Genomic DNA, 72,089 nt, shown 5'->3' with positions numbered 1-72,089 from the left:
TGAACTCCAAAAATTGTTAAGAACCCCCATTACCAGAGATACATTACTGGGGAAATTGATTGCTTTTGAGCTTGAGTAACTTGGAGATCATAGTGCTACTAAAACTAGAACTGCATTTAAAGCATCTGCCTTCGGTAAGCTAAAGATAGATTGGAAGGACTTGTGAGCTCAATATTTGGAGGAAATTGAAAGAGAAGATAGAGAACTTGAAGAGTTCAAAGCTCAGATTGCTAGAAGATTCCTAAAGGATCGGTTGGAAGTAAGTATGAAGGAAAAGTCCCTTTTAAATACTTTTCATGCAACAAAATTAGTTAGTTTTCTTCTAGATGCCTTGAAAAGGCTTCTAGGAATCATGAAAGATTTGTGAGTTATAAGCCTAATCCAGAATATCAGAACAAACCTATATTTAGAAGGAATAAGGATAAATCATGTTATTATGCTAGTGATGATAATTTTGGTATTATTGATGATGGTGATGATGATGATGATGATGATGATGATGATGATGATGATGATGATGATGATAATGATGATGATGACGATGATGATGATGATGAACCTATAAGTGGAACTGGCAATGGAAGCTCCGGTAAAGTTTGGTTTTGTATTGCTATCAAGGATGATTCTCTACAACTTGTCTTTGAAGAAACTCATACTGAAGTGAAGGCTTTAGCTGCTAAAATTGAAGAGAAGAATGAATGGTTTATAAATAGTGGTTGCACACATCATATGACTGGTGAGAAAAGAAAACTTCTAACACTGCAAGAATTTGATGGCAGACTAGTCAGATTTGGAGACAACAATGCACGTAGGATCAAAGGCAAAGGAACAATATCATGGGATGGTAAGACTAATATTGATAATTTTTATTATGTTTAAGTCTTAAAGAATAATTTTTTAAGTGTAGGTCAGATGATGGATAAATTATTTCATTTTCAATTCAAGGATGGAAAATTCAAGATCGTCAATAGATCTAGATTGGAAATTGCTTCCAGAATCCAGACCAAAGGAAACATCTTTTATTTGAACTCTGGTCAGAAGGCTTGTCTGATTTCTAAGATTGATGAGAGTTGGTTATGGCATAAGAGGATGTGTCATGTAAATTTTGATTGCATAGTGAAGATCGGTTCAACATAGGTTGTCAGAGATTTACCTAAGATTGTTAAACCTCATAATCCAATATATAGAGAATGTCAACTAGGTAAGCAAGTTAGAACTTCCTTCAGAAGTATACATGATAAATTTAATGAAATTCTTGATCTTATTCATATTGATCTATCTGGACCAGCAAGGACTAAAATATTTCAAGGTGATAGATACTTTATGTTACTTATTGATGACTACTCTAGAATGATGTGGGCTGCATAAAAGAAAAATCAGAAGCTCTTGAGAAATTCAAACTCTTCAAAGCTATGGTTGAGAGTGACACTAAAGATAAAGTGCTTAAGATTAGATCAAGGCGGTGAGTTTACATCTAGTGCATTCAATAAATTTTGTTAAAAGAATGGAATTAGAAGACAACTTTCTACACCTAGAGCCCCACTGCAGAATGGAATGGTTGAAAGAAAGAATAGAACCATATTGGATTCTATATGGATAATGATGACTAAAGATAAATTGTCTGATATCTATTTGAGGGAAGCTTTCAATAATGTGGTATACAATTTCAATGGAGTACACATAAAAAGTGATACCAATAAAAATCCTTATGAATTATGGTTTTGTCATACTCCTATTGTTAGATAGTTCAGAATTTTTGGAAATAAATGCTACATTAGAAGAGATAATGCATTAGAAAAATTTGATCCTAGAAGTGATTAAGGAATATTTTTGGGTTATTCTACTACTTGAGAAAAACATATATATGTTATAACAAAAGATTGAATATCATAATGGAGAGAATAAATGTTAAGGTGAATGAGCAAATCAGATCAGATCATATGAGTATGGATCGAAAGATGAATTTATCAAACCAGAACATGTAATGCAAGTATTTTTTCAAAGCATTGAATTAGTGACTCTAACAATATCAGAAAATTCAACAGTGACTATTAAACAATAGAAAGAGTCAATAAATCAAGAAAATTCAAAGACTCCTAAGTATGTGAGACTAAATCATTTTGAAGACCGGATCATTGGAGATAAAAGGAAAGGTGTGATGACTAGAAGAAGGTTAGCTACTAAAAAGGTATGTTTAATTTCTCAAATTGAACCAAAATCATTTATTCAAGGAAGTAAAGATGAGAATTGGATGAAAGCAATGGAAGAAGAATTAGATCAGATGGAAAAGAATAAGACATGGGAATTAGTCCCTAGACCTAAAAATAAGAATATTATTGGAACTAAATGGGTTTTCAAGAATAATTTAAATAAAGAAGGTCAGGTTGTAAGAAACAAGGCTAGATTGGTTTGCAAAGGTTATTCATAGGAAGGAGTTGATTATGGTGAGACTTATGCTCTGGTTGCAAGAATTGAAGAAGTAAAACTATTTCTTGCCTATGTTGTGCACAAGAACTACAAAGTATATCAAATGGATGTCAAATATGAATTTATAAATGGAGATCTTGAGGAGGATGTCTACATTGAGCAACTTGATGGATTTTCTTTATCAGAAGACGAGGACATGGTCTACAGATTGAAGAAAGCTTTATATGGATTAAAACAAACTCCTAGAGCATGGTATGCTAGATTAGATAAATATCTTTCAAAGATCGGTTTTAGAAAAGGTAATGCTGATATTAACCTATATTATAAAATTGAGCATGATGACATATTGATTATTGAAGGCTTTGTGAATGATATCATTTTTGGAGGAGAAGAAATTATAGTCTATGCATGAAATTTGCTGATGATATGAAGAATAAATTTGAAATATCTATGATTGGTGAGATGAAATTTTTCTTAGGTTTATAGATTAGTGAGACTGGTAGAGGTATTTCCATTTGGCAAAATAAGTTTGTGAAGGAATTGCTTAAAAAAATTGGACTTGAGAATTCTAAACTTGTCGGTACTCTTATGATAACCGGTTGCAAATTGTCAAAGGATGATGAATCTCCTAGAGTGAGTCCAAATAGATACAAATCAATGATTGGTGGGTTGTTGTACTTAACTCAGACTAGACCCGATATAATGAATGTTGTTTGTATTTCTTCTAGATTTCACTCAAATCCTAGATGAACTCATGATATTGCTGCAAAGAGGATATTCAGATATTTGGCATGTATAACAAACTTTGGGTTATGGTATCCAATGAATGATGATTTTAGACTATGTGCCTATACATACTCTAATTGGGCAGGAGATGTGGATGAATGGAAGAGAACTATAGGCGGTACATTCTTTCTTGGAAAGAAGTTTGTTTCATGGCTTAGTAAGAAACAATCATGCACTTCACTATCCACTGTTGAAGTGATTTATATGTAGCTACTACAACCAATTATACTTGGATCTTAGGGATGAAATAGATGTTGAAAGATATAAGGATAAGTTATGATGAGCCTATTGTTATAAACTATGATAATACTGCTTCTATTGATATGTCAAAGAATCTGGTATTTTATTCCTAATCAAAACATATTTCTATAAGGTATAATTTATTGAAAGAAAATGTTGTAGCAATGGAATTCAGATTGGTTTATATGCCTACTAAGGAACAAATTGTAGATATTGTAACAAAACCATTACCTAAAGATACTTTTGAATATCTTAGAGATTAGTTGGGGGTTATCACCCCTCTGGAAGAGACTTAGAGATGTAGGGATGCATCAATCTAGTGAGCTTATCATATATATTTTTTGATCTGGGTTGATGAGATGTTACTACTACTCAGGGGGAGTAGTCATCTATTTGGTTCAATATTTTTGGTTTGGTATCTATCCTTTGTCATTGATGTCAAAGGGAAAGCGATGGTGTTCATGTGAAACATAGTCAATATTTGGGAGGAAATAGTGCTCATATGTAAATTAGTTAATCACAGGGGAAATATATTTCAGATTAGCTTTTGGGAGATTGTTGAAATTCCTTGGCATTTGGATGTCTTTCATATTCAGTGTTGCCATCAATGCAAAAGGGGGAGCTTGTTGGCATATGCTAGATTTGGTTAAGTGTTGTCATTGCTGTCAACACTGTATTCTGGTTAGATATGATTTTGTTATCCCAATTGGACCTATCCCGGTTTGAATTGATGTTTATCTTGGTTTTGGCTATGATTCTGATCTAGTATGATCCAATCCCTACATTCTATTTTGGATGCTTATTTAGGATGGTTATATGCTTGCCATATTCTATTGATTCCTGATTTGGTGCTCCAATAGCTATCACTTATGTTCTCGATTGATATTTCTTGGTACCGGTTAGTAATATTTGATGATTTGGTTAGTAGATTTTGGTCTGGCTTATTGAAATAGTTTCTATCATGGTGAAGGTGCTTCTTGATCGTATGCTAATTATTTGGTGGCTTTGCATTGGTTTGCATTCTATTATGATGTTCCTATTTGGATTTGGTTATACTTTCTATGTTATTGTACTGAGGGTTGCTACTAGTTGGTGAAAGGTGTTGGATTTTGGTCTTAGTGGAATTTTTAGCAAATGCAATTTTTTTGATATTTGAAATAGGTCCATGCCATGTAATATAAATCATAATATTGGTCTAGTGATATTATGAGATGTATTTTTTGTAATTATGGGTTTATGGGTTTAGGGTTTACCTGACCTTATCAATAAGGTTGATGATCTATATTTTTAGGTGACTTATTCATGTAATTTGGTATCGGTATGGCTATGTTTGCATTAACAGAGGATGGTTTTTGTGTGAATAGGGTTAGATCATTCAATGAAGGTTTTGAAGGATTTGGTGTTGCAGGGTAGACATATATGCTCAATCAGAACTGTATCCAACATTAGTAGATGACACTTTCATAGTTCATTTTCTTCGGATTGTAGTTTGAGGTATTGTAAGTCAGTGAGACTTCTCTTTTTGTGATGAGCAGTGAGCTCTTGGCTATTGGCCTAATTGCAAGTGCAATCCCCATTGAAATTATTTCACATGCAAAAGTATTATCTGATTGTGGGTAGGGTTTCCTACCATGATTTTTCCCTTTACTAGGTTTTCAATGTCAAAATTTTGGTGTCATGTGTACAGTGCTTTCATGCTTTATCTTTCATTGTCTTTTTCTCTAATATAAATCTTATAATTTGCATTAACTGTTGTACTTGTGAGAAAACTTATTCACCCTCCCTCTTAGTTTTCTCTTGATATTGGATCATTCCAACAATTTCAACAACAAAAAATCATTATAAAAATAGAAATGCACAAACAAACCCAAACATTGTAAATTATATCTTAAATCATCATTTTCAAATCAAACATGGACTTATCCTTAAATGTATTCAAATGAAAAATAACTAACAAAGACTTTCTCTTTCATTACAAGATAATTTTTCTTTAACTACACACTTGAAAGATGTCACAATCATACATGATAATGGGAAAACACAAAAACAAGGTTTTCTCTCCTCGTAAGCTCTAGCCATACTCTCAAGCAAGAAGATTGATTTAGACTGAAGATAGTGGGTTTCACACACTCCACTTATTTTCTCTCATTAAGTAAAACCCTTACATACACTGATAATTTTCTTGACATAAACACTACATACTAGACTTTGCAACTATATCTCAAACTTGTGACAATATCAAAATGGATTAGAGGAAATGGGAAACTTGTCTCTCTAGACCTATGAATTTTTTCCTCCATCTCTACAAGTATGTTTTGCAAGAGTTTTCCAAAATCGAGAAGTGGGTAATACCCAACTCCCTCTTCACAAATCCAATATAAGGGATATTAGCTTGTAAGACTTGGATGGGGAGGTGATACTTCTTACCTTTATAACCTCTTCCTCCATGAAGTATTTTCCTCATTTAATAGAGGACAACAACTAGCACACCCCATTCCCCAAATTCTTCCCTCATAAATGAGGTATGGGGGTGGAGTGGGTACCCTCAACTCATCTGTCCTCCAAATTCGTCATTCATCTAAATGAGGACTTTGGGAGAGTGAAAACAAGTCTTGGAGCCTTTATTGCATTCCCAATAGGCCCCCACCTCAAAGGTATAGACCCTAGGTGTCTATTTTTGTAATTAAAACATGGTAATTGACTCAAAAACACTCATTAAGGACCGACAATAATAGAATCATAAACATATCTATGTTGAATAACAAAACCTCATTTCCTTATAAGTAAAACATAATGGTTAGACTTGTAACTTCTCATAAAGGAAGTTAATTTGAAATTAGTTGTTTCTCCTTTCTCCCATTGTCCTCATTACTTCTTGCACATAACCAACACATTCATGAGCTTAGTTAGATCCCAATTATAAACAATATTATTTTCTACCATTTTTTTATCAAGTTCACTAGGTAATGCTAAGAATATTGTTATTAAATCATTTCATTTATAATACCTTATTATATCCAACCATTTATTGAAGAAAAGCATGTAACAGTTTAGGGTTGTATTAGTTATGCACGAGGTAGGGTGTTACACATAGCTTGAGAAGATTCACACAAGTGACAATCCTGCAGATATGTTCATGAAGGTAGTCCCACTGGAGAGGTTGATTTCCTCGTCAATTTCTATTGGCCTTCTTGACTAAAAATTGTGGAATTAAGGAATAACTGAGTCCAATAGTTCTATCTAGTGGGAGCTGCAAGTTCAACAGTGTCCTCGAGGATTAGTCTCCAAGTCGGAGATTGTTTGGTGTGGAGCCTGATCAATATCCAAGTGGGAGATTTTTGATATGTGGCAACTAATCATGCAAGTACTATACACTACTAATGTGGGCCTTGAGGAGGGGTTTGAGGATGCAACACCTAAGGAAAAATATTTTTCCAATTTTTTAAAAGAAAAAAACCAACTTTGAGTGTTGCCTTAAAATTGCTTGTTGTAAGTGGCTAGAATGTAAAAGGCATTGTAATGGAGTACTGATTTACATGATAATAAGAAAAGATTGGATGATTGTGTTTTGTGGATGTATCTCATCTTTCTCATACTTTGTGTTTGTATCTACATATAATTGTTAATTTGTTTTTTCTCTGGATCTACCTAAACCCTAACAAAATGTCATTTATTTATTTTTCTATTAATTTATATTAGAAATAGTAAGGAAAAAAAATTAAAATTTTCAATATTTTCAAAACTAATATGTTTTAAAGCATTTAATTCATCAACCAAATTTCAATTGTATTAATGACTTGAATGACATATCACTATTGTGTGTCATATCTTCACTTTACTAAAAAAATTTATTGGTTGATTTTAGACACGATCATTTGAAAACAAATTTTTCATTCAATTTTTTTTTAAAGTTATAATGCTTTAATTTTATTGCTTAAGTTGTTAACCTTGTTAATGTTTTGAATGAGATTGAATAGTATTATAGATATGACATGGTGGAAAAATAATTTTATTTAAAACAATTTCTACCTACAATTTAATAATTTATAATTATTTTGTTAATTTAAATTCATCCACCATCTACATATGAACTTTTCCATTATATTTTTTAATATATTAAATTTTTTCGGTTATTTTTGTATGCTATTTTTCCTATACTTTTGTTGGTGTATCATATTTTAAGATTTTGAACCTCAAAAGTTTTTTTTTCACTCTTTAGACTATTTTTAAAAAGTAGTGATTTCTCGCAAATTAGTAAGATTATTGTTTGTTGTAGCCTTAACCCAATTATTTAGTAGCTCTAATTAGATTAACACAAATAGTCGAACTATTGGTAGGAAGTTGATACAATGCATCCCTTTTTTATTAGACATGACATTGTCAAAAATTTAGCCGTATAATAAATTTGTGTAATACTGTGTGGATTTAGTTACCTTTTTATTATCATAAGTTTAAATATTGATTTTGCCAAATTTTAAATCATATTAAAATTTTTAAATTAAATGTAATTTTAAAATTCATGATGACAAATAGATATTGACAATGTATAGTGTTGGCTATTATTTAAAAAAAATCGATGATCTCACTTATTAGTTACTATAAAATATAAAATAAATGAATAAAATCATATGACTTAATATCTACATTATACATCTGATTCTCACTCCCATGAATTTGAATTCTCACACTTAAGATTGAATTGAATAAATGTAATACTAGAACCTGTTCACTTTATTATATACTATATGAAATAATTATAAGATGGAAAATATTATATTCACACATCAAAAGTGTGTTCATTAGAGAGAAATTTTTTTTCTTAGGATTGACCCCTTGATGGACTAGTTGTATGGCTTTTAGTTAAAGGTTCATTGAGAATATATTGAATAACAATAGTCACCATTATGCAAGTGACTTGTAGAATAGAATTTTAGTTGCATACATATTTCATTGTGTTTAATGATTTTCCTTTTAGTTGCTAATTAATAGTGATTTCTAAATGTCTTATATTATGATTTTAAGTGTACATTTTTTTTTAAATACCTAGACTTTATGCAATATTGCATAGACATGAACAAACCTAATTCTTCATGGTTAGTCTAAAGGGGTGAGAACATTAGAATTAGAATTTGAATATTTTAATTTTAGGTTCACTCATATGTGCTGAAGGATTTATCTTAAGCGGCATAGATATGAATATAAACAAGGAAATAATTGTACGCGGGAAAATGTAATGATAAAAATGAATAAATCAAGATCAAAAGACCCACATACAAATGAGAATCTTGGTGCAAGTATTAAAACTAATTGAACTAGTTTAACCTCCCAAGGGGTGTCCCATTGTTCTCTATCTCACATCATCCCTAAAGCCAATGTTTTTCTCTCAGATCATTGACCAAATGACTTAGGAATGACAACTCCAAGAACGAGTGATATTGTAATCTACATGCATGAATGTGTTCTAAGATCTATATGATGTATTAAAACTATGATGATTAAGTTAAGACAAAGATAGTGACATAATACAAGATTAATAAATTATCTTAACATGATATACTATCTTACCATGAATATTCTATGATATGGAAAATGCTTCTGAATGCTATGACGATATTTTAACAAAGTGAGGCTAAAATGCTTAGTAAATTAGACTATAATGTAGATGCATGAAACTTGGATATATTTTTGGATAATGAAGAATGAGAGCTCTATTTATAGGGAAAATAGGGAAATGGATGGTTAAGATTGAATAATCTTAACAAGGGCTAGGACTTAAAGTTAATCAATCCATATTTACAATTCTCACCAATGAAATGGTGATAATTGTCAACAAGAGATTGCTTCAGAGGAGATCCAAGAGGAATTAAATGCCTAAGAAGACATGGAGCTTACCTTAGGAGGTAAAGGTTAAGGTTAGGTTAGGGTTATCCAATGGATAAAGCTTTTATCTAAGGGGTGAACTCTAGTGCAAGGGTTAAATGGATAACTATGGTGAAAGCCATAAGTGTTTGATGAGACCCTTGAGTCAAAAGGATGGTTAAGTTAGAGGAAAGTCTCTAACCAAAGGTCAAAGGTGAGTTAACCATAAATGGTTATGGAAGATCCCTTAATGGTTTGGAAGACTTTAGAGGTTAACCATTTGAAGACACAAAGATTTTAATGGTTATTGAAGACTTTGGCGACTTTGAGAAGTGATTTCCTTTTACTTATGAATGTTACAATAATTAGGAGATGAATTAGGCTAAATTGGAAGTGATTAGAATAATCTATAAGAGCTTTAGGAGGCAAGTAGGAGATGTAGGAAAATGAAAGTGGATGAGGGAAAAGGGTTTTAATTAAATAAAATTACTTTATTTCAACCAAAATATATGCAACTTGCATAAATACAAGTTGGGGGATTTTATAAAAAAATTAGATCTATTTATTTGCAAGGATCAATTTAATTAAATATAAATTTAATTAAAAAGGGAGAAAGGGGTTTTAATTAAATAAACTGATTTAAAGGCTAGAAAAGTTTTATATGAATTAAATTAAATAAATCGAGTAATCTATTTAATCAAATAGATGAATGCGAAGAAATCAATTAAATATAATTTAATTAATAAGGAGATATGGTTAGAATAAATATTAAATATTTATGTAGTGTCATAAAATTGCAACCCTAGCAATTTATGACTACATTAGGGTCCTCATGCATGCAAAATGGAATCCTCCAGCCTAATCGGAGATCGAAGAGTACTCGACTTGCCAAAATAGCTTCTTCCTTGGCCTCTGCACACTTTGTCTGCACTCTGTCCTCGAGAAAGGGGTAGGACAGGGGCGTAGTGCCCCTATCCCCCCTTCAATAAGGGAATGGTACCCCTTTCCTCTAAGGACAAGGGCATAGCGCCCCTGTCCCTTCCCTATTTTAGGGAAGGACCTTCCTAGAGCATGCATTGTGTGTTGTGTAGTAAGCAGGAAATCTCCCCAATGTTGGCACGTGATGAAATTCAAATCCTTCAAACATGTATTTAAGGGGGCATTCATCCTCTCATTTTCATAAGTTGGATTTGGATAAGACTGGAGTATGCACAAGCGATCAACTATTAAAGAGAATTCAAGAGCATTCAAGCATTCTTTTCCAACATTGAGCATTCTCAAGTCTCCCTTCAAGGCTAGCTATTGCATTCAAGTCAAGGATTCAACCATAGAAGAGGAGATTGATTTCAACATACAATTCAATACAAGTATTTATATCAACATTGATACTACAACCTCACTTGAGGTTGTAGGTGCGCAACTCTACTTTCAAATTCGAGCTTCATTTGTAGAGGTAGAAAAACCTTTTACATTTCAAGGATTTTTTAGAGGACTGTGTACATTCCCACCATAGTCCAAATTAATTTTCGTAAAATTTGCAGGGTGACTTCGTCTCCACATTTTACTGCCAAATCCTACTGCACAGCTTCATCCCATATTTAGATCTCAAGTTATAATTGATTCTTTGTCATGTTTGCACTACATAATTCAATCAATTTCCTTTCCAAATCAAACAAGGAAGAAGGGATCATCCTAACATTCTTAATTCATTCAAAATTTAATCTATCATCTTTGTGTCGAGATTGAATCTAGTGAATTATCCCTTATCTTCCTAATGTAATGGTGAAAAGTGCTTGAAGGATAATCAATAGTGAAACTCTAGTCTCTCTTTGAGGGAAAGGGTTAGTTTCCCTCTTTATATATCACTCATCATTTTCCCACCATCACATTTTGGTGAACTTGACATCTTGCATGCGTTCCTTGAAATAAAATTGCATATTTTTCATTTTACAAGTTTCAACTTTTTGCAAAGATAGTGGTGAATTCATTCAAACCCCTAGTTTTTAAATTTAAAATTGAACTTGTGATTTGTAAAAATTGCTTGTGGTTATCTTAGATCTTAAAATTGCTTTGTTTGTCAATTTCAATTTTCTCATTGTCTTGTTCAATTTGCAATTAAAATTTACAAAATCAAGAGGTTACTTGTTAAAACCCTAATTTTAAAAAATCATGTTGAACTTGAGCAAGAATTGGATTTCCATTTTCTTTTCAGATTTCTAATTGTTCTTAGATTTTTCTTCAATCCTATAATTCAAAATTTCAATTTCCCCCCTTTTTCCCAAAATTCAAATTTCAAAATTAAGTGGTTAGGTCATCAAACCCTAATTTTTAAAATTAATTGTATTTTGTGTGTATTTCAAATAAATTTCATGTACATTCAAATTTCTAAATATTTTCCAAGGTGTCCCTCTCGATTAGGTTTGACCATTTTCAAAATTGCAAAATTTCAATCCCTCTTTTTTCTTCAAAACCCTTATAGGGTCCTATTTTCACATTTGTGCCTTCATTTGGCCCATCTAGAGATTGTAAAATTCATCAATTTTTTGGGGTTAGCTTTAAAATCATCATAATATCCATCCCTCAAAATTTTGAAAAATGTTGGTCAGACCATTGCGTTCCCACTATGGTCCTCGACTTTTTTTCCAAAATTTTGGGAGACTATTATGACTATATTTAATAGCCTAAATCCAGAAGATTGGCTGATTTTATCAATTTTTAAACCGTCTAGAATTGGAAATACCTTCAAAATTCAACATTTCAACTTTCAAGAAATTTTTTTAAATTAAGAGGTTAATCATAGTCTACCCCGATTTTAAAAATTCTAAATTTAAAATTAAGTGGTATTTCCTTGGCCCTAATTTTAAAATTCCAATTTCCTTTCCATTTAAAAATTGTGTCATCCTCTTCCCCCAACAAAGTTCAAATCGTGTATTTTTAAATTTTGCATTATTGAATTCTTGCAAGCTTTGTCCTACAATTCAAAATTCAAATTTTTCCTCTAGTGCATGAGTTTCACAATTATTAGTCCTACCTATCCTATCCCTGCTAGATGAAGCATTAGAATTAAGGCTTCCCAAGGTTTAATTACTGAAGAGATGAAGCCTAATTTAGGTGACCTCTTTAATGAGGATCATACTATTTCTTCTCATCCTAATCATGTGTCTATTGATGGATCTCATGATGAAGGAGAAGCTTTAACTAGGGTTTCTTTAGATCAACTTTCTATATTGGACAATCAATTTGATAGCTTTCAACAATGGATGTCCCAAGAATACCCTAATAGTGAAGCTCTTCCATTAATTGAAGGTCTTAAGTGGATGCTTCAAATTAATACGAATATAATTGATATATTGTGTGGCATTGCACATATTGTTGATTCTAATGTCATACCTATCAAGAGTTGTGTCGAAACCCTAGGTTACTCCCAACCTTCAACACAAGTTAATTTCTCCATTCCTTTGACCAATCCTATTACTAGTATTCCTACTTTCACATCCAACATCATGGCTAAGTCACCTAAAAATTTCATTCCTACAAGCATAGGTCATGGGGGCAATCCCTCTTATTCATTCAATACTCCATCAATACCTATGTCTTCCATGAGTATTCCTACTATTCCTTAACCAATCAGTGTGACACAAGGGGGAAATTCGTTTAACAACTTTATTCCTCCTTTAAGTGTCCCTTTTCCAACCCAGTCATCACTAATGCCTACTTATCATAGTGTGCCACCACCTTATTCTTAGTTCATGTCTTCTTTCAATAATATCACACCACCTTCTCAATCACCTATGTCTAATATGAATTATTCCACCGAAATGACAATCAACAATCTTGCCTAAACTATGTCTTCCTTACAACAACAAATTACTTCCATGAGTTAATCCAAGTTTAGTGTGGCCACCTTTGATGTTGGGAGCCCAATTTCTGTTGATATTGTTAAAGTCGTGCCACCTAAACATTTTGAGATCCCTCAGTTGGAACTATATACTGGAAAAGGTGATCCTCTTACGTATGTCAAAATATTTCAAACCTTGTGTACTGATTTTGCTTATGATCAACGATTTCTTGCAAAACTGTTTACAAGAACACTAAGTGATAAGGCTTTACAATGGTATTGCTCTCTGCCTTCTTATACTATCATTTCCTTTCAACAACTAGCAAATGCTTTCATCCAACAATTTCGAAACAACATTGGTCCTAAAATCACTTTGATAGATTTAATGCATTGTAAACAAGGTGTTAAAGAGAAAGTTACTGATTTTATTAGTAGATATAAGCATTTGTGTTCTCTAATTTCTTTTCATGTGCCTGATAATGAGATTCAAATAATTTTCATTTCTAATTTACAAAAAGATATTAGAGAAAATCTTCTTTTGTCTAAGTTTACTTCATTTTCGTAGTTGTGCACAACACTCCACGATTATCAATTGGTTGTGATCCAAATGGAGCAATCCACTCCTATGGCTCTGAGTGATAAGGGGTATAGTGTTCAACAACCATTTGTGGAGTTCAAACCAATTAAAAGCTTTATCAAGTTCAATGATCCAATCAACAACAACCATGTGAATGCTACAATAGGTGTGCCTCCTATTTCTAAATTTTTCCAAAGAGAAAGACAATTTACTCCTCTGAATGAATCTTTGCATAGTATTATGTTTTTTTTATTGCATAGAAATGTTATTAAAATTCCTCCTACAAAACAAGGTGATCCCTCCAAACTTGCATCTCCTCATTTTGATAACAATTACTTTTGCAATTTCATCATCATTCTGGTCATGATATCAAGAAATGTTTTGCATTGAAACATAAGGTTCAAGACTCGATTGATAATAATACTATATCTGTGGCAGGTCTGAATGATAAAGATAATAAATTGGTTGCTCCTCCTATCAAAATCTTAATATTTTCACTGATTCCTTGCCATCTCATACGTCTAATGTTATTGAGATTGTGCCTAATTCTCTCTCTTCTAAAACATTCATCCGTATGCCTTCAAACTTGGTTAATATGGTAGAAACACAAGATATGCCTAAGGATCCTTATATTACATTTGACCCTACTGAGACCATTAGAGCACCTGATGGCCCTTTATATATAGATGCAAAGGTTAAATATTTCCCTTGTTGTGGTGCCCTGATTGATCTCTCTTGTATGGTTAATGTCATAACTGAAGAGTATATTTTCACTTTATGATTTCATAAACCACTATATGATGTTTCTAATATAGTGGTGAAGTTATTTGATGGCTTCTCTTGTCCTTCCATTCCTTCTATCACCCTTCCTGTTTAATTCCATACTAAATCCATGGATGTTGACTTTGTTATCATACCTTCCTTCATGCAATTCCGTGTGAAGTTAGGCTATCCTTGGGTATCTTCCATGAATGCTATTGCTTCTCCAATCCACAAGTGTCTTAAATTTTCTCACAATGGAGAAATCATCACTGTGAACCATAGCATATTTTGTTCATTCGAAAGAAGCCCTGGTGTTCCTATTGATCTCTTTTGGCCCAAACAATTTCAATCTCTTCTATCAAGGAGCGACACTCTTTTTCAATCTTATCAAAAATGGAAGAATGATATGATCTTATCCTTAAGTCAACCTAGATTTCCAACACTTGACATTCCTATTATTCTTCAAGATGAGGTTCTTCCACTCTCGAATAGAAGCAATCTCCCTCCTAAAGAAAATTGTCCAATTACTCCTATGGATGTGACTTTACCTTCTCTTAAGGGGAACCCCAGTATTCTTTTTATGGTTATGCATATCCCTCCTCCACATGATGTTACTGGTCTCCTTCCTACACCTAATATTCCTCCTTTTTATGGTGTAGTTCCACCTCCTTTCTCTTGTCAAGAGATGAGGCCTACCTCTACTATTGTTCAACCAAAAAGACCTTAGCCTAAACCTTCCACTATAAAGGGGAACACCATTCTTACTTCTTCAAAGGTTCCTCCTCCTTCTCAGCCTTCCACTAAGACTCAACGGAATCATCATTCAAGCTCATGAAGATATCCCTTAGAATACTGAACCTCCTTAGAATCCAACAGTTGACATGATTCCCTTTTCTCCTAAGAAAGATGTTCAACCAACATCTCCAAATCATAAGTTACATAAAATATGTGATGGTTTTACTCCTATTCATGTTCTTGCTCCTCTTGCTTTAAACTTTGATGAAGAAATGGGTGAAAATATTATTCATAATGGCAATACAATTCCTAATCCTTCTGACAATGAGCATGAATATAATGATGTGGACAAACATTTATCGAATGAGTTTTCACAAACTTTAATCCTAGCTCCTAGAATCGAACAAAGTCACTTACAACCTGAGTATAATCCTTGTTTGGATCTTGTGATATCTTCATCTGTTGTGCTCAATGTCACTCCTTTGTCATGTTACTCACCTTCTCAAAATAGTGATCAGCAAGATTGGGAGGCAGATTTCATGCTAGATTAGCAATATTAGCACTGCAGATCTTTCTCTCTCCTTTCTTTCTTTTTTGTGACCATTCTTCTATGTGTATACTTGTTCTTCTATTGTTCCCTTAATGTCTACTTGGGGATGATGCAAAGTATTGAGATCTTTTCTTGGTCTCTTTTATGTTGACTCGAAAGACATCCTCTCTTCCCTTTCTTCTAAGGTAGTATAATTTTTTGGGGAATGAAGATTATTATATGCATATAAATACATGATATACATGAGTTATCATACCGCATACTAACCCCAAGGAAAGAAACACTGCCTCATGTTTTGTGTTCATTATCCTTGGATTTATACATAAATTGGGGGCTAAATCCTTGCGATAACATGCTTCCTCCTTCTCTTGGGTGTATCCTACCTTAAATAAATCACTCTCGATAAGGTGCGTGCAATCACTTTAATGTGCAGGCATACACTCCACTCATACTTTCCTTCTTGTGATACTTAGAATTACTTAGTGAACTTTTCTTTGCTTTGTAATATTTTTTATCCTTTCTTTCATGACTCCTAGTGAAGGGAACTTTCCTACTTGCAGTCATGGTTCTCCCCTTCATGATCTTCCCTTTTACTTTGCCAATCAAAGTCATAAGATCCCAGATCCACTAGGGCCTTGGCGCATTGTGCCTCCGTGACGTGGTGAAAGTATTTCAATCTTGTTTCCTTGTAATTTACTGATAGTATCGATATATGCTTATAATCCCACTAAAGTGGGGGCTAAATGTAGTGTCATAAAATTATGACCCTAGAAATTTATGATTTCATTAGGGTCCTCACACATGCAAATTCAAATCCTCTAGCTCGATCAAAGACTAGAGAGTGCTCGGCTTGTAAAATTAGCTTCTTCCTTGGCCTCTGCATCACTCTATCCACACTCTGCCCTAGAGAGAGGAGTAGGATAGGGGCGTGGCACCCCTATCCCTACCCTATTTTAGGGCAATACCTTCCTAGAGCATGCATTGTGGGTTGTGCAGTGAGCGGGAAATCTCCCTATTATCAGCCCATGATGAAATTCAAAATCCTTCAATCACGTATTGAAGGGGGCATTCGTCCTCTCATTTGCATAAGTTGGATTTGGATAAGATTGGAGTATGCACAAGTGATCAAGTATTCAAGAGCTTTTAAGGATTCTTTTCCTGCGTTCAACATTCTCAAGTCTCCCTTAAAGGCTAGGTGTTGCATTCAAGTCAAGGATTTAACCATTGAAGAGGAGATTGATTTCAACATATAATTCCATATAAGAATTTCTATCAACATTTCTACTACAACCTCCCTTGAGGTTGCAGGTGTGCAACTATACTTTTGGATTCGGGCTTCATTTGTAGAGGCGAAAAAACCCTTTTTGTTTCACAGATTTTTTGGAGGACCACGTACATTCCCACCATGGTCAAAAGAGATTTTTGTCAAATTTGTAATGCGACTTTGTCTCAACATTTTACTACCAAATCCAGGTGCACAACTTCATCCCATATTCAGATCTCAAAATATAATCGATTCTTTGTCACTTTTGCACTACATAATTCAATCAATTTCCTTTCCAAATCAAACAAGGAAGAAGGGATCATCCTAAAATTCTTAATTCATTTAGAATTCAATCTATCATCTTTGTGTGGAGATTGAATCTAGTGAATTATCACTTATCTTCCTAATGTAATGGTGAAAAGTGCTTGAAGGATAATCAATAGTGAAACTCTCATCTCTCTTTGAGGGAAATGGTTAGTTTTCCTCTTGATCTATCACTCATCATTTTCCCACCATTATAATTTACTTAGGAAGGTGGTCAAATTTATATGCCTACATTTTGCCCCTCTTTGAACTGACATGTGTGCACATATTGATTCAAAGAAAAATTTGCTAGATATGCTGCCAAAATTTGATTGATAGGATGTTGTCACTAAAATGTTTGATATGATGTCCTAGATGTAAATTTTATGAACGATATTGATGATGCCCCCTCGAGATATGAATCAAGGGTCTGGTGAAAATTTGTCAAGTTTATGATCATTTTGAATTAATTGTGATATGAGAATATTGACTACATTGGATGCACATTATTGATTCATCTACTGAAAAAAATGATGTGGATAAGGTTAATAATGAAAAAGTGGGATTAAAATACATGCCCCACTTATTAACCTTTTGATTTACCCTATTAAAAGGTAAAAAGTGATTTTGAAAAATCATTTGCACACTTGTCTTCATGTGATTGTGACATTTGGAGCTTTTACCACGATGCGAATTCCATACTCTTCACACCGATTTGACTGCATCGGGCTATACCAGAGACTTGTTGTTTACTGTGAAAATGGAAACAACAACAATGAAAGACTAAATGAATTCAACCACAAAACCCTAGCCTAACAACAACAAAGATCCACCATAACATATGAAGATTACCTAAGACAATGCAAATCAAATAAAATCACAAAGATTATACCATCACATGTCCAATAGGGTTTGGATCTCCATTCTTCCTATCTCCATTGATCTTGCTTGATATATTTGCTCTCAGATTTTATGTGCACAAGAGCTCAACAAAGAATGGAAAAGTGGTTGCAAGTAGGATCGCATATGAAAGTTCAAAAGCGTAGTGTAGTCAAGTAATCATCGGGTAGTTAGGGTTGATAATGAAGGAAGCATCCTCTTATATAGAAGACACTATATGAAATGGAGGGATAAGATTGAGAGGTGTAAAAGATAAATGGTCGGCTATGATTAAAGGGTAGGTAGAGAAAATAAGAAAATAATGAGAGGGTAGGTAGAGAAAATAAGAAAATAATGAGAGGGTAGGTAGTGTATGAATTAAGAGATGAATGACATGTGTCATGGGTAGAAAAGGCTAATGAATTAATTAAATAAATGAAGATTTATTTAATTAATAGAAGAACTAGGCTAAAGTAATTAAATAAATAAAGATATTTATTTAATTAGACATGACAATTTTAGGTGTCTACATTTTGCCCCTCTTTGAGACAATGCAGCTTGTCGCGTTGTTTCAAAGAAGATAATATGAACTGATACGCAGTTGCCCCAAAATGGGAATGATATGCCCCCTCAAGAGATTGGATGAAAATGTTTGGAAAGATCACAGACAATCTCTTGATAAGAAAGAAATGCTAGAATGGACTGACTAGATAGGATAGAGTGACAGAGTCAAGGGATAAAGAAGACTGACTCAGGAAATGAGGGCTAGGGCTAGGGCTAGGGTAGTCTATAAAATAGACCACGAAGGGAATACATCCTCATTGTCATCCACACATCCAAGAGATCAGAGTGTAGAGAGAGAATAGAGCAGTAGCAATCAGTAGTGATGGATTTGGTTCATAGATTCGATCGCGTTCGTCGATTTCAAAGGCCAGTAGAGGCAGGAGAGCTAGTAAGTACTTTATCGCAATAAATGTTGTCATAAATGCATGCTATTTAGTGCAATAAATGCATGTTTAGGTATGTCAAACAAGGTCAAAAAATGCTTAGGCGCGTCTATGCTAGTGCCAGGAGCATCTAGGTTGGCTAGGCGCATCTGTGTTTGTGCCAGGCGTGTATGTGCCAGAAAAAGCATCTATGCCAAATTCGAGCGCGTCTGTGTTGTGTAGGCACATTTGTGCTATGTGGGCACGTCTATGTAGAGCAGGCACATCTGTGTAGAGCATAGACACGTCTATGTATTTTAGGCACATCTATGCAGAGTAGGTGTATTTGTGCAATATGTAAGCGCGTTTATGTAATGAAAGCGTGTTTGTGTCAAAAATGTGCATTTATGTCTTCTAGGGCAAATTGACAGTTTTATGATGAACATACACTATCGATTGGATAAGCTACTAAGAGGATACACTCCAGTAGGTCCTCTAGGGAAGACTAGGATAGATCGAGGCACTTTGTGATAAATAGTGAGTACCAAGACATAGTACTTTGTGATGAACGAGGAGTACTAATATGAGCATCACTTTGTAATGAATAGGGAGTGCAAATATGAGTAGCACTTTGTGATGAACAGGGAGTGAAAAAACACATAGTACTTTGTGATGAACAAGGAGTACCACTAGGATAGATAGCAAGACTTTGGTGATGAACAGTGAATGTCACTAGAATAGAAGCAACACTTTGTGATGAACAGTGAGTGTCACTTTGATAGAGTATCATAAGTACCTAGGACAATAAGTAGCATTTTGTGATGAACAAGGAATGCCACTATGACTAACACAGTTGATTTGCTTGACTGTAGGAGTACCTAACTATGTTGGAGTCATGGGAGAGATTCCCATCGACTCAAAGGTTATGACCAGAGTTGACATTTGAGGATAGATTCGTGATTCAGGTTATGGGCTTGCGATTTATTTTGTATGTGCCTTAGTTTCGGGCGAACATGGGATTGTTGACTATGCTTGCTAAGATATGGCACTCAGAGACGTGCACTTTTCATTTGTTGATGGGTGAAATGACTGTCACCTTGGAGGATGTTTACAGGGCTCTGAGGATACCGATCGATGGGGATTTGATACCCTATGATCGAGACAGAGATAGGGATGCCCTGAGATGAGTGTTCTAGGAACCAAGATTGGAGATGAGGGCAGGACATGTCACCTGGGATACTATGACATCGACAAGATTGGTGCTACCAGTAGTGCTAGGAGGAGTGATCAGTGGGTTCCTGTGTCTGGATAGAGTGACACGAGGGTTGGTTGTGGGCTAGGGGAGTACATTGGAGACACTAGTGACATAGCATACCAGATATGCCTAGTGACCGTGCGTACTGGCGCATTTGTACTATGAGCTCCATGAATTTGTCTACCATGGATCTGTAGTATTGGGCTGTAGAGTGACATTGTTATAGGTGTGGGCTTATGAGCATCTACTAGTGACATGATCGATACATTTTAGAGGTAGGGGTCATGGATGCAGTTTTGTTCACTTGTATGATATGATTACATCACAGCCATTGATTGGCAGGTTTGAGTACTAGCACCGAGTCATTGATGAGTTTGACACTCTTGTATGGAGGCCCTACCAAGAGTGCGAGGAGTGGGAGGATGATGTAGTTGAGCTGCCATATACTTTTAGGAGTAGGTATCTGATTGGGTGGATTCCCTATGTACTAGAGAGGCAGTTGGTAGATAGAGTATGCAGGCAGTTTGGCAGGATCCAGTGGATGCCATGAGGTTCCAGGACGTATGCTTGGATAGTGAGGGATTAGGTACACTTTGAGCCATTATTATCATATGATCAGGTCATGGTGCAACTGGTAGAGATGACTCCATTGCCTTGGGATATGTGGCAAGAGATATAGGATGCAGGGATGGATGCAGAGTATACTGCATACTGGGTTGAGCATCCATTTCCACGATTGATAAATCCAGGAGAGCTAATAGATGGAGATGGCAGAGGGGATGATGATGATGGAGATGGTAGAGGTAGAGGCCGACAAAGGAGGTGGGGTGTATTAGGAGAGAGGAGGGTGGTTCAATGGAGAGAGGGTGGAGAGGAGAGATAAGCTAGGGTGGTGAGAGGCTGAGGTGGGTTTCCATTACAAGTGCTAGCAACACGCGGTCCCAGACAGGTGTAGGGATAGGTACAAGGACGAGGACAGGGGCAAAGGTAGCCACAGGAGCAGCCACAAGAGTAGCCACAGGTATAATGGGTAGAGGAGGAGGTGGATGAGATACTAGAGTTGAGGGAGATCTGCCAGGGATAGGAAGATGAGATCTAGGATCTCAAGTGGGAGAGGGATCGACTCAGGAGACAACTCAAGAACACTGAGCGGGAGAGAGATCAAGCTATCCAACACTATATTAAGGTAGGTGACAGAGGACACAGGGGCTAGATACGCTTATGTTCTCTGGGTAGGGGAGGAGATAGGCTACTGGTGAGACCTATACTATGGGGCAGTGCCACTAGATCAGCAGGCTAGGAGCTTTTGTAGACCATTGCAGACAACAATGACCACTGGAGGGAGTCAGCGGAGACAGGCATCTAGCGGTGGGGTTCTGGGTCCTCCACCACCACTAAATAGGGGGGTAGGAGAGATGATCCTAGGGTACGTCCTTCCAAGGCTCAGATTCCATTGAGGCCAGGTGGCTCTGAGGGAGGAGTTCATCCTAGCCTTAGAGGGCTCCGTATGTATTAGTTTTGTACCATTTTGTATGATGATGTAGACACCTTCAGGTGATTGTAGCCATATGTATTTTGACATCATTGTATCATGACACTTATGATTATATATATGAGATGATTCATCTTTGCGGCAACTATATGCATGTGTACCTATGGGATGAGATGTTTCATGATGTATGTTTCTATGTGATGCTTATGATATGGATGTAAATATGTATATGATGAAATACAATTTTTTTGTTCTTTTATGTTTTATATGTAATGCCAATGTGAATGTATGAAATGCAAATGAATATGATACTGTAAATTACTATTTACATCATGAAAATGTGAAATGTGCTAACATGTGTTGTGTGCAAGATGTGATGCAATTGTGATATTTATATGTATGTATGTATGAAATGCTAATATGTGGTAATGAAGGTGCAACTACATGAAATGCATATATTTTTGGCATGTCATTATACTCAGTCATGTGATAGCAGGCTACACAAACTTAAGAAGGATGGTGGAGGTCAATCAAGAAAGGGGCATGGAAGATAGAAGATATGGAAGTGAAAGAGCTTCTTGCACATTATAATCTTTGAGCTTTATTATGGCAAGTAGGTTATGACAATCAAGGCATATGTTTGACCCAAATAGTTATTGTACTTGTTTGCATGGAGATAAGATAGTTGCAAACAAGAATACCCTAGTTCATACTAGACTCATAGTGTCCTCATATCTTTGGACAAGTCATAACATTACTAAGAGACAATCCGCAGACAACAAAAGAAAAAATAGGTGACGATACCCCATCCTCACCTTTCTAGTCAAAGACATCCTGGAGATAGAATCTCTAGTCAGAGACATCCTAGAAAACCTAAAAGACATGTCACTAGAAAATTAAAATCAAAAGCAAACCAAGACTCAACACCATCATTCACTGTAGTCCTCAAGTTTAGTGTCTCTTGTCAGTTGTATAATTCTTATTTGATTGTGGTCACAATGTTTACTTTCACAAAAGGATATATAGCACTGAACCATAATATTGTCTAAGACTCTTGAAAGATTTGATTTGTTGAAGCCCACTATTGCTATTGTGTCTCATCTGAAATTGATTGAATCCATGAAACTGATACTTTATTGCAGAGAAGATGAAACTTTATTGTAGATTAGCAATGCAAATGTTGTTTTATTGTGGATTGTGCACAGATAGACTTGAAGAAAAGTGGAAGAAATTGTACTCCTCGAAACATGTGATGCTCTCAGTTCCACAACCATTACTAGACGTAGGATCTGCCTTAGCCACAGATAGGAGTTGATTTATTATGGATGGAGAAGATGAAAAGGGGGTTATTATGAATGGCTAAGCAATCTTGGGTAGATTGATAACAAGCCATGATGGGAATGGGTAAGTTTATTATGGATTAATAGGTTGAGTGTGTGTAAAGTGAAAGGATGAAAGTGAAACTTGAAGGAGGGAGGAGCAATGTCTCTACGCATGGCACCGGTGACCTGGTTTTCACCATGGTACTTGCCTAGGGTGCCACCGAAGTGGTTTACACCATTGGATGAAATGTTTTTTCTTTAATTTTTTTATTTTTTTATTTTTTGTGTCACAAGGCGCTTGTTTGCCAAGTTTTCACCAAGTAACGGTTTTTTATGTTTTATGATTTTTTTTGTCTTTTTCAATTTTTTTGTATTTTTTTGTATTTTTAAATTAGGATACTCTGAAGAGCTATGTGTAAAAACTATGAAGGTGCATGTTGTTGATAGGATCCTCCAAAGGTTCACCCTCTATGGTTGAGAGCTGATATGCATCAGATCCATATGTTGTTGTTATGATGTAAGGACCAAGCCAGTTTGGTTCGAACTTGCCCTTCTTCTCTCTGTCTTGCTAATTTTTAGGATTTTCTCTAAGAACCAAGTCACCTACCTCAAATTTGTGAGGTTTTACTTTATGATTGTAGCTGCGACTCATTCTTTGTTGATAAGCTTTAAGATGGTTAAAGGAAGTTTTTCTTCATTCATCCAATAGTTCAAGTTCTTGTAAGCGAGAGACCCTATAGTCTTCATCACTGATAATGTTTTGCAAAGAGACTTGTAAAGAGGGTAACTCAACCTCAATAGGCAAGATAGCTTCAGCGCCATAAACAACAGAATAGGGTGTAGCTCCTGTAGGTGTGCGGACGCTTTTGCGGTAAGCCCAAAGTGCAGGATTAAGTTGGATATGCCAATTGTAGCCAACATCGTCAACTGTCTTTTTTTAGGATTTTAAGGATTGTTTTATTAGACGCCTCAGCTTGACCATTACCTTGGGGGTAATAAGGAGTGGAAAAATGATGGGTAATATGGAACTGGTCACAGAGTTCATGAACATCCTGATTTTTGAAGGAACGCCCGTTATCAGTGATGATGGAAATAGGAATGTCGTATCGACAAATGATGTAGTTGAGAATGACTGTAGAAATTTGTTTTCCAATGACTTGTACGAGAGGCATGGCTTCGATCCATTTTATGAAATACTTTGTGGCAGTAATGATGAATTTATGACCATTGGAAGAGGGGGGGTGAATCTTGCCTATGAGATCAAGTCCCAACTGACAAAAGGGCCAAGGAGTTGCAATTGGTTGAAGTTCTTGTGCTAGCACATGGATAAGGTCTCCATGAAATTGACATTGCTTACATTTCTTGACAAACTGATATGAGTCTTTTCTCATATTAGGCTAGTAATATCCAATCCTGATGAGTTTCTTGGCTAAGGTAGGACCACTAGAATGTGGACCACATATCCCTTCATGTACTTCATGTAACCCAATCTGAGCTTTGTCTCTTTCTATACATCTAAGAAGAGTTCCATCTAGACCTCGCCGGTATAGGATATTGACTAAAATGACGTATCGAGAAGATTGGCGAATGAAAGTGTGACATTGGTTATTGGATAGGTCAGGAGGAAGGGTATTGTCATGAAGGTATGTGAAAATGGAATTGTATAACTAGGACTCAGGACTGACGACACATATCATCTTAGTAGGAATGATTTAATATGAAGGAACCAAAAGGTTATCCACCAAGAACTCATAGTGGGTCTCAGTCTGTGATAGATCAATTAGTGAAGCAATTGTAGCCATGGCATACGCAACTCGATTCTGTTCTCTTGGTATCTACTCAAAGTCTAACTTCGTGAAATGTTGTTTCAGGTCATCCACCATTCTTTTGTAAGGCATTAATTTTTCATCTTTATTCTAGTAGTCATTAGTTGCTTGATGAATTATGAGTTGAGAGTCCTCAAAAACATGAAGTTCCTAGATCTTCCACTGAACTGCAATCCCTAATCCAATTGATAATCCCTCATATTCTACTATGTTATTGGTGTAGGTAAATGATAATCGATATGATTTTGGTATGGAATCTCCTTGAGGAGTTATGAAGAGAATACCAGCTCCTGCCCCATGCTGTGTATATGAGTCATCAAAGTATAGCTGCCAAGGCTTTGTATGTGACACTATTAGGATAGATTCATCTGTAAATTCTAAAGTTAGAGGAACATCATCTATCATGGGAGCATCTGCTAACTAATCTATGATAGCTTGTCCTTTTCTTTCTTTTTGGTCCACATATTCAATGTCGAACTCACTCAGGAGCATCACCCATTTGTCTAGTCACCTAGTAAGCGTTGCTTTATTGAGAAGATATTTCAATGGGTTGATCCTTGCAACCAACTTAGTTTTATGAGTTAGCATGTAATGTCATAATTTCTATGAAGAAAAGACCACAATGAGACATGCATGATCAATTGGTGTGTAATTTATCTCATATCCCACCAAGGTGCGACTGATGTAGTATACTGCCTTTTCTTTGCCCTCAGTAACCTATTAGAGTTCCCCCAGTGCTATTGAAGTAGCTGATATGTATAGTAATAGAGGTTGATCTGCAACTAGTGGCATCAATACTGGCGGATTCAAAAGATAATATTTGAGTATCTGAAAAGCTCATTGACAATTATCATCCCATTTGAATTTAATGTTTTAATGTAGCAAGTGCTGAAAAGGATTACATTTATCTGCAAGTTGTGCTATGAATCTTTGTATGTATTGGAGTCTCCCTTGCAAAGATTGAAGTTGACTAATATTTCTTGGTGGTTTCATCTCTAGGATGGCCTTGACTTTTATTGGATCAACTTCGATTCCTCTTTTTGAGACAATGAATCCCAGGAGCTTCCCAGAGGTTACTCCAAAGACACATTTTTTAGGGTTTAATCTTACTTTATATTTTTCCAACTAATCAAAGATGACTGAAAGTATGTCCAAATGTGTATCTCTGTCTATTGATTGGCCCAAGAGGTCATCAACATAATCTTCCATAGTAACGTGCATGAGATCATGAAAGATAGTAGTCATGGCTCTTTGATATGTAGCACCTACATTTTTTAGCCCAAAGCGCATAACATTCCTGCAGAAAGTTCCCTGAGGACAAGTAAATCCCATTTTGTGCTGATCCTTGGATGTGATTTTTATTTGATTATAACCAGAGAATCCATCCATCAAAGATAACATCACATGACCTACTGTGAGATCGATGATCAAGTCAATATTTGGTAATGGAAAGTCATCCTTAGGAAATGCTTTGTTGATGTCTTTGAAATCTATACATATTTTGATGCTACGATCTGGTTTACTGATAGGCACTAAGTTGGAGATCCATTCAGGATAATCAATTGGGCGTATGAATCTGACATTCAATAATTTCTCTAGTTCCGCTTTAACTAATAATGCCACTTGTGGATGCATCTTTCTTAATTTTTGTTTCACTGGTTTTGCTCCCGGTTTAACTGTCAAATGATGCATTACCAAATCCGGATCTAATCCAGGCATATCAGTGTATGACCATGAAAAATTGGTTTGTCACTCTATGAAGAAACTTATGAATTTTGACCTTTCTGTTGCTATCAAAGATTGAGCCAGGAATATGTTATGTGGAACTTCTTCTGTACCAATATTTGTTTTGATGGTTTCCTCTACCAACGTAGATGATTTTTCTTCATATGATGCTGGGAGAATGTCGATCCTTCCATCTTCGGTTGCTTTAGAGATCTTTTCACCCATAGATACATCCTTTATTTTTACTTTTTTGGGGTCAGACAATGCCACAACGTGGTTTTTGCCATAAGAGCATTGATTTGTTTTTATTTTTATATTTTTGCAACTGGACGACCCAACACCCTCGCCAAAATATGCCATGTTGTTGATTTCTATAATGTATCCTACCTTATGGTCCCCAGGGGGAAGATCATCTCATATGCCTAGATAATCAATAAAGGCTTCATCATTTTGGAATGTGTTGAACTGTGCAGGTCCTTCATGGTCCTAGTCAATAAGTTAGTGGTGAACAAGGGAAAGGCCTTTGATGTCTTCGAAGTTAGTGGGGCTAAGAGTGAAGATGTAGTTATATTTAGGTATGTCGAGGTAGTTGTCAAGGTCATCATTGGCACTTTCCTCATCTGTCTTGATCATGAATGAATCCAAATTGTTATCACTAGTATCACATTCTAGGATAGGTGTCCTCATTCTATGTGATTTTGACCTAGAGCCTAGAGGCAAGGACTGTGTGGGATCCTTAGGGGTTGTTTCTTGACCAACTTTGAATTTTCTATAAAATTCCTCTTTTGTGGGCTCACTCGGTTCTCTGAATGTCTCAGTGTGTTCATAGTCACTAGAGGGTTTTTCTGAATCCCATTTCCATTCATTGGAGTTCGTGGAATAGTGATTTTCTTGTCGAATTTTGGCCACTTTGATTTGTAATGTCTCTTCTGCCTTTTGAGTGTTTACCTGGGAAGACATGAAACCAAGTCCGTTTGAGTGTTCCCTTTTAAATGTCAATTCTGGTTGTAAAGGTTCAATGATGCCTTCCTTTCTTAAGCTAAGAGGACTTTTGCCATCATACGCAAACTTTTGTAGGATCTTGAATCCTTTGCCGTATTTCTCACATGGTATGCTAATGTGATCTTGTGTATCACTTTCAAGGTCTTTGTAAAGCATTTTGTACAAGTCTTCTTCTTCCACTTCACCCCACTTTTGGAAGATAGTAGGATCCCATTTCAATGTAATGATGAATATCCATTTAGAAGGATGTGGTCATCCATATTCTTTTGGTGAACTCATGACTTGTTGTAAGCACATGGTTTGATTCAAAGTGTATTCACCCATGCCTTTGTCCTGATATTTCCTTTTAAGCTCACCTTGTTTTGATGTGGAAGGTTTTAATGATTCAGGATCAATGTATGTAGAAGAAGGGACAACTTCTCTATTACTTGGAATGACCGTCTCAGTTTTTGGTCTCAAGTTATTGCAGTATATGAATGGATTAGGATCACCATTAACTGTTATTTCAACTCCATTTTGAGGAAACTTAATGCATTGGTGATATGTAGATGGGACTGCCCTCATTTCATGAATCCAAGGATGTCCTAGTAATATATTGTATGTGAGATCCAGGTCTAGGACTTGACAAACCACATCCTCTATAACTAGCCCAACTCTAAGAGCCAAGGTGACTGTGCCTTTGGATGAATGATCTTCATCATCATATGCCTTGATGGTAATTTTGTTTGTAGAATTCATAGCTTTATCAGAATATCCCAATTGTTTAATAGTGCTCAATGTGCAAATGTTTAGACCTACTCCTCCATCTATTAGGACTCATTTTATTTGATGTTTGTGTAGGAAGGCTTCAATGTGTAAAGGTGCATTATGTGGTTGGCTCACAGAGGCGTCATCGACTTCTGTGAATGTAAGGGAGTGTGGAATGGAAAGGTATCCCACCATGGCTTGAAAATGGTCCACATTTAGATCAGTAGGGACAATAGTGTCTCTCAAGATTTTGTCAAGAATGGCTTTATGTGTAGGGGATATGCATAAGAGTTCAAGGATGAAGATGAGTGCGGGTGTCTTCCCTAACTATTCTATAAGGTCATACTCAGGCTTGGTTGATGAGGAAGTGGTGTTTTTAGCTGGAGCACCTTGTAAAGTGAATTTACCTCGACGAGTTGTAACATTACATTTAGAGGTAGGTTCGAAAGAAGATCCAATGCCTTTTAGGACAATCTTGGGTCTTTGGGTAGAATTGTCAGGCGTTTTGTCCTTGATGATAATGGTAGAGACATAATTGTTCATTGAAATGTGATTAATAGTTGAGTCATAGTTATAAGATGCTCTGGTATAGTTGGTTTGGTCATCTGTGGCTTTGGCTTTTCCCTTTTCATGTTTTGGGAATGGTTCCTTAAACATCTCATGTTCTTGGCTAGATGAGTGTCCTTCAATCTCAATGTCACCTCTATCAATGAGATCTTGTATAATGTTCTTTAGTCGATGGAAATTTCCTATCTTATGACCTTTGATCTTATGAAATTCACAATACTCATCATCATTCCACCAATTTGGTTTGACCTTTGGTTCATATGGAGGTAGATCTGGGATTGTTTGAGTATTCACATGATTGTTTGTGGAGCTTGATCCAGAAAAAATGATCTTGGGACATACTGTATTAGCATCCACAACACCATCATTGACTGTGTTTTTGTTTTTATTCCAAAATCTTGGCTTGACTTTTCCTTTATAGTCATCTTTGTTTTCCTTGAATATCTTAATGACTCCTTGTTCAATTAAGACCTTTTATGTCGCTAAGCCTTTTCCAATGACGTCCTTGAAGGTGGAGAAGCAATCTTTTCTGAGGTCATAACCAATGTCTTTGTTAACATTCTGAGTGAACATTTCTACCATTTTGTAAAGCGGAAAAATCGAACCCTAGGTGTTTCCCCCACTCCAAGGAGAAAGGAGGTCACTAGGATTGACGGTTTTCACTTAGGAAGGACTTTACATTCAAAAGAGGGGTTGAAACCCACAAGATCCAATCCCACACAATGAAAGACTAGATTCTAAATGAGTTTCAAGGGTTGAGACATCAAGGATACCCTCTTTTGTAAACAATGTAGATAGAAAGATTGAACTAGGAGTACATGTGAAGTAGAAAGATTCTCTTATAAATGGAGATAGGGATACGAGATGAAGTTGTGGACCTGGAATTAACAGTAAAATGTCAAGATGATGTTGTTCTGTAAATTTGAGCGAAAGTTGACAGGACGATGGTGCCCAGAGTGCACACAGTCCTCCGAAAAATCTGTGAAATGAAGGGGGATCTGTTCGTCTCTGCACAAGGATTCCAGATCTTCAATTACACTCGCGTACCTACAACCTACACACAAAAAAGAGAGGATGATTGGGGGGTTAGGGATTAGGGGTTTGCCTTTAGGTCAAACCCCAGTTTTGGAATTAACCAAGAAATGAGAATGCTGTAAATGTAAATGTTTGTAATGTAAACAAGTACTAATACCTTGTTGTAAGAATGTTTGTATTCTTACATGCGAAGGTGTAATGAATGTTGTATTTTGTATGTTGTAAGTGATCTCCTCTTCAATGGTTGAATCCTTGTCTTGAATGCAACACTTAGCCTTGAATGGAGACTTAGAATGCTCAATTGCTTCAAGGAATGCTTGAATGCTTGAATGTTTGAATGTTTGAATATCGCTTCCACCTCTTGCTCGCATATATTTTTCCTCCCTCTTTTGGGAGAGGGAATGTAGTTTATATACTTGTCAATTAGGGTTGATAGACTAATTTTTCCGACCTTAGGCCGACCTAGAAGCATTATTTTCCGAATTGCAAACTTAAAGACCCGATGCCCAACAAGAGAACGGGCCCAAAATAGGGCCAGGGACCAGGGTGCTAGGCGCCATGGTCCTAAGGGATCAAGGCACTATGAACCATGGTCCTAAAGGACTAGGGCACTGGGCACCATGGTCCCACCTCCCGGGACAGCAGGGTGCAAGGAAGGATCAGGCCAAGGTGCAAAAAGATGCAGTTTTTGGTGTCATAAACAAGTTTTGGGGTCTCCATTCAGGTTCAACATTGTGCCACCATCATGAAGACCCAAATGCAGTCAAAATTGCAAGTGTTACAATTTTAGCATGCAACACATTTGTTTTTGTGAAATTTCACAAGAGCATCTACTGGCTAGATTTCTAAATCTTTGTAAAAATGATGAAAAAGACTCTCCATCTTTTTGCTTGGTGTTGCACAAAGTAGTGACTGATATATCTGTCTCTATGTTATATGAGAAATGTTATATAAATACCTCAGCTAAGTCACCTCATGACTTAATACCAGGTGGGAGTTGGGAGAACCATTCCATAGCTTGATTACCTAAGCTTTGTGGGAATAATTTCATCAAATATGTCTCTTCTGTTGCTACCTCAATGCAAGCTGTGAAAAAATGTCTTATATGTGCCTTAGGATCCCCTTTTCCTCTATACTTATCAAACTCAAGCATCACAAAGTGTGTAGGAAATGGAGACATTGGAATGCTTTTGTCAAATGGATAGGGACATATGTCTCTTATTGTGCAAGTTGGCTTCAATGTATTTATGTCCTCCATTTTCTTTTGTAAGTCCTTGATTTGTTGTTCCAAATTATTCTTAGGTGGAGAACGACTTCTTGGATCATACCCCATACCTGAACCAATGTGTGGACGAGCATGTTGCATATATGGATGATATTGATCATACACATGTTCATATGGGGGAGGTCTATAGTGATGCTGCATATATGGACCACTTGGTATAGAGTCATGGTGAAGAATGGAATATCTACTTTGTCCATGTATACCATACTCTATAGGAATGTCATGAGTTTGTTCTAGTGTGTTGCCCCCAAATTTGACACGGGGTTTCCTTATGTCCAAATTTGAGCATACTTTTGAATATCCAATTGCCTTGGTGGTTGATCCTTAGCTATGTTATGTGATTGAGCATATTTTTCTGCATAAGACTTCCATAATGGTCTATGAAGGTGAGTATCATATGCTTGACTTTGTATTCTTGACTTTTGCAACTATATATAAAGGACCATCAGGTGCCCTAATAGTTTCACTAGAATCAAATGTGATGGAAGGTTCCTCAGGGATTTTCTGCTGCTCTACAAAGTTAATCAAATTTGGAGTCATAGACACAAGACTATCAGGTGAGAAAGAGGAATCATTAGTCTCAATCACATTAGAGGTATGAGAAGGTAATGGATCAGTAAAAATATTAAGATTTTGGTTAGGAGAAGCTACAGATGTGTTGCCTTTATCATTCACACCTAAAACTGAGATAGTATTATTATCAATCAAATCTTGAATTTTACCCTTTAAAGCAAAACACTTTTCGGTATCATGCCTAGGTTGATGATGAAATTGACAAAAAGATTTGTTATAGAAATAGGGTGAATTAATCTTTGTAGGATCTATTTGCTTTATAGGAGGGAGAGTAAGCACATTTTTTTCCAATAACTTATTCATAATGCTATGCAATGATTCATTCAAAGGAGTAAACTTTCTTTCTTTCTTGAAAAACGTAGAAATAGGAGGCACACCTGATGCTACATTCACATTGTTGTTGATGATGTTTTCATTGAATTTAATGGACTCTCTGTTCGGTTTAAACTTCCCAAATGGTTGTTGACTAGTATCACCCTTATCACTCGGAGCCATAGGATTTGCTTGTTCCATTTGACTCACAGTCAGTTGATAATTGTGAAGAGTTTCACACAACTGTTGGAAAGAAGTAAATTCAGAAAACAAAAGTTTTTCTCTAATATCTTTTTGTAAATTAGAAATAAAGATTCTTTGAATATCATTGTCAGGTACTGGAAAAGGAATTTGAGAATACAAATGCTTATATCTACCAATGAAATCAGTCACTTTTTCTTTAACACCTTGTTTACAATGCATTAAATCAATCAAAGTAACTTTAGGACTTATATTGTTGTGAAATTGTTGAATAAAAGCATTTGCAAGTTGTTGGAAAGAAGTAATAGAATAGGAAGGCAATGAGAAATACCATTGTAGAGCCTTATCTCTTAATGTTCTAGTAAACAGTTTTGCAAGCAATCTTTGGTCATGAGCAAAATCAGTACATATTGTTTGAAAGGTCTTAACATGTGTTAGAGGATCACCTTTACCATTGTAAAGCTCCAATTGTGGGATTTCAACATGCTTAGGGGGAATAGCTCGAGCAATGTCAAGAGAAAGTGGGCTCGCAACATCAAATGTGGGCAAACTAAACTTAGATTGATTCATAGAGGCAATTTGTTGCTGTAAAGAAGAGACAGTTTGTGCAAGATTGTTAATGGTCGCTTCAGTTGAAGAATTCATATTAGACATGTTAGATTGTGATGGAGGTATTATGTTATTGAAAGAAGGTATTGATGAGAGTAAGGTGGCGGGACACTATGATAGTTAGTCATAGGAGATGATTGGAAAGGAGGAACACTACAAGGAGGAATGGAATGGTTAAATGAATTGCCCCCTTGCGCCATGTTCATTTGTGGAGATGTAATAGGGACACTCATTGAAGGAATGAATGAAGAAGTCAGATTGAATGAAGGAAGAGGGTTAATTGAAGAAGAAGGATTGCCCCCATGACTAGTGATCATAGGTGGAATGTCTTGTATTGAAGTAGTCATTATGTTTGATGTGAAAGTAGGTATACTAGCAATAGAAGTTGTCAAAGGGATAGAATGATTGACTTGAGTAGGAGGTTGTGTATAACCTAAAGTTTCGGCCCAACTCTTCATAGGCATCACATTTGAATCCACAATGTGTGCAATACTATGCAAAATATCAATTCCATTCTTATCATTTTGAACCATATGTTTTAGACCCTCAATTAAGGGAAGAGCTTGACTATCGGGGTATTCTTGAGACATCCATTGTCGAAAATCATCAAATTGGTTATCCAATTTTGAAAGTTGTTCTTCAGAAACCTCATGGAGAGCTTCTTCATTATTAAGGGGATTAGAGGAATTACCCGTGTCCTCATTAAAAAGGCCATTCAAATTAGGTTCTATCTCCTCGGTAATTAAACCTTGGAAAGACTTAATTCTAAGGCTTCGCCTAATGGGAATAGTGTAAGTAGGGCTTATTGTTGTAAAAATCATGCACTAAAGAGAGAGAGAAGATTTTGAATTTAGAGGTAGAAAATTTCAATAAAATTAGCCAATCACCTAGATTTAAGCTGTTAAATACAATCAGGACAATCTCCCAAAATTTCAGAAAAAATGTCAAGGACCATGGCGAACGGAGTGCACACGGTCCTCGCAACTTTTTTTGAAATTTTCAAGGATGAAATTTATGATGATTTTAAAGCTAATCTGAAAAAATTGAGTGATTTTACGATCTGTAGATAGGCCAAATTAAAGTTGCAATCTCAAAATTGAACCCTACCAAGATTGTTGAAAAATGCAAAATTTGAATTTTGAAAATGAGAGGGAAACCGAAAGTTTGAATTTTATGATTTTAGAGGGAATACTAAAAGCAATGGAGGTTTTGAAATTTAAAAATTGACTCAATTTCATGCAAAAATCAATTTTGAAAGTGGAAATCAAGGTTGTTGCACTTAAACATTTAATTTCAAAAGTCATAAACTGCAAAAATTTGGATAAAGCACTGAAATTTTGAATGAATGCCGACACACTTTTCAAATTTAGGACAGTAAGAAATACATTTTTGACATGAATTTTAATTTCAACAATTTTTGAATGATTAGAAGCCTCAATCCAAGCAATCACTAGACCAACTTTGACTTTAATTTTGAAAGTGTTAGAATTGATGAAATCAGCCAAATTTCTGGATTTTAGCAGAAAAATACAGTAAGATCTAGCTCCCAAAATTTCAAAAAAAATGTCAGGGACAATGGCGCTCAGGGTGCACACGGTCCTCGCAACTTTTTTCCAAATTTTCAGGGATTAGAGATATTGTGATTTTGTTGCGAAATCCAAAGTTACAACCGATTTGGAGGTGTTTTGATCAGTGAAATCATCAGTCAAAGGCTGAATCAAGAGGGTTTCAAAAATTAGGGTTTTGACACTTAACCACTTAATTTCAAAAATTAAAGCACAGATATGATTTGACAATTTGCAATAGGAGGGTAGATCTGAAACAAGCATTATCAATTAGACATTTCACAAGCTCAATTACTAAAAAGAAAATTTAGGGTTTTTATGCAATTAACCTCTAAAATTTGCAAAAGATCAAACATAGAAATGTAATTAAGGAAGCAAATTTTTCAGATCTAACCATGAATAATCAGAATTAGGATGTTCATGTCAAGTTCACCAAAATGTAAAGCAGAAAAATCGAACCCTAGGTGTTTCCCCCACTCCAAGGAGAAAGGAGGTCACTAGGATTGACGGTTTTCACTTAGGAGGGACTTTACATTCAAAAGAGGGGTTGAAACCCACAAGATCCAATCCCACACAATGCAAGACTGGATTCTAAATGAGTTTCAAGGGTTGAGGCATCAAGGATACCCTCTTTGTAAAGAATGTAGATAGAAAGATTGAACTAGGAGTACATGTGAAGTAGGAAAGATTCGCTTATAAACGGAGATAGGGATATGGGATGAAGCTGCGGACCTGGAATTAGCAGTAAAATGTTGAGATGATGTTGTTCTGCAAATTTGAGCGAAAGTTGATAGGACGATGGTGCCTGAAGTGCACACGGTACTCCAAAAAATCTGCGAAACGAAGGGGGATCTGTTCGTCTCTGTACAAGGATTCCAGATCGTCAATTACAGCTGCATACCTACAACCTACACACAGAAAAGAGAGGATAATGGGGGGGTTAGGGATTAGGGGTTTGCCCTTAGGTCAAACCCTGATTTTGGAATTAACCAAGAAATGAGAATGTTGTAAATGTAAATGTTTGTAATGTAAACAAGTACTGATACCTTGTTGTAAGAATGTTTGTATTCTTACATGCGAAGGTGTAATGAATGTTGTATTTTGTATGTTGTAAGTGATCTCCTCTTCAATGGTTGAATCCTTGTCTTGAATGCAACACTTAGCCTTGAATGGAGACTTAGAATGCTCAATTGCTTGAAGGAATGCTTGAATGCTTGAATGTTTGAATGTTTGAATATCACTTCCGCCTCTTGCTCGCATATATTTTTCCTCCCTCTTTTGGGAGAGGGAATGTAGTTTATATAATTGGCAATTAGGGTTGATAGACTGATTTTTTCGACCTTAGGCCAACCTAGAAGCATTATTTTCCGAATTGCAAACTTAAAGACCCGATGCCCAACAAGAGACCGGGCCCAAAATAGGGCCAGGGACTAGGGCGCTAGGTGCCATGGTCCTGAGGGATCAGGGAGCTAGGTGCCATGGTCTTGAAGGACTAGGGTGCTGGGCACCATGGTCCCACCTCCCGGGATAGCAAGGTGCAAGGAAGGATCAGGCCAAGGTGCAAAAAGATGCAGTTTTTGGTGTCGTAAATAGGTTTCGGGGTCTCCATTCAGGTTCAACATTGTGCCACCATCGTGAAGACCCAAATGCAGTTGAAATTGCAAGTGTCACAATTTTAGGATGCTACACATTTATTTTTGTGAAATGTCACAAGAGCATCTACTGGCTAGATTTCTCCATCTTTGTAAAAATGATGAAAAAGACTCTCCATCTTTTTGCTTGGTGTTGCACAAAGTAGTGACTGATATATTTGTCTCTATGTTATATGAGAAATGTTATATAAATACCTCAGCTAAGTCACCTCATGACTTAATACCAGGTGGGAGTTGGGAGAAGCATTCCATAGCTTGATTACCTAAGCTTTGTGGAAATAATCTCATCAAATATGTCTCTTCTGTTGCTACCTCAATGCAAGGTATGAAAAAATGTCTTATATGTGCCTTAGGATCCCCTTTTCCTCTATACTTATCAAACTCAAGCATCACAAAGTGTGTAGGAAATGGAGACATTGGAATGCTTTTTTCAAATGGATAGGGACATATGTCTCTCATTGTGCAAGTTGGCTTCAATGTATTTATGTCCTCCATTTTCTTTTGTAAGTCCTTGATTTGTTGTTCCAAATTATTCTTAGGTGGAGACCGACTTCTTGGACCATACCCCATGCCTGAACCAATTTGTGGAGGAGCATGTTCCACATATGGATGATATTGATCATACACATGTTCATATGGGGGAGGTCTATAGTGATGCTGCATATATGGACCACTTGGTATAGAGTCATGGTGAAGAATGGAATATTTGCTTTGTCCATGTATACCATACTCTATAGGAATGTCATGAGTTTGTTCTAGTGTGTTGCCCCCAAATTTGACATGGGGTTTCCTTGTGTCCAAATTTTGAGCATACTTTTGAATATCCAATTGCCTTGGTGGTTGATCCTTAGCTATGGTATGTGATTGAGCATATTTTTCTGCATAAGACTTCCATAATGGTCTGTGAAGGTGAGTATCATATGCTTGACCATGTGTGTATGGGACCTCTAGTTTTTGAAACAAAGATGATGGTGATTCAGTCACAAGATGTGGTCCTCTATTGCCTCCACTATTAGGCCTCCTTTGATCCATGTTGAGGTGAGGTTGTTGCAAAGGTCGATTTTCCATTATTTGAGACATGTCAAAATCATGAGAGATCTTGGCTCCACTTTGTGCCATCATTTGTAAGAAATATTGTCTATCTCTCCTCATTATTTCCTCAACCAATCGATTGAAATGGGGATCCATAATGGAGTCTTCCACTTCTGCTGAATGTATGGAAAAGTTGTCCATATTGTCATTATGTGTATCATTGTTGTTTATAGTGTCCATGTTCTCAACATTTGGAATGTTTCTATAAGCATCCATGTCAGGTAATGTAGTATGATCATAATTGAAGAAAACATCATTGTCATACTCATAGGAACTCATGTTTGTGGACTCTTGAGCCTCTTTAGCTTCTCTCCTACATTTTTGGGAACGGGTTTCAACCATGAACTAGGTATTGACCAAGATGTTTGAGACTAGATGAAAATGGAAAGAGAATGGAAGACCAAGAGTTGGATGGAATGTAAATGAATCTGATGTTTACTTGCAATGTCCAAAGTGTAAGACCAAGTATGTATGTAGTAGAGTAGGTGTGGCTTCCAAAGAGATGATAGTTTCTCTTGATGAGGTAAGTTAACCTTGACTCTATGTAAGAGCAAATGAGACCCAAAGGTGATAGACCTTGATGAGGGACCACTTAGAAAAATGTTGTATGTATGTAGTGTGTTGACAATGTAAGATGAGGACAAGCAAGTGACCTTTTGACTCAAGTTTAGACAAATGTGAATGTAATGTAAGGTGTAAAGCAATGATGGACTTTGTGAGACCCAAAGATAGGTTGAATGCTAGATGAAAACCCAGAGAGATACTTAGGAAGCTCAATAAGTCTGAAACTAACTATTCTTGTTTGCTGTATTGTAAAAGATTTTCAATTCTGAACATAGACATGCCTGTATACTTCACAAACGCGCTTAAATGACACAAACGCTATTCTGTCAAACACAAACATGTTTCTGAGATGTTGTAAATAAAATGTTTCTCAAAGACATAGACCCGTTTCTACCCTTCACAGATGTAGTTATATGACACAGATGCATTTCTGGAGATTTTGTGCAATTTTTCCAATGCGTGAAGTTGTTGTGACCAAATCTGAATTTTTTACTAGTTTTTCGTGACAAGAGGACATAGTGTTGATGAAGACTCAATGCTTGCAAGTGTTTAGACTCAAAATGAATCGAAGAAAAGTGTGTTGCTTGATCTAAAATTGTTTTGCTATTTGGTCCTGAATGTTTGATTGTTCAAAATAAGACAAGCACAATTCTTATGGTTGGCCAGGACAATAGTTGTTGATCCCACATGGAGTTTCCCTTGAGGCTACGCTATTCAGAGTGGATACTTAGATTCTTGACCCCACTGGCTCCACCATTGGCACTCACTTCTCGAGGCAGCTAAGCATTAGTCCCCATGAAAACTCCCCATGGTGAACTTTGTATCTCTACTAAGAACCATATGTGTGTGGGCTACTCCCAGAGGTCTGACCTCCTACCCCAACAACTAGAAGGATTTTGGCTTCTAAAACAAAAAGGTGCTAGTAAGGGCATCCACTTGTGTGGCCATACAAGTGAGACTTTTAGCTCTGTAAATATAGAAGGCTCCCAGCTGGTAGGGGTTATTCCCTACAACTGATCAAATAAATTTGGTCAAATGGGTTTATGGGGAGACATAGTGTTGGTATGAACTACTCAGCACATGTTATCCATAGTTTTCACCATGGATACAGTTGTTTATAGTGGCTCAGAAGAGGTGGGTTTTCCTCACTACCACTTGGGTCATTCTCTCCTCACTAGTAGTCCTAATGACCACACAAGGAGACAAGCCCTCTAAAGGTGAAACTAAAAGAGCCTATTGGCCAAGAAACAAAAGACACTGGTTCAATATTAGTGCACCGATTAAAGTGTTTTCTCGTCTATGAAATCAAAGCACACAATGAAAGATCAAAAACCCTTGCCAAGGTCTTGCAAAAAAGATCTATTAGTAGTTTGGATTGTTTCAAATGATCACCACTTCCTGCAAGCACACAAGCTAGGTAAATTTTAGATCCAAAAGACTTTGTGAAATAGGGGCCTTTGACAAAATGATTTTGCTTTCAAGACAAGCTGCACCAATTTCATTAGCTAGATTTGAAAATGTTAGCTGAATATAACCAGATCTGAAATCCAAATGATGAAAAACCAAATCAAAGAAACCGAAATGCAACAAAGATGAACACATACATGGATAATAGTGATACAAATGCTATATAAACACACAAACGTGCCTAGATCTGACGCAAATGCGCCTCCTAAACACAAACCCGACCCACCAACACAGATGCGCCTGGAAGCCTCATAGACGTGGTTAGAGAACACAAATGCATTTCCTGAAATTTGCAAAATAATAAAATAAAAATTTTGAGGTCGCATACATGATATCTTAGGCGTGGCAGAAAATCAAAAACGCGATCCAAAAGTATGCAGACGCGAAAATGTCCAAATATTGTCAAAATGTCAGATCTGCAACTTCAAAAACACAAAATCTACAACCAAAGATGTTAAATGGAAAAGGGACAAGAGTCCCACCGGGCGTGCCAAAATGTTTATGGTGAAAATGGATACAATAATAATGTTGAAAGACTAAATGAATTCAACCACAAAAACCTAGCCTAACAACAACAAAGATCCACCATAACATATGAAGATTACCTAAGACAATGCAAATCAAATGAAATCACAAAGATTATACCATCACATGTCCAATAGGATTTGAATCTCCATTCTTCCTATCTCCATTGATCTTGCTTGCTACATTTTCTCTTAGATTTTATGTGCACAAGAGATCAATAAAAAATGGATATGTGGTTGCAAGTAGGATCGCATATGAAAGTTCAAAAGCGTAGTGTAGTCGAGTAATCATCAAGTAGTTAGGGTTGATAATGAAGGAAGCATCCTCTTATATAGAAGACACTATATGAAATGGAGGGATAAGATTGAGAGGTGTAAAAGATAAATGGTCGGCTATGATTAAAGGGTAGGTAGAGAAAACAAGAAAATAATGCGAGGGTAGGTAGTGTATGAATTAAGAGATGAATGACATGTGTCATGGGTAGAAAAGGCTAATGAATTAATTAAATAAATAAAAGTATTTATTCAAAAGAGGAATAAGGCTAGAAGAGGATAAATGAATTAATTAAATAAATAAAGATTTATTTAATTAATAGAAGAGTTAGGCTAAAGTAATTAAATAAATAAAGATATTTATTTATTTAGACATGACAATTTTAGGTGTCTACACTTGCCACATATGGCCCACCAACAAGTGGCCAAAATCTCTCTTTTTTTTTATTAATTTCATTGATTTTTGTCAAGTTTTAAAATTTTTGGGTTGGAATTTGAAGGTTTAGCATGTAGGGTAGGTCATTTAGTGCATGTGATAGGAAGTTTAGTGCGTAGAAAACCCTAGGTAAGTTTAGCATCTAAGTGTCAAACAATAGCACGATTAGGGGGTAGGTTAGTGCATAGGGTGTTTTTAGCCCATAAGATTCATTGAGAAGCACAAAGGGTATGCTAGGTAGCGCGTAGGATAGGTCTAGTGCATCGGATAAATAGGGCAGCACAACTAGTATGATAGTTAGTGCATAGGGTAAAATAATGTGTTAGGTAAACAAGGTAGCGCATTGAAGTCGTGTTGTAGTGCATGATAGAAAGATAGCACATAAGGTGTGCTTTATAACACATACATGAAGAATATTAGCACATACATGGCATCTTAGTGTTTTGAAGCCCTGATTTAGTGCATAGGGCAAAAATTTGGAAAATAGGTGTTTTGAAAAATGCATCGTGAGTCAAATGGATTGGATAGGTTGCATAGATGTCGATATGGGTTCATCAATTGTTTGATATGATTCGTGATCCAATGTGAGATTTTTTGTTATGATGTGCGATTCTAATATGCTGCTAGATTGCGATATGAGTTTGTGGTCGATATGGATCTTGTTTTGATATGGGTCTTGTTGTCGATATGGATCTGATTTCGTTATGGGTCTTGATTTCATTATGGGTCTTGAGTCGATATGGGTCTTGACTTCCATATGGCTCTTGATTTTGATATGGATTTAATTTTGTTATGGGTCTTGTTGTCGATATGGATCGGATTTTGATATGTTTCTTGATTTCATTATGGGTCTTGAGTCGATAAGGATCTTGATTTTGATATGGGTCTTGATTTCGATATGGATCTGATTTTGTTATGGGTCTTGTTATTGATATGGATATGATTTAAATATGTTTCTTGATTTTGTTATGGGTCTTGCATCGATATGGATCTTGATTTTGATACAGGTCTTGATTTCTATATGGATCTGATTTCATTATGTTATCGATATGGATCTGATTTCATTATGTTATCGATATGGATCTGATTTCATTATGAGTCATGAGTTGATAGGGGTCTTTATTTCGTTATGAGTCATGATTTTGATATGGGTCCTGATTTTCATCGAGTCTTGATTTTGTTATGAGTCATGATTATGATATGGGTCCTGATTTTCATTATGAGTCTTGATTTTGTTATGGGTCTTGATTGATTGAATAAGTCCTAATATGATGCACTAATATGATTCACTGATATATGCGGATATGTTTCTAATGTTTTTTTTTTATATGCATCGCATTTTCAAGTTGATTTGCTATTGATTTTTTATAGATTTAATTGAATCAAGAACTAATGATAGATATGTGTTGATTTGCAGACAAAAATTATTGTACTATAGTCTCGGCAGCTATTCTTGAAGCCATGAACACTTATCTTGCACTTTTCACAAGTTGACAAAGATGTGATTGAGAGATGTGGGTTATCATCCATAGTAGACATGCCCCGGTATGTCATTAATGGAGGCTTGCTGACAACATTGGTAGAGAGGTGACAAAACAATATGAACACCTTTCATTTGGAAACCAATGAGGCGACAGTTACACTAGAGGAGTGTTATTGGATTCTGTAGATTCCTGTGGTTTAGGATTTGCTACCCTATGTGCAGACCGAGGGTGGCACAAAGAATCTCTCTTGTATTTTCCAGGATGATCACTTTAGTGGCTAAGAGATCCCATGGTAGGAGTTTTTGGATTTGGATTACGCTCCGCTGCCATTAGTATTAGTAGGTTTCATTGGTGGTTTCCTGTGTCTCGATTGTACGTCGAAGGGAGTAGCCATTGGATGGGGATTGGTTCTGGAGGATATGGTCATGTAGGGACGCAAGTTTTCATGGGGGTCTTGTATGTTTTCCCACCTATACTAGGAGCTCCACTAGGTAGTATATCTAGGATACACTAGTCTATCAGCTGGGGTGACATTATTACAGGTACTGGCTTGGGAGCATATACCAGTGTTGAGACTTCTTACAGACATGAATAGGCTAGTTGGTCAGGCATATATATATGGGTATACAGGTGTAGTTATCTAGCATAAGCTAGGAAAATTAGAGCACTAGCATAGGACTTTGGATGACATTGATACAGTCATTTGGAGACCATATATGGATTGTAAGGTGTGGACAAAGGATGGGCTAGAGATGCCCTATGTATATATATTGTGGTACCTAATTGGGCAGACACCCTTTATTATTGAGTGATTTTTGCACAACTCTGTTCATCGGCAGTACAGTATACAAAACTAGATGAGTACATGACCTTGGTAGGACAGATCTGGGATTATAGGGCCAAGGTAATGGAGGCTGTGAGGAAAGAGGATTTTTCAACCTACTTCATGGCACATGTAGTGGCACACATATCTGATCTGACAGAGCTATTGTGATCTTTAGACGATGATGAGGAGGACCAACCACAAAGGTGAGGTGGCCCTAGACAAAGAGAGGAGGATGAGGCCGAGGAGGGAGGAGATGGAGGTGGTGGTTTTGGTAGAGGTGGAGGTGATAGAGGTGGAGATGGTAGAGGTGGAGGTGAGAGAGGTGGGGATGGTAGAGGTGGTCTCATGCTTGGTACGGGTGGGGGTGGTAAGATAGGTGCGATGCTAGTTATTATGGGAGGGATAGAGGATGATATGAGACCTGCCCAGAGGAGGAGATATGACATTCTACCACCAAGAGCACCTCAGACAGGGATAGGTTTAGTTAGGACCATGACATATATACCTATTGAGATGAGGGTACCAACCCACCAGCAGGATGCTTAGATTAGGGAACTATACATCTCAGTGTAGGAGTTGCATGCATATCTATTAGTGCATCAGTGACAAATCACATAGTTGCAGATAGAGAGGGATAAAATAGTACATTATTAGGGCCGTGCAGAGGCCTTTGCTGACAGGTGAGATAGAGCCACGACTAGTGCCCCGCTCTGGGACACAATAAGGAAGATACAATACTCAGCCAAGGAGGCCAAGTATTATAGGTGTTTGTATGAGGATATGGTCCCTCAAGATCATAGAGCTCCTAGCTATGCCGTAGTGGGGTCCACTCGATCTGGTCATAGTCATATGGGATCAGAGAGAAGAGGTGTTATAGGGTCGGCACTATGTGATTTTGTGGAGATTCAGGAGCTGGGACATCTATTGCTATACCATGTGCTTTAGGAGATAGTCATACCTGAGAGATTTGTCTTGTTGTATTGATAACTTTCTTGTATTGATAGACATGATACCCATTATACATTTTGACAGTTTTGTTGGATATATATGATATACCGCATTGATTTTCTCTAATCCACATGTGATGTGTTACTAATGATGATTGATTTATGATGCACATTTATTTGATATGACGATACTATGAGGATGGTTAGATGATTAGATAATAATGATGTTCTTGATCTCTTAATGTTGACTTATATGATGATGTGAATGCATGGTTCATGATGAATGAGTGTTTGTTATATGCATTGTTGTGTTTACTTTGATACAAGATGGAATGTTACCTCAATGTTTATGATTGTGAGATGTATTTTGAAATGAGATGTAAATGATAATGATAATGATATGAGACTAATACAAAAATGATATGCAACTATATGATTACCTTAATTCTGTCATTGTCATTCATGTTTAGTCACTTGTTTGTGCTCTTTTTGTCATCATTGAGTTTTTGATATGTTAAAAGTTAATACAAGGGTCATGGTATAATTGAACCATAATTACCTGTGTATATCTTACATGTTTATTGATATTGCAAGATGACACAAGTGTTGAGGTATAATTGAACCAAGATGACCTGAGTGTTGCTTGTGTAAATGAGAAAATGTTTAACCATTTGTATTTGCAAAATGGAAAATGTCTTCAATTATATGTTTCCTATCACATCTCAAGACAAATTTGCACCATATGAATGATTGCCTCATAGACAGAAAACCAAAGAAAAAACTATCAGATTCCTTCATTGCTTCTCTAGCTCAGTGCATCCTTGAGTAGATTAGGAGATCTAATGATTTAGAAATCAAGATACAAATAGTCAAGAATTCATGCCAAATGAAAAAAAAAAAAATTTAGAATATATCATCCATCATGTGTGTGTTGAATTTGTAGTTGGATAATGATCCTATTTTCTAGTCCGATGAGAAGTTTTGACAATGGTTTCCCTAGTATGCTGCAATCCTTGTTTTTTGTCTAAATACTAAAGTGAGATGAATGATGCCCCTAGTTATGGACACTTATCAATGTGGATATATTCATTGATCACCAAGCCATGGTGGGATATGATACGAATAACTATTTAGACAATCAAGGACAGTGACTATGCTAAAGTATGTCCAAGATAATGATGTGTGTATAAGTGTTCGGTGATGGCTATGGGATTAGATCAAATGAATCAAAGATATGATGTGAGTATTGATAGATAGAGGAGATATTCTCTCACAAATAGCACCTATTGCCAAGTTTTTGCCTTTGTTTTTATTGCACTTTTTAATTTGTTTTTTCTTTTTTCTCTTTTTCCCTTTTTGGATTTTTTTTCTTTTTTTTGTGCATTGGATGACTCAAGTGTATAATTTCTTCAAATGGATGTTGTTGGTTGGTTCGTCCAACATGTCCCCTTATAAATTTGAAAACTGATATGATCATGATCCATAGGTTGATATGATGACAAAGGGTCCTAGCCAATTAGGTTCAAATGTCCCCTTCTTTTCTCGATCATGCTGATTTATGGGATTTTCTTTTAGGATGAGATCACCGACCTTGAAATCCCTTGGGATGACTATGATTATAGCTTCTACACATTGGTTTTTGATATGCCTTGAGATAGTCATAGACACATTATCATTTTCATTAAGAAGCTCTAGTTCCTGAAACAAGTTTACTAGATGTTCCTCATCTAGTATGAGGCCCTTCAAAGATACTCGAAGATAGATGATTTCTAGCTCAAGAGGTAGAATTGATACTCATTTTGTAGGCCCACAGTGTTGGATTGAGTTGTACATGCCAATCCTTGCTAGCATCATTTACTATTTTCTTAAGGATCTTTGGGATTGTTTTATTTGATGCTTTCACTTGGTCGTTCCCCTGTGGGTAGTATGGTGTGAAAAAATGATGTTGGATTTTGAATCCTTTGCATAGCTCTTGTACATTTTGATTCTTGAAAGGATATCCATTATCTATGATGATGGAATTGGGAGTGCCATATATGCAAATGAGATAGTTGAGGATGAACAATGAGATCTACTTTCCAGTCATGGTGGTTGTTGGGACTACTTCAATCTACTTGGTGAAGTACTCCATGGCGGTGATAATGAACTTATGCCCATTTGAAAAGGAAGGATGACTCTTTCCTACTAGATCAAGTCCCCATTGATAGAAAGGCGAAGATGTGGTGAGCGGTTGTAGCTCTTGTGCTGGTGTATGTATGAGGATACTGTGAATTTGGCATTTAGGACATTTCCTATCCAATTGATAAGACTCTCTTTCCATTGCCAGCCAATAATATCCCATTCTTAGAATTTTCTTGGTGAGAGTAGGACCACTTGAATGTGTACCACAAATACCTTCGTGAATCTCATGTAAGGAAGAGTCAGATTCATTATGATCGAGGCATCAAAGAAGAGTACCATCTAGACCTCAGCGGTAAAGTGTGTCAGCGGTTCAGGTATAGCGGGTGGCTTGTCAAATGAAGATTCATTTTTGGTTGTGAGATAGGTTGGGTGGGAGAGTATTATTTTGGAGATAATCATATATTGTCTTGTATAGAGAGAAATCAGAACTGGTCAGGGTACAAATCACTTGCAATGCAGAATTGTCATAGGCTGGAAAAAAAATTGCTCCACCAGGAATTCATAACGATTCTATTTATCTAGAATTTGTAGAAGTGAGATGATAGTGGCCATAGCATCAAAAACTCTGTTGTCCAATCTTGGAATTTTCTCAAAGGTGATGTGCACAAAGTACTTTTTGAAGTCGTCCACCATTCTCTTCTAAGGCATTACCTTATTGTCTTTCGTTTGATAGTCATCATTGATCTGATTGATCACTAATTGAGAATCCCCATAGACTCTTAATTTTGTGATTCTCCATTATACAACCACTTTGATTTCGGTTACCAGGGCTTCATATTTAGTAATGTTGTTGGTACATGGAAACATCGATCTGTAAGATTTTGGAATTGAACGCCCTTCTGGAGTGACAAATAGGATGTCGACACCTGATCCATGTTGTGTATAGGATTCATCAAAGTATAGGTTCCATTGCTTGGGTGTGATAGTGAGCACTTCCATATCTCAAAATTCCACCTGTAGTGGGTGTGGGTATGTTAGTAGTGCTTCTTCCATCTTATATGCAATTTTTTATCCTTTGATAGATTATCATTCTATGTATTGAATGTCAAACTCACTTAGGATCATGACCCATTTAGCTAATCTTCCTATGAGAGCGGCCTTGCTGAGTAGATACTTGAGAGGATCGATCTTTTCTACCAACTTGATTATGTAGGAAAGCATATAGTGGTAGAACTTTTGAGAAGTAAACAACACTGCTAAGCAAGCCTTTTCAATGAATATATAATTGAGTTCATATCCATTTAAAGTCCCGCCGATGTAATAGATTTCCCTCTCTTTTCCTGTTGGATCTTCTTGTGCTAGTTGTGTCCCCGATGATACTTTTGTTGTTGATATATAGAGAATGAGTGGCTTGCCTGCTATTGGTGGTACTAGAACTAGTGTATTCATTAGATATTATTTGAGTTGGTGGAATGATTCTGCACATTTGTCTTCCCATCTTAAAGGTATATTCTTATGAAGTAGATGATTTAATGGTAGACATTTATCTGCTAACTAAGCCATGAATCATCTGGTGGATTGTACCTTCCCTGGAGATATCGTAGATGGCTAATATTTTTAGGAGGTGGCATTTTCATGATAGCCTGAACCTTTGCTGGATCTACTTCGATGTCCTTTTCTAATACAATGTAGCCCAACAGTTTACCGGATGTGACCCTGAAGACACATTTCTTTGTGTTTAATTTGACATTGAATTACTCAAATTGTTGAAAGATTTTATCTAGTATGCCCAAGTGTTCTGCTTTGGTGAATGATTTAGCTAGAAAATAATCCACATAATCCTCCATAAAAATATGCATCATATCGTGGAATATTATTGTCATGGCTCTTTGATAAGTTGCACCAATGTTTTTCAAGAAAAAAGTCATGACATTCCAGCAATATGTTCCCCATGGACAGGTGAATGTAGATGGCTAATATTTTTAGGAGGTGGCATTTTCATGATAGCCTGAACCTTTGCTGGATCTACTTCGATGTCCTTTTCTGATACAATGTAGCCCAATAGTTTACCAGATGTGACCCTGAAGACACATTTCTTTGTGTTTAATTTGACATTGAATTACTCCAATTGTTGAAAGATTTTATCTAGTATGCCCAAGTGTTCTACTTTGGTGAATGATTTAGCTAGAAAATAATCCACATAATCCTCCATAAAAGTATGCATCATATCATGGAATATTATTGTCATGGCTCTTTGATAAGTTGCACCAATGTTTTTCAAGAAAAAAGTCATGACATTCCAGCAATATGTTCCCCATGGACATGTTTCTGGGTTTACTGACTAGAGGTATTGGATGATTGATTTATTGTTCAGGAATATTGGTATATCCTGATGTTTGGGTTCTTCCCAATCTATGATATCAATATATATGAGCGGTAGGGAGTCATTTGGTGGGTTAAGATAAACTAGTGTAAGTTTCATGATGGAGATGTCATCATAGTTGTTTGGGATATCGGTGAGGTCTATGATATTCTCGAGGTTTTCATTGATATTCTCTTTGATATTGCCTTGTTCGTATTGTTGTTGTTCATTCTCACTAGCCTCATAGATATCTTGTGGTCCGAATTCAAACGGTCGAGATCTTGAGATTTGTCCCTCATGAGAAATGGGTGTGTATGTGTGGATTGTATCCACCTCAATATCTTTAGTAACATCAAAACAACTATCCCACTCATATTCATTGGAATTGATTACAGGATCATTGTCATGGGTTACCTCGCTGAATCTTATAGGTATATTGTATGGTGAGAAAAGATCATAGACAATTGACACAAGTTTACTAGCTTGTTCTGATTTTGGATCGGTGCTTGGTTGTACTCTTTGAATTTATTCATACACCATTTCCTTTCTATGAGTAGAAATTTCTTTAGGTTGTGGCTCAACCTTGGTTTGATCAGGTTCTTGTACATGATGCACTTTTTAATTAGAAGCTTTCTCTTTTTGAATAGTGAGTTCTTCTCATATTCTTCATGCTTTTTCTCCTTCCTTATCTTTTCTGCTGCTTGGTTTAGTTCTTCTTGCCATGAGTCTTCATTATGTTTTTTCTTTTGCATGGGTGGAATATGTTGCCCATAACCAAGTCCTATTTTGTCTTTTGCAAATTGTGAACAAAGTCATATGGGATGCCTTCTTGGTGCTTGCCAATAGGTCCTTTTCCTTTGTATCCCATTCATTTCATGATCCAGAACCCATTTTCATACTATTTTGTTGGTACAACTACTTCTATAGTAGCATTCCTTATTTGTTCTTCACCCTTGTATAGCTAGCTAAGGATGTCTTTATCTCCTGATTCTTCAGCCAATGTGCCCATTTGGATAAATTTACCATCAAACTTTGTGATGGGTTGTGTTACCTGATGTCTTGATGTGGAAGGTTGTCCATAAGACCTTGGTGAATTTGGTAATTTATATAGACACAAGGGTTCAAAAGAGTACCCACCCATGCCTTGGTCCTTTATTTTTATCTTTTCCTTGAAGTTCATGGATAGAGACTTGAGTTCTTCTTGATGGTTGGATGTTGAGGAAGCTTGGGCCTCCCTATTGTGTGGAACTAGGCTATCTTGAGCTTCCCCCATAGCATTGCAATACTTAAAATGGTAATTATCTGCAAATATTGAAATTTCCTATCCATTGTAGGATAACTCGATACATTGATGGTACGTGGAAGGCACTACTTGCATTTCATGGATCCATGGATGACCCAATAGTATATTGTATTTCAAGTCTATGTCCAGGACTTGGCACATGGTGTCTCTTTGTATAGGACCTACCTGAATGGGTAGTATTACAGTTCCTTCAGATGATCTCTCTTCATAATCATAGGCTTTGATAGTGATTTTCTTTTTGGGATCAATAGCCTGCTCAAAGAAGCCCAACACATGAATAAGCTTTAGAGTATATATATTGATCCCGACTCCTCCATCTATAAGTACTCTTTTTACCCAATTTTTATAGATGAAGATCTTGATATGTAATGGGGTATTATGTAGATGATTCAAGGAGACATCATCATGTTCAGATAGAGATATGTTATGTGGCACCATCATATGGGCCACCATGGCTTAGAATCGATCAATATCCAAATCATTCAAAATGGTTGTTTCAATAAGAGCTTGCTCAAAGATATCCTTGTGTTTTGGTGAAATTTTGAGAAACTCAAGTATAGATATCTGAGTGGGTGTTCTCCGTAGTTGGTCGACCAAGTTATATTAAGTCTTGGGGAGAGTTGTTGATGTTGATGTGTTCCCTTTCAAGACATATTTCTAAGCTCTTGTTGTCACATTTATCGACACATGGTCTTGTTTGTTTTTTATTTTTTATGACATTCACTTGATCGTCACATGCTAATATGTGATTGATGATGTTTTCGTATATGTGATTAATACGAGCTCCTTTAGTGTTATTTGGCATTAACGCTCCTCCCTTGTCGTAATTGGGAAGAGGAGTTTTGAAAGCTTCATGGTCACCATTGTTTTAATGACAATCAACCATTAAGTCACACTTGTCTATCATGTCTGGAACTATGTTCTTCAACCTCATTCAACTATTTGTGCTATGCCCCTTGTTTCAATGATAATCACAATATTGTGAGTCATTCCACCATGGTGGTTTGAATTGGGGTTCACTATTTATTGTGGTGGGCAATGTGATGATCTTATTTGTCAATAGCTCTCTAAATTCCAATTCTAAGGTTTTGCCTAATGGCATGTATATTCATCGATATGGTAAAGTATTAGTGTTGCCTCTTTGGTTTGTGTTGTTCCTTTGGTTGTTGTTGTTGCCTTGGTGATTCTTATTATTGTTTTATGTTGAAGCTCCTTGGTTGGTATTTTGTTGATTAGTGTTAGTGCCTTGATTATCACCTTTTTGATCATTATTGGATGGTGGGTTGCCTGATAAAGTCAACATTGGTTGTTTATTCTTTACGTTGTTGGCATCTATTACCCCATCATTAACAATGTTTTTGTTCCTTGTCTAAATTCTAGACTTGTCCAAATTGTTGTTATTATTTTGATTGCTAATGGTGTTATTGTTTGATGAACTAACACCTTCTTTAAAGAACTTCAAGGTTCCTTTCTCGATGGAAGCTTCCTCTACTTGGATACCAATTTCTATTAATTTGCAAAAGATGGTATACATTGTAGTTTGAGATGATAACTCATTTCACTATTCAGATTGTCTATGAAGATTTCCATCTTTTCCTTTTCTGGCACATCTTGTGGATACCTTATGACCATTTGTCTCCATCATTGTAGAAACATAATGAATGTTTCATTATTCTTTTGTTTGGTATTTTATATGTCAAGCATGGTGATTGGGTGTTGGATGTTATAGAAGTATTGTGTTATGAATTTATTTACCAACTCATCAAATTATCTTATGGGAGGTGTGAGTTTTGACAACCACTCCATTGTTTTCCCTTCCAAACTTCTTGGGAATAATCTCATTAAGTATGTGTCATTGTGAGAAAACTCGAATCTGATGGTACAAAATTCCCTAACGTGATCATAGGGATCACTCTTACCATCGTATTTGTCATACTTTGGTATATCTAAATTTGGGGGAAAAGGTACCATGTTAAATCTCCTATCAAAAGTATAAGAACAAATGTCATCTAATTAGTATCATACTGTGGTCCCTTGTTGCATGTCCTATATTTGTCTTTGAAGTGTTTGGAGTTGTTGTGTAAGAGCAGCTAGGGGTGCATTGGTCCTTTGATAGGGATTTTCCCCTTGTTCATTAAGATTGTCCCGATTGCAGGTATGGTCTTGTTCATGAGTGTTATTTTGTTCATAGGTGTGATCTCAATAGCATATATTTTATTGATCATGTGTTTCCTCTTCTCTCATTTGTTCTTGATAAGCATAGTTTCTCGCCCTTGTTCTTAAATTCTCTCATCTGTATTCCTTAATTTTTTTGTGTCAAAATCCTTAGGAATATTGACTCCTTTTCTAGTTAGCATGAGTGGATATTTTTGCTTATCCACTTGTATAAGTCTTTCTATGAGTTTTTGGAAAGCTGCATTCCCTTGATATTCTTGAAGAAGCTCATTGGTGATCTTTGTTTCTCCCACATTTGTATATTCATCAAAAGGATTGGATAACCTACAACCCATACTTGATTCTAGTTGTGATTCTTTCTTTTTGTTTCTCTGAGATTGAGTGACAACGAGCATTATTATATCTCTACCATAGTGAATTCCTCTTCTTCTATTGGGGTTCTTGGTGGATTTGGTGGCTCAAGTCGAGCTTCATTTTAAGTGATAAGAAACTTTGGAAACAAGCCGAGATTAATCCTTCCTCCATTATTAAGGCGTTGGTTGAATGTTGCTTTCCGAATGTAAGCCCTACTTCTCAAAGGTTCATTGTCAAATTCGTTGGTTTTCCTTGGATATACAACCGCATATGACACAATAATGCGCAATGTGATATTAAGAGTTGATGTTTTATATAGAGAAATTTACTACTTTTGATAAGTGACTTAGAACTAGGTTGTCTCTTTTTCAACTCAGTCTTTTGATTAAGACTTCTTCTTCTCAAAATATGGGGAGTAGTCATACACAAATGATCAATGTTGATGTTGATGTTGGATATGGATATTTCATTTTGGAAACTCAAGTTTACTTGTCAAGAAGAAGTTTAGTTTGATTCACTTCGACAAAAAAGTGTGCCAAATGATATGAGTCAATTTCCATGATCTAGAAACTTAATTTGACAACTTGAGGACCTAACTAGGTATTGGTTTGATAGGATTCATTGGATGGTGGAGCCTTTGATCACTATTTTGATACTCCTCGATTTTGTTTGATGAAATCTGATCTCAAAATAGCTAAAGATTTGATATCTCTTCTAAAGGGTGCTTAGTTCGATTCAAAAATTTCTCACTTATGCTCCTTTTTTTAGATTTCATTGTTGGATTTGTCAGAGGACCTAAAAGGGTATTCAAAACTATTCATGGAAATTTCACAAGATGATTGGTTTGGTCTCTAGTTTTTGCTAATTTTGACCATGCGCTGGAACAGAGACCTGATGCGCTAAAGGATGCTCCCAAAGTGCTACAAAATGGTCCATATGTGATATGGTGCCTCTCAAATATGTTATTTTATATTGTTTGATAATACAATTATTCAATCAGTTATGTGCTAATATGTCCCTCTGAGGCACTAATGTTTGGTATAAATGTGCTATAATATGCTTCAGATGTGCTAGGTCGATGCTCCTATGCGCTACAGTGATGTTGACAACCGCTTTCTGAGTTCTTATTAGTATGATACTGATCATGCACTAATGTGATTGATGAAAGAACTAACTATTGGTTGGAATGTGCTATCGGATGGCTAAGATGTGCTAGGATGTTGCTCCCATGCACTAACTATCCTGACAACTTTGTTTTGATGTTTTCACTAAGATGTTGAAAAAGGAATTTTGTGACTTGATGGATGATTTTCTAAAAAATGACTTGAAAACACAACAGATAGAAGTGATAAAAACTTTTCTATGCTAGAATAATAGTGTATGTTCTTTTGAAGATATTTTCAAATCCCTAATGTTTTCACTAGTTTCGATTACAAAAAGATAGATCAAGCAAACTCTTTATTCAAGGGTCATTAACAATATCATAGCCCACTAGTCCTGATACACTATAGCTCAAACAACCTTGTCACCCCCTAGGGGGCGCCCTTTTTTTTCCTTTTGCCAAAAATTAACCCAAAATGAATTGCTTCACAATTGGGTAGTTATCTTAGGAGATATATGGTGAGTGATCTTAGGGACAGATTCTTCCCCACCCTTGCACTATGATATTACCAATGTTTGGTAACTGACTCAACTCAAAGCCTCTACTTCTATGGTTTCTAATTAGGCTTCCATTTGGTCTTCAGTGATAAACTCCCTCGGGAGGCTTCCCAACCTTTAGAATAAAGGATTTACGTATCTTAAAGGTACTGGGGGAGGACTGATCACTAAGCAAAACTGTTGGAGGGGATTTTCATCAACCTCCACATTTGATTAGAGTGAGTTGGAACACTTGGCGATAAAGGTGTTTCCCACTTAGGTCGTTCCCCTCTCACCGGCCGTAATGGCACCCTAAGTGAAACTTGGTAGGGTGGGCCTTCTAAAGATGTTAATGCATGAAACTGAATGAAAGCATATAAGAGATGGTTTTGGCTTTTGATCATATATTGAAGGTGAGAGCATATACCTATCACCTCGCAAACACAAAAGACAAGGATTCATTTTAAACCTTCATTGAAAAATTGTCTCAGATAGATGGAGATGTTGCTCCAAGAAGCCATGATGTTGTTTTTGTTCAAATATAGCAATGTGTGAAGATAGAAAAAATTTTGAACCTTTAAAAATAAACCCTTGTCAACAAAATGAATAGCCAATTTTAAACAAAAATGATCTTAATTTTAAAAGCCTTTGAAATGGTAAAGTGGAAGTTCTTTTTAAGCTTCCAAAACAAAGATGAAATTCATTTTACTGAGCACCGAAGGAAAGTGATTGTAAATTTTAACCTTTTTTGCCAACCTGGAAAGTTGTATTTGTTCTTTTTAGAGCCCAAATAAATGTAATTCCTAACTTGCATAAAAGAAAGATTTGAGTTTGTTGTCCTTTTTATCCATGCAATAAATAAAAGATTGAGTTTTGTTTTAAGCACCAAAAGGAAACTATGGAGTTCATTTTATGCATCCAAAAGAAATCATGAGTTAATATTTTGCAAGAAAGAAAGGTGAGTTATTTTTACTAGCTTATAAAATAAAGTAAATAAACTAATCAAATCCTCCTTTTCCTATACTAAAAATTTGTTAGAACCTACACACAGTTGGTAAAAAAATGTAATTCTAATGGTGGGCTTGAGAAGCCTAAATTTTTTGACCATGTTATAAATTTATTCTCTCCCAGAGCTACGCACCAAAATTTCTACATAGATGCGCTAAAGTATGTCCCATAAGAACTAAAAGAAAGACCCTGAGCACTATTCTGATGCCTAAATATGCTATACTAATATTCCTATGCACAAAACAAGAAGAGAAGAACATGCACCAGAAAGAATGTTAAATGCGCTAAGGGATGGTTTCTATGCTCTAAATAGTGCGATGAATGTGCTAAAGTTTGCCACAGATGCCCTCCAAAAAGTTCCAGATGTGCTAAAATAGTGTTCTAGCATGATTGCAATCTTTAACCTACACAAAAAAAAATGTTATTTATGGGGATGTGCCCCACGGTGGGTGCCAGAAATGTACGTAGCAAAATACGGTGATCAAAATAACTAAATCAAGATAAAAAGACCTACATACCAATGAGACTCTTGGTGCAAGTTGTTGAACACTAGATGTCACTGAGAAGTGGGGTGAATCAGTGATTTACAAACTTTTCCCTTTTCAATCCTATATGTGTATGCTAGTTAATAGATCTAATTATAAAGAATTCATATCAGTTAGATGGGAGACTCACACAAATACAACCACACATAAAAGACACATCACATAACACCAGATATATGAGGAAAACCCAAGATGGGAAAAACTTCGGTGAGAAGTTTTGCTGGAGAGTACTGCTCCAATCCAGCCTCACAATAAAACATTTGGTTACAATATTTAGGGCACCAACCCAAGGAGTACCACTCCTTCTTTAGGGCACTAATACAAAGAGCACCAACCACTAATTTTAGGGCACCAACCCAAGGAGAACCAACCCCTTATTTTAGGGCACCAACCCCTACACCAAGCTCCAACTTAGTGATCTACAATGAATATATTCAATCATAAAAGTAATAGCCTTGTTACAAAATAAACTTTGTAACTCTTATGAAAATATCTCCACCAATTCTTCTCTCTTCAATCCTCTGCCAATTCTCTCCTCGCTTTCTCACTACAACAACCTTATCTCCTATTGCAACCCACTCTCTGTTGCACCTGTGCTGGTTTAGTCTCTTCTTCTCTATTGGTTCTACTCTCTACTGGAACTCTTTTCTCCTTGTCACACTATTGCTATTCACCACCAGTCTTGATAACTTAGTTAGATGTCTACCATCAGATTCATGTCAGTTCTCAGCTTGCCTTCTCTCCAGTCTTCTACAACTCTTCTCTGTCGGTTGCCTCACTATTGTTGGTTGAACTCTTCAACCCAATTCTCTCTCACACTTAGTCTCTTTTTTATTGTCTTTGAGAACTTGACTAATTTTCTCTCACATATAGAAACAACACTCTCTCATTCATCACCAACATCTTTCATCGATTTTGACTTGCATATTTATAAACTTGTATTCCTACAAAAAAATGATTCAAACTTCAAGTGGTTAGGGTTTCTTTACTGACCTCGAGGAAAACCAAATACAATCAGATCTCCTTCTAGAGATCGACCACTTGCAACAAATCAATCAAACTCCGCGAACCGTGCGGCTTCCAATACATATTTTCTAAGTTTAGCAAAAATGGCTCCTTCTTTAGTCTGCACTTGTCAAACACCTATGAAGCGATCATGCAGATAGCTTCACCTACCTTGATCAACACTTGGATATTAGGCCTCAATCATGAATTCATCAAATCAGATCTTTGTCCTCTGATGAGTCTCGAGTCACACTCTTCTTCTCTTCGACCCGTAAAACATGCTATCGATATTGATGGCGATCAGTCACACCTACCTCACTAACAACACTTTTGACAACCTATGCATGCATGCTACTTCACCTCCACGTGGCCCCTTTATCAGCATCCACCTTTTCTAGGTTGGTTATGTTGGTTTGGATAGGATCACTGACCAACCACGCAACCAGGTTCATCTACCGGTTCATAGACCTTGTTGGTTATACCCTACTTGGTCTTCTTTCAACCTTTCACTATTCTTCTCTTTCAATAGAACACTCAATCGGTCAGCACATTTGCTAACCTACCTTATGCACATCTTCAACAGATGGGAGCATTTCACTTCTGCACATTGTTAGCTTACCAATTTACATCTATATGGGTAGTATTTTCTGCATGTATACTAGGTTGATACCATGCACACTAGTGGCACCAAACTTCATCTACATTCTGGAAACATGCCCTGTCTACAACTGCTCAACCTTTCCTTCTTCATAAATAGACCAGTTCTATTATTAACATGTTTTTCAAAGTGACAACTATATCCTTCAATCGATGTACCAACAACTCATCATGTCGACCTGGCCGATCCGCTACTTATCCTTGATCTCATGCACTTAAGGCAACTTAGTATTTCACTATCTAATTTGGTGTGAGCCTTCAATCACATTCCATCTACTCTTCTCTCTTATCTCAAAGAACTATGGTATATTCCACATATAATAGGAGATAAGCCTATCTTATTGGTGTGAGTGGATCCTTGTCATCTCCATCTTGCATTTCACCAATGTGGCTTCCCTGTTTGAGCAACATGTCTTCAAATAGGCACATGTGATCTGGTTGGGGCACATTCACTATCAGTCATCTCTTTATCTAGTGGGAGTCCTATAGATTGAGATCCAATAGTATACCGATGACCTGTACATACTTTTCCTCTGATGTTGATGTGATTCTTGATAAAATTCCCCCTCTTCATCACAATCAACAACCCAACATCTTTCCCATTTACATGTCATTATCTACCATTTTCTATATCATATTGGTCTCCCATCCATATCTTTAACACAATTCAAACACTAACCTATGTACTGGTGATGTCAATGGCCATTATACTAGGTGACATTCTCTCCTTTACTAGTGACTAGCTAAGCTAGGTTACATTAAAGACACCACATCCACTATGCATCAATGACAATGTTGCACATACATCTCCCATACTAGTTGCCATCCTATACCGGTTGACATCAATGATAATATAATGCCAACAATCCCCCCCTTTGGCATTGATGTCAACACATGCAGTATCCGACATACTACAAAATCTCTCTCCCCCTTTGACAACAATGGAAAAGCGCTCTGCGAGAGTTTATCTCCTCCTTGTGTCTACCAGATGCATCTTATCCTTTAACCTTCATACTTTACATCCTCTCAAATCACAACCTTTGAGATGGAGGGAATGACCATCAACTAACACCAATTTCTCAGGAACCAAGTGTATATGCAAACCATTATCCTAAAGCATATGCAAGACTGAAACCAATTGAAGGCCCATGTGTTAGTGAATACACATACCTACCGGTCAAACTACATCATCTCCCCTTGATATGTAGAAGCCATTTTGACTCCAAAATCTTGGTATTAGGTATTGAGGCTAACACTAATACCAATCATATCTCTTATGATACTAAATACATGTTCTCTTGTGCAGGTAACTTTCCCTTTTAGCAAGCAACACTTCTGGTGATCTAGTTTTGATTTGAATTGAATAGACATTGAAATATCTCACAATCTTGGATACCTCCAAAGACAAAAACATATCGATATAGCCATAGACACTTGAACACCCTCTGTATCCAACAAATCTGATAAAATTTAGAAAACATGGTTGTCAACTCCCCTTCAGTCATGCATCTTAGGTCCACATTATCGGTTAGGTCCAAAATAGGAGCTCCAAACTGTACCATATCCTTGTGATCTATGCATATGTGATCAATCTAATGATCTATTAGATCCATTATATCTACCACAAACTATGACATGATCCTGGATATACAGAATGCCATACAATATCATCATCATGCCATAAATCAAACCGGTTAGCCCACAAAGGATGCATGCATATATGATCAACAATCAGGCCAACATCTATTATTTAGGTCATCTCCAATACCCCCTCAGACATAAACTCCTCATTCCATGCTACCGGGGCTAATGCAATGATCTCAAACCTCATTGGCTTACATAATTTCTGAGTACCTATTAGTATTCATACCAATAACATCCTCCACATACCTATTGAAGTTATGAGTTTTTAGGTATTTAAAAGTTTTCTTTATTTCCTAGATAAGTTTTGAAAATTACCAAAATATAGAAAATGGTAATTCCCATAAGTTGTAAAAAACTACTAAAAAAGGGTAATTTTGGATTACTATAGATTGTAATTCATTTGGGTTGTAGAGGGATTGGAGAATAATAGGTAAAGAAAAATTGATCCATTTTGGTGTCTCTTTGTGTTCTTATTAATGATGTAATTTATCTTTTGAATTGGCTACATCAATAGATCATGTTAGAAGAACATCAAAATGCAATGACTAGTAGATAATGGCTTTCACCTTTTTATAGAACCAAAATAGTTTTTTTCTTATGTGAAGTCACCCAAAAATAAGGAGAAAACTATTTCCATTATATAAGAAGGTGGAGAATCTTATTGTTGGCATTTTTGAGGAATTGATTGTGTTGCATTGATGTCAACACTAGCTTCTTGTCTGTCTACTGGGTTTTGGTAGAGTGGTTAATTTTTGATGATGATCAGGAGATTTGTCTTTGGTATTCTCTGGCATGTTTTGATTGGTGGAAATGGTTTAGATTGGTTATTCATGTGGTTCAGATGCTTGTCACATTCAGTTGGTTTGGGATTTGATGATCATTTGTTCTAGTAAGCCTTTTGGTTACCGATAAGGGTTTTACCAATAGAGCTTTATCGAAGATCTTTTGTTGGAATCGATAAGTGGTGTTGGTGTGGCTTCTAGAAGGTTATCACAATGCTGGTGTTTTATTTGGATTATGGCAACCTATTTTGGGTCTAGTTTTATTTTGTTAGGTTATGGACCCATTTATGTAACGTATTGGTAGATGCTCCCAATGCATTATCAGTTGGATTTATTGATTGGTTCATGTTGTTTCAATCTCAGGCCGACTTGGGTTATCATTTGTTTGTGGGTTTACACTATGGATTTATTGTAGTATGTTTTAGGTGGCCAACCTAATTGTTTAGGTCTAGGGCTGGTATATATGGTGTAAGATGTCTTTGTAGATCATAGGTTATGGGTTATGGGATTATATGTATGAGAATAAAGTTGTAATCATATGCAAATATTTTGGGTTTTTGTAAGAGGCTTAACACCTCTGGTATTGAGCTTAACCAGAAGTGTACTCAGGCATAGGAGATGTTATTCTTGCAGTTCATTGTTATTTCTGGATTGTAGTCTAGATATCTTTTGTAGTCAGTGAGGCTCCTTTGTGATGAATAGTACGCTCTAGGTAGTGTACCTTCCTACACGTGCATTCCCCTTATTGTAATCACATACTTACTGTAGAAGTATCATCTAACTATGGGTAGGATTCCCACCGTGGTTTTCCCTTAGTGGTTTTTCCATGTACAAATCTTGGTGTTATGTGTTGTGGATGCATAGTATTTGGTTTATGGTTTATGTTTATGCTTAATTGATATATCTGTTAATCTATTATCTGGCTTATGCATTCTTGTAAAAGGTTTCGTGTGCTTAAATTTTAATAATATGTTGACTACTGATTCACGCCCCCCTCTCAGTTGTCCACCGGTTATCCTAACAATTGCTATCAGAGCTTGGTCCTCTATGCAAAAGCTTAATCACTTGAGGAAGATCCTATAGCGAATAATAATTCAACTTCAATTGCTTAGCAGAAGGACAACCCTAGGCTTGAAGGAACAAATTATAGGGTATGGAATCTTTGGATGGAGACTCATCTAAGATGTCTTAGAAAGGAGATTTGAAAGGCTATACTCCTTATGATCCAACATCTAGAAATGGGATTAATGGATAAATCATCTGCAAAAGCTATATGGGATAAGTTGGAGACTTTGAATGAAGGTGACCCTACTATTAAAATTTCTAAACTTGATGGTTACTGGGTGAGGTATGAGAAGATGAAAATGGAGGAAGATGAAAGAATTACTTCTTTTATGGAAAGAGTCAATGAAATTGTCATGGGAATTCAATGTCATGGTGGATTTCTAAGTGAAGATGATATTGTTTCTAAAGTATTGAGAGATTTTCTACTGGCTTACAACATGAAGGCTACTACAATTAATGAACTGAGAACAATGTCTAACACTTCTGTTAATAGGGATACTTTGTTTGGAAAGTTATCATTTTTTGAACTTGAAGAATTTGGTCATCAAAGAGCTACAAAGACATAATCTTCTTTTCATGCATCTACATCATCATCCGGTAAGAGTGATTGCAAAGCATTATATGTGAAGGAACTAGAGCATATGAAGAAAAAAGATGAAGAGCTTGAGAAACTTGAAGCCCTATTTTCTAGAAGAGTACCTAAAGGTCCGATGGGAAGTAAACATGAAGGAAAATCACCTTCCAAATGTTTTGCATGTAATAAGATAGGTCATTTTGCATCTAGATGTCGTGAAAGGAGTTTAATATTTGAGGATAAAGATAAAAGATCTTTTAGGCCTAACCATGAATATCTAAACAAGAATAAGTACAGAAGGAACAAAGAAAAATCAAACTACTATGCAGATGAGGAAGGTGTGATTGATGATTCTGATGATGAAGTGACAAAAGATTAAGCTAGCGGATCCGACAATGGAAAGGAATGGGTATTTTTAGCTATCAAGGAAAATGATCAAAAAATTGTCATTCAAACTAAACAGAAGGCCCTTGCCGCTAAAGTTGAAGACAAGGATTAATGGGTGATAGACAATGGATGTTCACATCATATGACTGGAGATATAAGGAAGTTTCTATCTTTGCAAGAATTTGATGGTGGTCTGGTTAGATTTGTAGATGACAAAGCATGCATGATCAGAGGAAGAGGAACTATATTATTAGATGGTAAGCATAACATTGATAATGTATATTATATTGAAGGTTTAGGGCATAATATTTTGAGTGTAGGATAATTGGTGGATAAGGGATTTCAATTACAATTTAAGGATGGAAAATGCAAAACCATCAACCAATCTAGATTGGATATTGCGACCAGTACTCAGACCAAAGGTAACATCTTTCATTTTAGCTCCAGTGAGAAGACATGTTTGATTACACATATTGATGAGAGTTGACTATGGCATAAGAGGTTGTGTCATGTAAATTTTGATTCCATTGTAAAGATCAGTTCAACTAAGGCAGTTAGAGATATACCTAAGATTTAAAGCCCTATAATCCAGTATGTAAGGAATGTCATATGGATAAATATGTTAGAACTTATTTTTAGAGTATACAAGACAAATATAATTATATTCTTGATCTTATTCATACTGATTTATGTGGTCCTTCTAGAATAAGAAGTTTTTCAAGTTGATAGATATTTTATACTACTCACTAATGACTATACTAGAATGATGTAGAAGACTTTTCTAAGGGAGAAATATGAAGAATTTGAAAAGTTCAAGATCTTTAAAGTTATGGTTGAGACTCAGATAGGGTTAAATATTAAATGCTTAAGATCTGATTAGGGTCATGAACTCACATCTGGTGAATTTAATAGTCATTGTGAGAAAAATGGTATAAGGAGATAGTTGTCTGCACCCTGGACACCTCAGCAAAATGAAGTTGTGGAAAGACATAACATAACCATTTTTGATGCAACTAGAACTATGATGATGGAAGCTAATTTTCCTCATATCTATTGGAGAGTATTTGTTAGAATGGTGATATACACATTCAATAGACCCCATATCAAAGGAGACATCGGTAAGACACCTTATGAGTTATGGTTTGGCCATACACCTACAATTAATTATTTCAAAATCTTTGGTAGTAAATGCTATATCAAAAGAGATGATTCCATTGGAAAGTTTGATCCTAGATGTGATGAAGGGATATTTTTTGGTTAGTCAAATGAAAGCAAAGCATATAGATGTTATAACAAAAGATTGCAGAGAATTGTGGATAGTGCTAATGTCAAGGTGGATGAGTAGTACAAAGGTCAAATCGGAACTTATGAGAGACAACTGGAAGTGCAAATGATCATAATTGAGCTAGTAACACCTGTAGTAGAATAGAATGTTGAACTAGTTACTCTAGTAGTATCAGAAAATTCAATAGTAACTAAAGATCAGAGTAGGGAAACAAAAAGTTGGAAGGATCCTAGGTATGTAAGGTTGAATCACTCAAAAGATTAGATCATTGGAGACAAGAGCAAAGGAGTGATGACTAGAAGAAGGTTGGCTACTGAAGAGGTATGTTTAATTTCTCAAATTGAACTGACATTAGTAGTTGACGCATGTAACGATGAATATTAGATGAAAGATATGGGAGAGGAATTATATCAGATAGAAAAGAACAACACATGGACTTTAGTTCCCTGACCTAAAAATAAGAATGTTATTGGAACTAAATGGGTTTTTAGGAATAAATTGAATTAAGATGGACAAGTTGTGAGGAACAAGACTAGATTGGTTTGCAAAGGATATTCTCAGAAGTAAGGAATTGGTTATGATGAAACTGTTGCTCTGGTAGCTAGGATTGAAGATGTGAGATTATTTCTTGCTTATGCTGCACATATGAAATACAAGGTTTATTAGATGGATGTTAAGTGTGCATTCCTAAATGGAGATCTTGAAGAGGAAGTTTATATTGAGCAACTTGATGGATTTTCACTTTCAAATGACAAAAACATGGTTTGCAGGTTAAGGAAAGCTTTATATGGATTGAAGCAATCCCCTAAAGCTTGCTATACTGGATTGGACAAATATCTTTTGAAGCTTGGTTTCACTAAAGGTGATGCTGATAGTAACTTATATTATAAGATCACTGATGATGACATATTGATTGTTGAGTTCTTTCTTGTTGATATCATTTTTGGAGGTGAGGATAAGTTATGTAGGAAATTCATTGATAATATAAAGAATGAATTTAAGATGTCTATGATTGGGGATATGAGACTTTTCTTAGGTTTGCAGATTTTAGAATGATAAAGGTATTTTCATCTGTCAAACTAACTATGCTAGAGAATTTTTGAAGAAATTTGGTATGAAAAATTATAAACCAGTCGGTGGTCCTATGGTTACAAGTGAAAAAGTGACAAAGAAAGATATATCAGCTCTTGTAAATTCTATAAGGTATAATTCTATGATTAGAGGTTTGTTATATTTGAGTAATACTAGACCGTATATAATGAATCATGTATTAAGATATCAAAGTGATCCTAGAGAGAATCATGAGTGCAGTGAAATGGATTTTCAGGTATTTGCAAGGAACAACTAAATATGATTTGTCGTATCCTAAAGATGATGAGTTTTTACTATGTGCATACATAGATGCAGATTGGGCTGGAGAAGTTGATGACCAGAAGAGCACATCGAGTGGAGTTTTCTTTCTTGGAAAGAAACTTGTTTCGTGAATCAACAAGAAATAATCATGTACATCTTTATCTACTGTTGAAGCTGAGTATGTTGTTGTTGCTACTAAATATACACAAGTTCTATGGATGAAGCAAATGTTGAAGGATATAGTGGTAGATTGTAATGAACCGGTAGTTATTTACTATGATAACTCTTCTGCTATTGACATATCAAAGAATATGGTATTTCATACTAACAAAAAGCACATATCAATCAAGTATAACTTTTTGAAGAAAAAGGTGGACACAAATGATGTTAGATTGGTTTATGTAAACACTAAAGAGTAAATTGCAGATATCTTCACTAAACCTTTTCCCAAGGAATTATTTGAGTACTTTAAAGACAGATTGGGGATCTCTGCCCCTCCGATAGAGACTTGAGTGATGTTGATTGGCATCAGTCTAGTATGCATTTTTCAGAGCTATCATTCATTCTGGATTGATGTGTTGATGCTACTACTCGGGGGGAGTAGTCAGTCGTGTGGTTCAGAGGTTCTATGATTTTTCTTTGATGTTTATATCATATTTTTGGCTTGATGTCAAAGGGGGAGATATATTGATGTGAAAAATAGAGCTTAACAAAGATATCAATAATAGGGGGAGTTTGATTCAGGTTTTTAGTTTGGTCTATTGATTCAAAGCTTCATTGTTATATCATGTCATTGGATGTCTTTCATTGGGATAGACTTGTTTAGCATTTCTTAGCACTTAGATATTTTTCACATCTAGTGTTACCATCAATGCTAAAGGGAGAGATTGTTGGCATTTTGGAGGAATTGATTATGTGTTGCATTGATGTTTGTCATTGATGTCAACACTAGCTTCCTTGTTGTCTAGTGGGTTTCGGTGGAGTGGTTGGACTTTTATGATGATCAGGAGATTTATCTCTGATATTCTTTGGTATGTTTCGATTGGTGGAAATGATTTGGATTCCTTATTCATGTGGTTCATATGCGTGTCACATTCAGTTGGTTCGAGATTTGATAATCTGGATGCTATCATTTGTTTTAGTAAACCTTTTGGTTACAGGTAATGGTTTTCCTGATAGAGTTTTATTGAAGATATTTGGATGGACTCGATAAGTAGTGTCGGTGCGGCTTCTAGAAGGTTATCATGATGTTGGTGGTTATCTTGTCCATGTTCTAGTTGATTGGTGGTGTTTTATTTGGCTTATGGAGACCTATTTTGGGTCTGGTTTTATTTTGTTAGGTTATGGACTGGTTTATGGAACATGTTGGTGGATGCTCTTGATGAGTTACTAGTTGGATTTATTGATTGGTTTATGTTATTTTGGTCCCAGACTGACTTGGGTTATCATTGGTTTGCGGGTTTATGTTATGTATTTATTATATTATCTTTCAGGTGGTCGACCTAATTGTTTAGGTCCCGGGTTGGTATATATATGATTTAAGATCTCTTTGTAGATCATAGGTTATGGGTTATGGGATTATCTATGTGTGATTAAACTTATAATAATATAAAAAGGTTTTGGTTGATCATAGGTGATCGAATTGGGTTTGTGTAAGAGGTTTAAGCCCTTTGGTATTGAACTTAACACAACTTTACTCAGGCATAGGAGACTAGATTCCTGCAGTCCATTCTTATTTCTGCATTGTAGTCTAGATATATTTTGTAGTTAGTGACGCTCTTTGGTGATGAGCAGTGCGCTCTAGCTAGTGTGACTTCCTACATGTCCAGGCCCCTTATTGTAATCACATACTTACTGTAGAAGTATCATCTGACTGTGGGTAGGCTTACCACCATGGTTTTTTACTTTATCGGGTTTTCCACGCACAAATCTTGGTGTTATTTATTGTTGATCCATGGTATTTAGTTTATGGTTTATGTTTATGCTTAATTGATATATCTTCTATTCTGATATTTGGATTATGCATTCCGGTAAAAGATTTTGTGTGCTTGAAGTTTCATAATCTGCTAACAACTGATTCACCCCCCCAGCTCTCTCGGTTGTCCACTGATTATTCTAACACTTATCTATTAAAAATATGATGTATGTAAAAATCCACCTATTCAATGATGATGTGACATCAAAATTTATTGCTGGGTTGAATAAAAAGATATAAGAAATCAACTAAGAGATTTTCTACACTACAATGTGAGGTAAATAATAGCCCTACAACTCCTAAATGGGCAAGACAATGCAATCCTATTGTTGGAATTATTTGTTCAACCCCACAAGCTCGTGAATCAACTATAAGAAAAACAATTATCACTTCTAAAGAGAAAGATCAATGAATAATGCTATGCACCTTATCATCACATTCAAATATTTATATTTTGTAATACCATTATGTTCACAGTTTGCAACAATACTCTTTTGCACACCCCTACCAAAACTAGCTCAAGTGGCCTACTTTGAAGACCTATAATTGTAAGTTACAAAAGGCATGTGGAGCATGTTAATGTGATATAAGTAAGAAAACTTTGTAATTTACATGCTTCTATAATCAAATTTTATCAGTTTTCAAAGGACCAAGTTTGGGGGTTCTGCAAAGATTTGTTGTCTGCATATTTTCTGGTTTGCTAGAGTTGCCTTCCATATTTATCAATATGTTGAAGCTAGATGATTGTCATGTCAAGCTAATTAGTGCTTGTGATTTTCCTCATATTAATATGCTCTTGTGTTCATTTCCAAGTCCCTAACACGATGTTTGTTATTTTTCTCAAGCCCTAAGTAAATGAAATTTAGTATGATTTTTTGTTTGCATTGTATTAGGTCTATCAAAGAACCTACTTTTGAGAATTAATTTGTTAGAGCTAGGTGATCATCAAGATAATTTGATACGTTCATGTGATTATATGGGTATTCATGTACTTCCTTGCTTAGTCCCAACACCTCAACTTTAAGTTTAGTATTTTTTCAAAGCCAAAATCAAAGTAAGTTAGTAAGGTTTGGTATCTACATGTCCCTTAAAGTGTTAGAAAAGTCATCTCCGACCTTTAATAATTTGTAGCATATGTAGATCTATGCAAATCCCTTTTACACACATGAGCAATGTACCTAAATGAACTAATCCATCTAGTTGTAGATTCTAAGGATGATGTTTGTTATTTTTTCAAGGCATGTGGTTAGCAAGGTTCAAATGAGTTTTGACATATGCAAATTGCTAAATTACCTTAGCAAAGAACTTTAGGTACTAAAATATTGGAAAACTAATCACATCATGCAAATCAATTTGGTGGTCATATTCCCATATCATAAGTCAACATCTTTGTTCATTCTCATCACCCCAAACAAGGTTTTGATCAGTCTTCTACGAAGGATTTTGGAAGCTACTTGGCCTATTTTGGCCATAGTGTAGAGATGTAATAAGTCAAATTTAAATGATAACCCACTTTATTGTTTGGGTCGACAATGTATACAGTTGTGGCTTCAAAGAGTTTAGGGGTGAAATGATATTAGAAAAAAAAATTTAAAATAAGGTTGGACACATAGAGAGACCCAACAATCACTCTGGTATCACATTGTCCTCCTAAATTTGATCTCAAGTATTTTATTGTTGGAACCTTTCCATAGTTTAAATAATAATGTGAGTAAATGGTTTGTAAGCCTGGTTAATTGGTTTGCTTTTTGTTAGGAGATGTAAGTAAAAAAATTTAAAAGGTCAAAAAGAAGATAAAAGACTATTCAAATCATTATCAAAATGATTTAATATAACTCTCAACATTTGTTATGTTCCTTAATGGGAGGGGCCCACTGCATAAATGTGCTTGGTACGAAACCTTTCATCCCGCTTGCTCACAACTATCAAAATAGAGCATGACATCTATATGCAGGAGTGTGCAGTACATTTCCATGGTTCCAAGAGATATTTTTTAAATGTATGCAAATATGCAAACAAATAACCCCGCCATCCCACAAAGAATTTAGGGCAAGTGAAACATAGACACGAGAGAATGGGGAAGCCCTATGACTGCTATTAAAAAATATGTTAGAGATTGAAATGGTTATTCTTTCAGTCCGAGTGTAAGCAGCAGAGCAGTTGAGACAGGACTGCCATGTTCATGGTTTTGGCTGCAGGTCTTTCTTTCCCTTGAAGACTTCATCAACTTATTTTTTCGATGGGTATGGTTAATATAGGAAAAATGGGAAAAAGTTGGAAATCATTCCTAATAGAGACACTCTTTTTTGCCAAGTCCATGTGAAAGAAGGACCAGAGACCTTGAAATATGATGTAGAAATCACATAAGTGATGTCCCATTCAGTACATATATGTGGTTAGTAGTTTATTTGCAGGCTGGAGTTTCAAAGGTCGATGACCGTTGACCCAAAATTTATGAATGAACCTGAGCAATGCGATAGGTGGTGTATTCTCAAAGGCAGCGATTGAATGCTGGTTTCAACGATGAAGAAATTCGAACTCTAATTACGTGATTGGGGCTGCACCGAATATTTCAAAAGGGGCTTTTTAGTTCAATGATTTTCTATAAATTATTACGACTATGGAGATGTGTAGCATACACAAACAAACAAATTTTTGGATGTGAATACTATTTCAAAAATTGGTTTCCAAAATTCATTGATGATCTGCTCAAGAGATCGTGTTTGTTTCTTTCTTCTATTTTCACTTGCAGATTGTGTGTCCGGGCATCGTGGTAAGGCCCTCAAATGTAGGGCGATGATGATCAAGAAGTTAGATAGTGGTACATCTAAAATTAATGGGGTTTTTTTGTCTCTTTCTTTTTTTGGGTTATGTTTGTGATGCAAGTAATGGGCTGATACACATTGTGTATGTCATCATATTTCTGCAAATTTTGAGTCAAGGGACGCCTTAACCCATGAGCATGCACATACCCGGTGCAATTACTTTAAAAAGTTCAACCCTGCTTTATTGTACAGTAGGGTTTGAGTTTTGCTGAGCCCGCTGCCCATATTAGTGTGTTTTCAGCACATCAATTCAAGGCCATTCAAATTTGGAAGTCTGCCATGTCTACGATTTCATTGTATAGTACACAGTTTCTGTATGAGTAAGCAGAGCGATAAAGCTGACCTGGATAATTCAAGTTTGATATGTGGTTGTAAATGACAGTAATGCAGAGGCTCTAGCACCATTATACGTGGTTGTATTATTTTACGATTGAAGGCGATAGATGTGTTATATGATTTGGTTTGCAAGGCTCAATGCTGTAATGACTCTTATTTGACTGCTCTTGATCAAGTGCATGAGAAGCATAAAGAAAAAACCTCTGATCGATTAGATGGAACTGGTAATGACAAGTTTCTATCACAGCCTTAAAATTATGTATATAATCTCAGAGCTATGGTGCGTGCCATTTCTATAGCCGAACATGCTGTAGAATCCTTTTGGGATTATGTTGTTGGGCATGGAGAATCATGGTCTACACATATAATGGCTGTGACAATCGAAAAGTAGGGTTTGTCTTGTGTCTGAATGGACACTAGGGATATTCTTGTTGCCAACCCAACTACTTCAAGTTGTGTAGACCATGACTATGCAGCACTAGAGGAAAAGCTTAATGATTGGTATTCATGAATTCCAGCTGAGACTACATTTGGGAAAGCTTTTGTTGCCAGTACTAAAGATAATCTTCAAACGACACCAAACAAAGATGGCAAGAACTTCTCTTCTGCAATAATGGGTGCTTTGTTCAAAGCCAAACTTGTTCTAATTTGGGAAGATGTTGAAAGTATACATAGTATAGATTATAGAAGAGCGAGTGAGGCAAGTGAACATTAACGAATTGACTTCATTATCAAATTATGGGCACTTACCAACAAAGAGAGAAAGAAAGTAAGCACAGGAGTAAATAAGTGAATATTTAAACCTACATGATAAAGTGTTTTCACTTAGAAGTGAAATTCTTTCATAGAAGAGATTCAGTAAATTAAATTTCATCTAAAGAGCACTAAGGGAAATTCATTTTATAGGGTATTAATTGCCAAAATGTCCAAGTGCAAGTAAGATGTTTTCACCCAAGGGTGCAAATGCTCTCATAAAGGATGGTAACAAAATAATTATTTTCACTTAGGTTGAGAAAATTTCCAATGATGAGATATTAGGGTCATATTGTTTCCGTTGCACACAAGATGAAAGAAAGGGAGTTGAGGAAAGAAAGGAGGTTGAGGAAATAAAGGGGGTTGTTTATAGGGGTTTTCTTTAAGTCAAACCTCAAGTTTAGAATTAACCCTATATATAAATTGAAATTGAACTTGAATCAAATTGGAAAGTTTGACTTTTGATGGCAAGGCTAGATGTAGAATTCAAATGCTTGAATGTAGATAATTATACCTTAAATAGGTGATGCAATGTTGTTCGGATATGTCCTCCATGTGTTGATGAAATAACATGATAAATTACATAAAAACCATCATGAAAACATAATTGAAACATAATATAAAAATGTATCGATGTAGTTTGCTACTCCTTGAATCAAATCTACTCTTGAGTAAGAAGAATTGCTCTTGAACATGATGATAATGTTACCATAAGATAAGACGATAGCTAGATTCTAATATATGAATTGATAAGGATGCCTTATATAAGGATATCATAATATAAATCACCTTTGTTCACATGGAGAAAAATTTGAATTAGATAGAATGCCAAATTATCCTCCCAAATTTTGGGGAAAAAGTCCAGGACTAGAGTAGTAGGTTGCCTTGGTCGTGACAACATTTTTCTGACTTTTCAAGAGTGCAAGTTAATGGGATTTTAATGTCAATTATAGATCAGTGGCTGAAACCTTAATGTATAAATATGCAATATGGCAAAAATTAGGAATTAGGATTTCACCAAGTAAATCCACGAAATAACCCAATTAACACAATTATATTGAAAGAGAATTGAACCCAATAGATCTAGGTTAAATCCAAGTAATAAAAGAGGGTAATATTCTGATTGGATTCAACTAGTTGGGATTGATTATCCTCTTTCTTAGTTGAATTTAAAATGTTATTGTGAAATTAGGGCAAACCCATGAATAGTTGAAGTCTATTGTTGAAAATAAATTGCTATAAATGTCCCACAAAACCACCAACTGAGATGTTTGACAAAAGAAGATGTTTAGAACATGATACCAGAAGTTTGGACTTATCTTTTGGGACCAAGTAGCATAGATTCATCCTCGTGCTTGACATTTTTCACTTTTGAAAGCTAAACCTATTTGTTACTATCAGCATTGCCAAAATTCTACAGTATAGCTTTTACAACTATTTCCTACACACAAAAACAAATAGAAATATGTTGGGCATAGTTGTTTGCCTAAGTCAAACCTTGGTCTAGGAATTAACCTTGAATGAAATAATGTGAATACTAAAATAAATGTTAAGGAGATATACCTCATAGTTGTAATTGTTAATTATGATACAATGTTCTTTGAATTTAATTACAAATGTTGAATATAATGGCATGAAAAACACATGAACATGAAAAAATCTAATCACATACGCATGCTTGTATGAAGATTGATGTAACATGTCTCCACAATTCTTTAATAATGATTGTGCAACCATAAATCTCTGAAGGTTCTTGATGATGAATTCTTCATAGATGCATGAATAATAGGGATGCAATCAGATCTAAAATGAATTGATAAGATGTCTTTATAAAGGTTTCCCTTGTTAGATTATTTATTAGGATGACCTCAAATGATCATGTGTAGACCCAAGAATCAAATGCCATGGGGGAGATATAGGAACTACCCTATTTTAAGTTGGGGCCCATTTGAGAGGGACCAGGGAATTTTTGGGTGCCTTGGCCCTTCTATGAATAGGACCAAAACAAAGAGAAA

The sequence above is a fragment of the Cryptomeria japonica genome, chromosome 8 (genome assembly GCF_030272615.1).
Source record: "Cryptomeria japonica chromosome 8, Sugi_1.0, whole genome shotgun sequence".
Classification (NCBI taxonomy): Eukaryota; Viridiplantae; Streptophyta; class Pinopsida; order Cupressales; family Cupressaceae; genus Cryptomeria; species Cryptomeria japonica.
This window is presented reverse-complemented; position numbering follows the sequence as displayed.